This window comes from Camellia sinensis, chromosome 15 (genome assembly GCF_055761805.1).
Source record: "Camellia sinensis isolate YWXY chromosome 15, ASM5576180v1, whole genome shotgun sequence".
In the NCBI taxonomy this organism is placed as follows: Eukaryota; Viridiplantae; Streptophyta; class Magnoliopsida; order Ericales; family Theaceae; genus Camellia; species Camellia sinensis.
The window spans coordinates 10,337,006-10,397,953 of NC_138975.1; the positions used below are offsets into that span (position 1 = coordinate 10,337,006).

Consider the following 60,948-nt stretch of genomic DNA (forward strand, 5'->3'; position numbering starts at 1 on the left):
GTATCTAACCTGGGAACACCAGTATCAGTATCAGTTGTGAGAATCAGTTATCCGCGGGTATCGGTTCAGTTTTCGGGAACAGTAATTTCTGGGAACAGTGATCAGTAGAAGGGAACAGTTGTGTAGCTACACCCGTGGTTGATCAGTTTGGGCTGAAATGCTGTCTGTTTTTCCTTTCAGTTCAGAGAGTCGCAGAGTTGAAACAGAATAGCCAGTGTCCCCCTTTGCTGAGGCAAGATTTATGGCGGCACAAAGTTCAGAAGAAATTGTGGTTATGGCAGCTGTATCGGAGCAGGGGACCGCTCCGCAGAGTGAGGCCAATATCAGTATGTCATACCCGCCCAGGTCGCCCGTTGTGCACCCGGTTTGGGCTCCCCAGTTATACCAGGCTCGTGAGCCCACCACCTTCGAATTGATGGGGATGATAGGCGATCTCCAAAGGTCTGTGGCAGACCTCGCCTATGGAATGTCGGCTTCACCGCCAGCGGCGCCGTACGCCGGGAATTTTGTACCACAGGAGCCCCCGCTACTGGGGCGGATTGTGATAGAGCTCAGCCAGCCAGAGGTGGCTTCCGGCTATAGCCACGATATGTCAGCACCAACCCCGACCCTCGATCAGGCTGAGGCCAGAGGAAAGGACAAGGCAAAGATAGGTGCTGACCCCATTGAGCAACTGCTGTGGGCAGTCGAGGCTCTGAAGGCCAGAGGAATGAGCAAGCAACAAACATCTGCAATAGTGACCAAAGCTGTAGATGATGCTTTCCCCGCTCCAACCAAGGGCAGTTCAAGCCAGACAGAAAACCGGGATGGGCCCCGTCATGCCCAGACAATTCCAGTAGCTCCCACCCCTGCATCGGGGAAGGTTCCAAAAGCCAAGGCAGCGCCAGCTGATCCTTTCGCCAGCGCGTCTGGCAAGAATCCTCAAACTGCAAAGTACCTGCCCCGAGGGCGCAGGGTCTTTCACGACCTCTACATGCCTTTGTCTAGGGCATTGTTAATATTGGCAAAGAATGGGCATCTTAAGCCTTTGGAGTCCCGGCCACTCCCGAAGAATCTCCCCGCCACTCATGATGCTACCTTGTACTGCGCGTACCATCAGCAGTCCGGTCACAGTACCGATGGATGTTCCCGCCTTCGTCATGAAGTGCAGGATTTGATTGATAACAAGGTTATCCTACCACCCACCTCAGGCAAGCCCGTCACCACTCAGTTGTTGGATTTCGAGGGCTCAGATACTGCGAGTATGTAAAGTAAACCGCCTGCGGGCAACATTTGGTACATTTTTGATGAAGCGTCTGGCACGCATTTTTGAGCATCGGTGAAACCGAGTTTCGTAAATCCTGGCTTGGATGTCGAGTCAGTCTTTTGTTTTGAGTCTGTCTCTTTGTCTTGAGTCAGTCTTTTTTTGCTTAAGGGTCTGTCTTGTTGTATCGAGTCAGTCCCCGTTGTATATAATACCAGGTGATTCTGGGGTTGTTGCCTCGAACACCGTTTTGTTTTGTAATTATCTGTTTTTGTTTTGAGTCTGTTTCTGCCGAGGGGCCAGTTGCACCAACAGAGCCGATTGAAACAGCTGTTGCTATCTCAACCTTCATGCTTGCTTTCAGCATAAGTGCCAGAGAATTTGATTGGGCTGACAGTACATCTCGCCTGCTCTCCTGCGCGCCAAACTCATAGCATTAACCTAAGTTTTTCAAAAAAAAAACTTTTGAACACTGCGGTGATGAAAACGAAGGGGAAGGAATTCCTCGGGTTTTTGCAAAATTTTGATCGTTTTGAGAGAAAGAGAGGCGTGCTAAGCCTTTTTATGAATGAAATCATGCTTGTCGGCGTGAGTACTGAGAAGGACCCTGGCCTGATCCAGATTGGTTCCACACTATCTTCGGCGCGAGCGATTTGTCACTTTCTTAAAAACTTTCAAAAGCAAATGTTTTACGCAGCCCTGCGAAGACCTGTGTGGAATCGCTCTTGAGATTGTGCAGCCTAGGATCGCTCTTAGCCTCAAGATTCAACCTATTTGTTTTCCGAATTTGAACCCGTTCAGAATGTTCAGAAAGTTCAACGGACAAACGCCATGGAGGCCCGCGTGGCCGGTTTCGAAACAGCCCTCGAGCAGGAGGCACCAAGGCCGAATCAGAAGGAGTAGATCTCGTCGGAAGAAGCTCGTAGAGCAACCGGGATGGATTCTCCGCAAATCAGTGCAACAGCCGTTCTCCTGGACACAGAGAGGCTTCAATTCCAAAAAAAAACCATTGGGCATGGACTTGCTACACTTTTACCCTTTGAGAGGCTCGCTGGGCCGAAAACCCAGAAGGGCGGCCTAGGCAAAAATTAGAGCAAGAGAAAAATACAAAAAAGAAGAAAAGAAAAGACAAAAAATGCAAAAAAAAAGAAAGAAGAAAAAGAAATGAAAAAGCAAGAAATAGAAAATGAAAGGAAGCTCGCAAGGTCGAAAACCCGCATTGGGCGCCTTGGCAAAAGTGAGAGCCTAAAAAAGTGAAGGTTAAAATACCCGAGTGGACCTTAACCGGAACTACGTAAGGCTTGATTCCCATGTTTGGGATACGTAGGCAACTTCATCATGAAGTCCAGCCCCCAACGCTTTCATAAGCGTCTCAGTCCATGCAATGGTTTCGATTTCATCTCCGAAGTCCAGTGGCCAACACCCTTCCAAGGTGACTGTGTCCATATATGTATTGTGACCGTCTTCGTCATCTCTGTGTCTGAGAGTTCGACTACCGCCAATGAAGACTGTCTGCGGATTGCTACGGCACCATCCAAACAAGGGGCAACTTTCCGTTGCCACGAGCCGCCGTGAGCCGCCATTCAAACTAGGGGCAACTTTCCGTTGCCCCCCACCCCCTTCAAACCAGGGGCAATTTGCCATTGCCTCCGATCCGAGGTTGCGCATCTCGAAGAGTAAGTTCCATGCTTGTTAAGCATCAGCTGTTTGAAAAATAGTTTTTGAAAATTTTTACTGAGGTTGACTATTTTCTCGAAAACTATTTCATTTTCCAAAACTGGACCATTGTCTTGGATCCAAAAAGGAAAACTTTCAGTGCTTGCAGCTTGACTTGCATGCCTTTCAAATCAAAAATTGAACAAGTACGTTAATCCAACTCTCGTTTTGATCAAAGCCGTTTTAGTAGAAAGCAAAAATGAAAAATGGTTAAAATGATGAACTAGGGGCACAGTTGAGCCAGGCGTTCTGTCTCTCCCCCGTCATCGACGTACTTGCCAGAAGAGCACTCTGCCCACCAGAAGAAATAGCCGGGAGCTAACGGCATCGGGCGTGAACCCGCACCTTTCCATTTATCCATCAATCACCCCGGGGAGGGATGAAAAATGAGAGAATAAAGAATAGAGAGGTGTAAGTTGAGAGAAAAGTGAGGAAAAGGGTTTTGAGAGAAAATCCGAGCTTGAGAGTCGAGTGATGTGAGGATCACAAATCAGAAAGGGTGGGAAACAATCCCCAGATTGAACTGGCTCCTCGTGGTCCGAGGTCTCCCATCTTCGTTTACGCGTCTGTGTGTCGTGTCTCTTTCATCTGACGGTCTCGTCTTTTGTTTTGAGTCTCCCCCGAGCGTGTCTCGTTGTGTTTAGGTCGTGTACCTTTATATTTGATTCCTCCTCGCTGTGTTCAGTGTTGGGCTCGATATCCCGGTTTGAAAAACCCTCATTCAATTTCAAAAAAATCGCTTATGCTCAGAATGCTGTGGCATTCTCTACATTCGAGCGTGTTTTAACTCCAACCGGTTCCATCTTTGAGGTCCGTCTTGTCAGATTGGGCCGTTTGTTCAGAATTCGCCGTGTGCAGAATGAAACGAATGCTGTGTTACGGGCTGTATGCAGATTAATCCCCAGTAGAGCAAGGGCTGTGTGTCCAGAATCAGGCAGTGGGTTGCTTGGGTTATTTTGGCTGTTGGCTGTTTAAGTTATCTGATTATTACAGTGCAAGCGTTTAATTTTCAGACAACCAATCAATTCCATTTACATTGAGGTGTAACATGATGAGATGCGATGCAATGCATGAAATGTGTCAATGTAAACACTTTTTCAGATAAAAAGTCCGTTTCATTTCATTATCTTTCCAAATGTACAAGCTTTGGAAACAAAACCTGCCTGTGGCAGTACAAGGTAATCTATCTACCAACAAAAGAAAATTACAAAGAAAGAAAGAAAAGATAACAAAAATCTGCATCTGTGTCGATCACTCCAAGGGCCGTCAGTCCGTCCTGGTCCTCTTCCTGGACGAGGGTCCAGGAGCATCATTAGCGTCGTCGTCAGAGCCCGAGCTAGAATCGCCTCCGGTCTCCTCCTCCGATGACCCTGCCTCCGCCTCTGACTCCTCCTCGTCGTCATCGTCCGGGACTGGAGCTCGCGAGCTACTCCCGACGTGAGTACGCCCTCCCCTGGTACGGGGAAATATCCTGCCCTCCTCATCTCTCCCCCGAGCAGGGACAGCAGGTCTAGCTGGAGCACCTCCCGCCATGGGAATCTGGAAAGGAGGCTGAAAAGTACACGAAAAGGAAATGCATCAGTATACTGTAGGCAGTTTATCAGTGCGTGGATGCCGTGAGCAGTTTATCAGTGCAGAATGCAATGCAGAGTACAGTGTAGGGATGCCGTGAGCAGTTTATCAGTGCAGAATGCAATGTTGAATACAGTGTATGAATGCCGTGAGCAGTTTAACAGTGCAGAATGCAGTGTATTGTGTGCAGTGTACAATGTGAACAGTGTACAGTCAGTGTAAAGCAGAATGTATGTGTGTGCCGTGTGTACAGTATACAGTGAGTGTAAAGTAGACCGCAGTGTGTGTAGTATACAGAGTACAGAGAATATCGGACAGAAATGGAAAGCGGAGAAGGAATGTACCTCCCAAGCTCGCTAGTAACCTCCGAGCAGCTGGCCGCTGCCGCGAGAAGCCGAGCTCATATAGCCGTACAGGGTGGCCAGGGCGGCGCCGCCCCAATCGAAGTGCAGAATATCTCGGACGTCCACCAGTGCGCTGAGAAGGCAGAGAGGCACGGTGTTCGCCCGGTTGGCGAAGATAGTAGTCCCGAACAGGAACATGAGGAAGCCGCGGGCATACCTCTCCACGTCCTCCTCGGTCATTCGAGTCTCCTCCCCCAGTGCGGGCTGGACCCTAAACTGTGCCTCGAACCAGGAATATCGGACGAAGCCTGGACGAGCTAGCGGTGGCGCCTCCCCCAGTAGATGGACCTGAGCGGCGGTCCACTCATCCATATCAGTGTCGAAAGGGATCGGATCACCCCCTACCCCGATGCCTGTGAGCATCGGGAAGTCATAAGGGGTCATCGTCATGTCCCCTGCGGCAGAAAAGTGGAAAGAATCGGTGGTGTCCCACCACCTCTCCGCCAGAGCGGCAAGAAGAGGTCTGCATGTGGACAACCTGGAGAGCCCTCGGCAGAAGGTGCCGAAGCCCGCTCGGTCCACGATGCGTCGGACCGCATCAGGGAGCTCATCGTACCACTCCCGTGCACCAGTATTCCCATACCCGCGAATGGTATGGGAACCCTCCTGCAAACAGAAAATAACGGTGGCAAGACAACATTCAAAATGCAGTTTTGAAAGGACAGATATAGCATGTATGCAAGTTTGTTAGTTTCAGGCAAATACCGGGTGCCGATGTGCCTACAGTGGAATACGTGTGCTGTGTCAACGTGTTTGGGTGTTTCAGAATAGATATAGCATTGTGTGCAAGTTTGACAGATTCAGACAAATACTGGGTACCAGTGTGTGTGCAGTAGAATACAGTGTGTGCCGTGTGTTTGGGTGATTCGGGATTAGTGCAGTGTGTGTGCATATGTCAGTCTCAAGCAGATATCAGTTGTATGTATGTTTACAGTCAACTACGGTCTACGGCATATCAGATTTCAGCAATTAGAGAATACAGCTAACTATGGCAGTTTTGTATCCTACATTGCAGAAAGTAAAGCAGAAGATGAAGAGTTACCTCGGGAGTGCCGAATGAAAGGTGGGAGGTAGGCTCGCGTAGTAGTAGCTCAGGGGCCGCGTACCTCTCAAAGCTCCGGAACTGACGCAGGCCGTCTGGGGGCAGAACGTGGATCGCCGGCCGGTAGGTCGCCGGGTCGAACGGGCGCTCGCTCAGTGGTAAGAGCTCGACCCCGGGATCCATCTCGTGGTCCGGGGGAGTCCCGACACGTGGAATGTCGTCCGCCATGTAGAGAGTGGTGTGAAAATGGTCGGAAAAGGGAAAACCGAGCCGGAATGCGAAGAGTCAACTGAAAAGTCAACTCCCGAGAGGGTCGGAAATGGCCGGGAAGGCCGGAATGTGAAGAGGCATAGAAATGAAGAGGAAAGTGAGGGGATCAAACCCCGAAAAGGCGAGAACGCCGAACGAGGCACCGAAACGAGAATGTGATCGGTTGAAAACGTCCGAAACGCGAAGAGGATCGCGAATCCGACGACGAAACGAGCGTAGAACGCGAAGAAATGGACAAAAAATAAGAGAGAAGCACTCTAGAGAGAGAGAGCAAAGGATTTCGGCGTGAGAAGAATGAGAAAATAGGGCATGAAGCCCTATTTTATAACACCCGAGGTGAAAAGACAAAACTGCCCCGCACCAGCAACTGTTTGCCGGTCGGCAATGTTTTGTGCCGGCCGGCACTTTTTTGTGCCGATGGAATTGTTTTTGTGCCGATGGCCAGCCGGTGGCCTCCCCATTCGGCCGGTGGGGTTCCCACAGCCTTGTTTAGGCCATTTGAGTTGTTTTTGGTCTTCATAGCTGAAGAAAGTGCAAGAAAGTGCATCTCCGACATTCAACCGGCCTCCGTTTTGACCGCAGACCGTGTCTTCAGTGCGTGGCACTCGAATTCGTACAAGGTGTATCCTTTTTGTATCCTTTTGAATTCAAAAGCTACCCCATGTGTGTTGCACGAACTCATCACACTACTTCGGTGCATTACATCGCGCTATCACGCGCCACACATTTGCATTGTTATGCACGTGTTACATGCGTTGCAACACGCACCCCTTTGCATTGTCATGCACATTTCCCATGCATCATCATTGCATTTCCATTCCATGCATTGTCATGCATTTCGGAATACTTGCGTTGTCGCGCATTTAAGCCCATTTACACTCCGTGTGGCATGCACGTCACACTTGGCATCGCACTGTTTTGTGCATCACATTTTCTTCGCGCTATTTTGCGCATTGCACTTGTTAGTGCATTGCATTTGTTCGCGCTATCTTGCGCACCTCAATTGCACTTGTTAGTGCATTGCATTGTTCGCGCTGTTCTGCGCATCGCACTTGTTAGTGCATTGTATTTTGTTCGCGCTGTTCTGCGCATTGCACTATTTTGTGCATTGTATTGTTCGCGCTGTTCTGCGCATTGCACTGTTTCGTGCATTGTATTGTTCGCGCTGTTCTGCGCATCGCACTGTTTTGTGCATTTCAAACCTCACGCTGTTCTGCGCATCGCACTGTTTTGTGCATTTCAAACTATCGCACTGTTTTGTGCATCTCAAACCGTCGCACTGTTTTGTGCATTTCAAACCTCGCGCTGTTCTGCGCATCGCACTGTTTTGTGCATTTCAAACTATCGCACTGTTTTGTGCATCTCAAACCGTCGCACTGTTTTGTGCATTTCAAAATTGTCCGCGCTGTTTTGCGCATTGCACTGTTTTGTGCATTGTATTGTTCGCGCTGTTCTGCGCATCGCACTGTTTTGTGCACCTCAATTGCATCTAGCATGTATCCCCTCGCGTTATTTTACGCACCTCACTTGTACTTGTTAGTACATTGCATTGTTTTGCATACGAACCGGCTTTGCGTAGCATATAAGTCCAATGTTCAAACCGGCTTCGCGAAGCGTGTAAGTCCAATTTTCAAAATTTTACATTCCGTGTGGCATACGTGTCACACATACATACATTTTATACCCCCGGTCTGGCGAGACCTTAAACACGCACGGTCTGGCGAGACCTTAAACACGCACGGTCTGGCGAGACCTTAAACACGCACGGTCTGGCGAGACCTTAAACACGCACGGTCTGGCGAGACCTTAAACACGTACGGTCTAGGAGACCTTAAATCCTTGGAAGGTGCAAGACCTTTATTGCATTGGTGTGCACACTATTGCTTTGTACATATCTTAAGCCGCGTGTTGTCGCGCATCTCATGCAACTTGCATTTCACTTGCATCATTTGCATTTCAAAAGAAAACAAAAAAAAACATGCATTGTCATGCATACATTTTGCATCATGGTCTGCGAGACCTTAAACACGTCCGGTCTAGGAGACCTTAAATCCTCTGAAGGTGCAATTCCTTTGGTGTTCGTCGTGCCCGAACGACTTTTCGGTGGTCCGGTAAAGCCACCAGTCTGTGCTTGCGATGAGTTCCTAGAAGACCAACTGGGACGGTGGAAACTAGAGTTCGAACGGCTTATGCCTAGAACGCAAAGGTTCGGGAGTTCCGAGACTAAAGTCTGGTTTAAATACCCAGAGGTTTACCCTCGGCTTGAAATCTGTATGGAAGCCCCATAGGTTGAGACGGCATGTCTACGCCTCAGTTCTGGATACTGAACCAACCTAGTATATCACCCTGTTGGTAAGATAGGGAAAGTTGCAATCATAGTCATTGCATCATATTGCATATTTGCATTTGCATTGTAGTTTGCATGCATTCATTGCATCACCTTCCATCCATGGCTTGCGCCTTTCCAGGTTGAGCTTGGTCTGGTATGTGTCCTTACTTTTCATGTTAAAACACAGTTCTGTATGTGTATCGCGCCGATTCCACGTTGATATGTTGGTTGAGGGTTACGGCACCTTTTCTGTGTTACACATGGCTCGTACGTGTGCATGCCTTTCCTAGGCAAGATTTGGTTTGGCTTGCGTGCCATATCCATTGTATCCATATCCATTCCATTGCATATTTGTAGATATTGCATTGTAGATTGCATGCATTCATTGCATCACCTTCCGCCTTTGGCTTGCGCCTTTCCATGTTGAGCTTGGTCTGGTATGTGCCCTTACTTTTCATGTTAGAACGCAGTTCTTGTGTATTGCGCCGATTCCACGTTGGTATGTTGGTTGAGGGTTGCGGCACCTTTTCTGTGTTACACATGGCTTGTATGTATGCATGCCTTTCCTAGGCAAGATTTGGTTTGGCCTACGTGCCATATCCACCCATTACATTGTAGTGTAATTTTTGCATCCGGCATTCGGATCGTAGTCCTTTCTCCAGCGGGTTGTTTCCCCACTTATGTCAATTCCACCCAATGCTTGTTCTTGCGTCTGTCTACAATACTCATAGTTCAGTTGACCGTTCAATGGTAGACAGACTTGTTACCTCCATCAATCTATTTGACATAGGTGTGGTTTCGAACCACTCGTGATTGGATCACGATTCAATTGCTTTGCATGTAGCTCGCATTGTTTCAATTACATTGCATGTTTATTTGCATTGTTTATACATTGTTTTGTATATATTGCATTTCGTTTTGCATCCACATTTGCATTGTCATGCATGTTGCTAACCATATTGTACCTGTTAAGTTTGTTTTCTTTTCAGGCACGATATTGTATGTACGGTTCATTTGAAGCTGGTGCAACCAGACGAGCCGCACAGGTATTGTATCTCCCGAGTGAGACTTTTTGAGAATTCCATAATTCTCTTACATCCTTTCTGCATTGTAGTGTAGTTTGGTATGCTAGCTTAAAACTGTTGCATGTTTGCTTCATTACAGCTTTCTTTGCATGATCATAAGTTATGCTCGGCTCCGTGCATTGTCTTGCATTTTGCCCCTGCCTCCGGGCGCATATCTTATTTGTATTCCATGATTGTCTGAGTCTTCGGCCTTGTCAAAAATGGGTCGTCTCTGGGCTTTGACATTCACTCCCGTCATTGTTATGACTTTCGAGTTCTGTCAAAGAGGGGCAACTGTAGACACCCCATTTTTGACCGTCCTCAAGACTTGGACGTCACCGTTTGAACACTCGGTGATTATCCATGTTTGTGTTCGTTTGGAGTTCCCGGAGGTCTCGGCTCGCGCGCCCCGCCTCAGGATCTCCGAACTCGACCGTTTAGTATCTGGTTTTGCACCAAACACTTGCATCTTGCCTTTGAGAGGCAGGTTGGGGCTTGTAGACCATCCCCACCCTTCACCGGCAGTGGCTAGAGGCCACCGGCTGGTTTTTGCTGCCACCGGCAATATAGTTTGACGGTCGGCACTATTTGTTGCCGGTCAGCACTTTTTTGTGCCGGTCGGCACTTTGTTTGGCCAAGATGGCATTTTTTGCCGGCCGATTGCTGTTCATCTGCTTTTGCAGATATTTTTGGACAGCTGTGTGACTTTTTCTCCCCTCCATACACGTGTATGGAGGGATCTCCCTCTTGCAAAGCTTGTCTTGTAAGCTTTACAAGAGACATATAGAGAGAGCTCTCTCTAAGGCAAAGGAAGGGGCTTGAGACATTTTTGAGAGAGAAAAGACAGAGGAGAGCTCTGGTTTTCTAGGGTTAGGGTTAGACATACACAATCTATCTCTCTTTCTCTTCCATTTTGTTCACTAGGTGTTTTGTGCCTTACTATTGCACACAAACACCTAGTGTTTCACCTTCCTCTAGGAGCTGAGGTTCTAAAGAGTGTGTTTTGAAGTTTTTGTCTTGGATTCAAGCTCAAGGAGGCCATTGGAGCATCTTTGTTGAAGAAGGCTACAAGGGTGAGAAACTAGTCCCTTTCCCCCCCCTTTTTTGCATTGATTTTTCATCTATCTTAGAGCTGTTTTTGTGATTATTGTATAACATAAAAAAGTTCTATTTTTAAGCCCTCTTTATTGTTTATTAAGAGTGTTTTGTTGTTTGAGGGTTGTTGACCACCCTTAGGCCTCAAAAGGCCTCATTTTGAGTCATTTTGTGCTAGCTCCGGGATTTTGGTGTTGAGGTCTCTTCACCACTGAAATCTTGAGGGATTTCAGTGGTGAAGATGATGCTTTGAAGTCCCAAGAAGGAGAGGGCCACCCCCTCTCCTTGTTGTCCTTGAAAAGGGCACATTTTGGCCTCTTAAAGAAGCCTATGCTTGAGTGTGTGTTGAGCATGTTTGGTTTGTTTTTCATGCTTATATATCCATGATATAACATGATTTCAAGTTGGTTTTGGAACTCCATGCATGTTTAGCATAGTTGCCATGTAATGCCTTGTTTATGCCTTAATGTGCCTTAGGTTGTTAGCCTTTGTTGGAGCATGTTTTAGGCTTAGTCTTGTGAAGATCATGTGCTTATTTTGCCATGTTCTAGGTCTGTCCATAAGTATTTGGGTTGATTTTAGCATGCATTATATAGCGCTTTTGTATTTGGGCTTGTTGGCCTTGAGTATGTGCATGTGTAGCATGCCATCTTTGCATTGTTTTGGTGATTTGGAATCATCCTACATGCTATTTCAGTCCCATTTCCATGCTTGTTGGATTGCCTTGCATGTCTCTTTAATGCTTTGAAAGCATGTGTTGCAATGTTCCATGTTTTGGTGCCTTTGCATGCCTTTGAATTTGGGCCACTTAGATGCCATCTAAGGAGTCCTTTGGCCTTATTTTAACATGCTAAAAATCTGTTTTTAGTTGTTTAATGCATGCCATGTTTGGTCATGATAAGTGTAGTTCAATGCCTTATTGATTTGCCTTGAACACTTGGACTACTCTTTGCATGTTTTGGCTTGATTTATAACTTGATTTGGCATCATTTTATAACATGATTTTAGGGCTCATGTTGCATGCTAATTAGTCCATGATCCCTCCTTTCAAGTGTGCTTGAATGTTGTTTGATTCATGCTTAAGTGTTGGTCCTTATGTGCATGTGTGTGTGCATGCCATTTAGCTCTCACTCTTTAGCACTTTTGGCTACTGTTTTAGGCCTATTCTAGAGCTGCCTAATTCATGTTTAAGTCCATCTTTGCACTCATTTGTATTGCCATATGCATGCTTGTATGCTTGCATAAGTGTTTTGCCATGCCATGTTGCATCCTTAGCTTGTATGCCTAGGTTGCATTGCATCTTGCATGCATGCCTTGTTCCTTGAATTGGTGATAGGAATTGGGCCTAATTTGTTTGATTGGTTTGCATGCATTTGAAACCAAAGTTGCATACTTGGTTCCTTGGGCCATCATGCATGGAAATGCGTGATTGGTGGTCCGAGAACCGAGGCACATGTCCCTTTGAGTCATCACAATGATAAGAGACATGGGAAGTGCATACATGTCTTGAAAATATGCTGTCATGCCTTGTTTTGCCCTCTGTTGCTGTGAGTTGCAGGTTCTGCAGGAATACTCTGCTGACCGGCAGTGTAATGTGCCGACCGGCACTATTTTCTCTGCCGACAGCTTCAACTTTGTGCCGATGGCCATACAACACTGCCGGTGGAAATTTCATCTAGCCGGTGATGATCCCCTCTGTCCAAGGATGTAGTCCTGAGGTTTTGACAACCTCCAGAGGAGGAAAGGGAGGAAAACAGAGGCGGCTTGCGCATGGTGGCACGCTTCCCGAGGCGTTTTCCTGCTTTAATTAATTAGTTAATTTGTTAATTAATTAATTTGTAATATTTAATTAGCTTGCGTAGTTAATTAATTTGTAATATTTATTTGGTCCCTCCGAGCGAGGGCAAATCTGTAATAAGCGTGTGTGGGTGGTGTGAATGTCTTCCAATCCCCACTTCTTTCCTCCCTTTTATTTACCTGCTTATGATGGTAGATTAGGGAACATTTATTTTAGCATACCTTATGCTATGCATGCGTGCATTCATGCATTTGTTGACATGCATTAGGCTCGGAACATCATGCTAACTGCATCAGTACTTCAATTCCGAACTGAATATGTGTTAATTGTGCATTTTCACATGACATGTCTAGGATTAGCCGAGCCTATCTTAGCGACATTTTGTATGCGATGCATTAGGCACTTTAACATGAACTAGGACATGCATGTTTGCTAACAAGTTCTTTGTTTTGGCACGGAGTACTATGTAAGTATTTCTGCTTTAGCATATCGCATGAGTGTGAATGTTGCCATGACAGCATGCTTAACATGTGGCTAGATGCTTATGTGTTAAAACTGCTTTGAATGCCTGTGGGTGAAGGTTGGATTGTTTGAGTTGGAAAAACTCGTTGAAATCCGTATTTTAGCCTACTTGCGAGTAGCGAATTCCAAAGCATTTTCAAACCAAACGGATATGCAATGTTTATTTCCAAATTAGGCAATCTAGTCTATACTTGTTTGCTGCGCGCACAACATAGTAATTCTAGGCTAATAAACGGAATAAGAACACGTAAAGTTTTCAAACGCGGATATCATGGTTAGTAGAGGCCGGTCTTCGGACCGGGCGAAAGGGGGTGCTCATAGCTGACCTTCCCCGATCGTACCCAAGCTCCCGAGCCGAGACAACTCCGGTGATGACGGACATGTGGCCTTCGGCACCGAGTCAGGGTTTCCTAAATTCCCCCATAAAAAATATTTAGGTGGCGACTCTGTATCTGGCAAAGCAGTCCATGTTTGGCACTACTTTTTCAAAAATCTGTTTCTCAAAACGATTTGCCAGATTTGGACTCTTTGGTTCAGATTTAGAACCGCGACACAAATCGAGAGTCCGAACTGTAGCACGAGGCCCCACGCGGGCGCTGTTACAAACGCCTGCCAATCGCTTTGCTGGTGCATCCAGCAAAACTCCACAAACCTCAAAATATCCACCTCGAGACCAGAGGGTGTTCGCACCACTGTACATGTCTCTATCAGCGGCCTTTAGGATCTTGATTAGAGAGGGGAATTTGAAACCCTTGGAGCCGCGACCACTGCCAGATAGACTTCCTTCCTCCCATGATCTGACCAAGTACTGTGCCTTTCATCAGCAAGTCGGCCACGTCACTGATGGTTGTTTCCGTCTTCGCCACGAAATACAAGATCTGATTGACAATAAGGTCATCGTCGCACCAACTCAACAAAGTCTATCGTCATTGGATCAGTGAACCTGGGGGATAATACGGTGCGATCGGGGGATGAACCACCTGCGGGCGGCGCTCAGTTTACTTCAGATGTGGCGTTTGGCACGCACAATTTTGAGCAATGTGCGAACACTAGTTTTTGTACTTTTTGACTTGGGTATTGGGTCAGTTTTGTTGTTTTGTATATGGTCAGTCCTTTTGTACTAAGTCGGTCAGGTCTGTCTTGTTGTATCGAGTCAGTCTTGTTTTGTTAAAGTCAGGTGATTCCGGGGGTGTTACTTCGGATATCACTATTTTGCTTTGTGTTTGTTCTTTTGAGTCTGTTTCTGCCAGGGAACCAGTTGTGCCAACAGATTTGAATGAACAGCAGTGATTTTCACACTCTTGTGTTTGCTTCTGCCGTGTGCCAGTTGCGCCAAAAGTATTGAATGGAATGACAGTGCTCTTCGCCTGCCTTTTCTGTGCCTTGAAGTCATTATAATGACCTAAGTTTTTTTCAAAACCTTTTTTGAACACTGCGGTGAAAACGAAGAGGAAGGAATTCCTCGGGATTTGCAAAATTTTGATCATTTGAGAGAAAGAGAGGCGTGCTAAGCCCTTAATGAATGAGATCATGTTCGTTAATGTGAGTATTGAGAAGGATCCTGGCTTGATCCAAATTGGTCCCACACTGTCTTCAGCGCGAGCGATTTGTCGCTTTCTTAAAAACTTTCGAAAAATGTTTTGCGCAGTCCTGTGAAGACTTGTGTGGAATCGCTCTTGAGATTGTGCAGCCTAGGATCGCTCTCAGCCTCAAGATTCTGTCCATTTGTTTTCAAACCTCGGACTTAAATTCAGAATGTTCAATGGTCAACCGCCATATGAGGCCTGTGTGGCCAGATTCGAAGCAGCCCTCGGACAAGAGGCACCAAAGTCAGATCAAGAAGATCAGATCGAAGGAAGCTTGTAAAGCTAGATCAGAAGCCCCCCCTCAAACTAGGGGCAAAAATGTCAGACGTGCTCGAAGAGCCGAAGATGAGTCCTCTTGCAAATCAACAGCCACTCTCCTGGATACGGATGGCTTCAAAACCCTAAAACCATTTGGCATGGATTTGTTACACTTTTACCCTTTGAGAGGCTCGCTGGGCCGAAAACCCGGAAGGGCGACCCAGGCAAAAGTTAGAGCAAGAGAAAAATACAAAAAACAAAAATGCAAAAAAAAAAAAAGAAAAGAAGAGAAAAAGAAATGAAAAAATTTGAAAAGAAAAGAAGAACAAAGCTCGCAAGGTCGAAAACCCGCATCGGGCGCCTTGGCAAAAGTTAGAGCCTAAAAAGGAGAGGTTAAATACCCGAGTGTACCTTAACCTCGAACTACGTAAGGCTTGATTCCCATCTTTGGGATACGTAGGCAACTTCATTCCGAAGTCCAGCCGTAAAACACTTCAAAATCAACTGTGTCCATGTAATGGTTTTGATCATCTTTGCCTTCTCTGTATCCGAGAGTTCGGTTGTCATCGTCACTCTGAGGACTGATTGCAATGCGCTGCGGTGCTATCCAAACAAGGGGCAACTTTCCGTTGCCATTCAAACGCCGCAGTGTCATTTCAAACAAGGGGCAACTTTCCGTTGCCATGCAGTGTCCTTCAGACAAGGGGCAATTTTCCATTGCTATGGATCCGAGGTTGTGCATCTCAAAGAGTGGGTTCCGTGCTCGTTGAGCAGTGGTTGTTTGCAAAAATAGTTTTTGAGAATTTTTACTGAGGTTGACTAATCTTCTCGAAAAGTATTCCATTTTTCAAAACTGGACCATTTCTTGGATCCAAAAAAAGGAAAATTTTCAGTACTCATAGCTGGACTTGCATGATTTTAAATCAGAAAATTGAACAAGTATGTTAATCTGACTCTCATATTGGTCGAAATTGTTAAGCAAAAACAAAAAATGGTCAAAATGATGAACTAGGGGCACAGTTGAGTCAGGCTTCCTGTCTTTCTCCCATTGTCAATGCATCTGCCAGAAAGGGCACTCTACCTGCCAGAAAAGGGCACCACTGAAGCTGACCGCAAAAGGGCAGAAGGCTCTCACATCCTCCACGCAACGAGGTATTAAGCCAAGTGCGAAGCATGAACGGGAACGGATCAAGATATTCCACTCTTTTGTTTGGACAGATGTAATCACGTCCAAACTCCCCAGTAAGAGCATCGTCAACCAATGTCGATTGTAGATCTGCTGCACATCCAGCCGCATCGCAACCCCTCTGTGGGAGAAAGTTCACTATTGTAAGCAGAAGAAGAGAATCTAGCAGAATGCTTGGGGCAAGAACCCGCAACTTCCTGTTTATTCATCAACCACCCTGGGGAGGGATGAAAAATGAGAGATTGAAGAATAGAGAGATGTGCACTGAGAGAAAAAGTGAGAAAAGGGCTTTTTCAGAAAAACAGAGCCTGAGGGCCGAGCGATGTAAGAATCACAAATGAGAGAGGGTGGGAAACAATACTTGGGGAAACAGGCTCCATGTGCACATTTGAGTCTTGTGTTTTATTTTGTCTGTCTCGATTCTTGTTTTGAGTCGCCTCAAGTGTTACTCGATGTGTTTAGGTTGTTTACCTTTATTTTTCCCTTGTCGAGTCGTTTTGGCTGTGGCCAGTTGTCGGCTCAATACCCGGTTAAGAACTCATCTCTCAATTCCAAAAAAATCATCTTGTGCTCAGAGTGCTGTGCCATTCTCCACATTTGTGCAAAACAGTATTTGTTCTTTCATAAAACTGCAGGGTCCACCCCCGATAAGTGTGAACAGTAGAACAAGGACCTATCTGAAGCTATGTGGGTTCCAAACTGCAAAGCAAAAGGAAAAAAGAAAATTTGGAGCATCTTAGGGTGTTCCAGCTTTGGCAAGATCCGAGACTGCATTTCAGGTGCACCTTCCCAGACCTCGCCATTTCTCTGGAGTATGAGTGTATCTCGACCCCAAGTGTAAGCCTGCTTCAAGTCAGAATGGCAATTAAAGCAGCAGCAGATGTTATCTCTTGCCAACATAAACAGGGTGTCCCCTTTTGAGCTAAGCGTATTACAAAGTCCTCCGAAAGGTAAATCGGAGGCACCAGAGTACGTGTTTGATACCCTTCCGTTGCATAGAATGTGCACTTTCGTATACACTTCTGTGACATGCATGCCGCACATCGTTATGATTCATGCGTAGAATATGCTTGTTTTCGATTCTGCATAGAATTTGCTTTCAATATTGCATAGAATATGCTCCTGTTTCTTGCATAGAAAATGCTCGTATCTCTTGCATAGAAAATGTTCGTATCTTTTGCATAGAAAATGCACTCTTCCATATTTGCATAGAAAATGCACCTCATTTGCATAGAACATGCATTCACTCGCGCTATCATGCGCACCTTACTTGCACTTGTTAGTGCATTGTATTTTGTTCGCGCTATTTTGTGCATCGCACTTGTTAGTGCATTACATTTTGTTCGCGCTATTTTGCGCATCGCACTGTTTTGTGCATTACATTTCCTTCGCGCTATTTTGCGCATCGCACTATTTTGTGCATTGCATTTGTTCGCGCTATCTTGCGCACCTTACTTGCACTTGTTAGTGCATTGTATTTTCTTCGCGCTATTTTGCGCATCGCACTGTTTTGTGCATTACATTTCCTTCGCGCTATTTTGCGCATCGCACTATTTTGTGCATTGCATTTGTTCGCGCTATCTTGCGCACCTTACTTGCACTTGTTAGTGCATTGTATTTTCTTCGCGCTATTTTGCGCATCGCACTGTTTTGTGCATTACATTTCCTTCGCGCTATTTTGCGCATCGCACTATTTTGTGCATTGCATTTGTTCGCGCTATCTTGCGCACCTTACTTGCACTTGTTAGTGCATTGTATTTTCTTCGCGCTATTTTGCGCATCGCACTGTTTTGTGCATCACATTTCCTTCGCGCTATTTTGCGCATCGCACTATTTTGTGCATTGCATTTGTTCGCGCTATCTTGCGCACCTCAATTGCACTTGTTTGTGCATTGCATGTGTTCGCGCTATTTTGCGCATCGCACTGTTTTGTGCAGTTTACATTCGCGCTATTTTGCGCACCTCAATCGCACTGTTTTGTGCAGTTTATCATTCGCGCTATTTTGCGCATCGCACTGTTTTGTGCAGTTTACATTTTGCGCTATTTCGCGCATCTCAATCGCACTTTCTTGTGCATTTCACCTCACTCGCACTGCCTTGTGCATTTCAAATCACTCGCGCTTTCTTGCGCATCGCACTGTTTTGTGCACCTCACTTGCATCTTGCATGCATCCTATCGCGCTATCTTGCGCACCTCACCTATACTTGTTAGTACATTGCATTGTTTTGAATACAAACTGGCTTCGCGTGGCGTATAAGTCCAATTATCAAAGTCTTCCTGCATATCATTTGCATCCTGCCCCTGAACTACGCTGGTTTGATTCCTTGCAAAGGGATACGTAGGCAGCCTGTGGGCACAACCATTTATTTATCGATATTTTGTTTGTTTGTCCAAGTCTTCGGCCTTGTCAAAAATGGGTCGTCTCTGGGCTTTGACATTCACTCCCGTCATTGTTATGACTTTCGAGTTCTGTCAAAGAGGGGCAACTGTAGACACCCCATTTTTGACCGCCCTTAAGACTTGGGCACTACTGATGGTTTGCTCGGTGTTGAGAGATGTGCAGGGCAAAGAATCAATTTCTTCGGCTAGAAGAGAGGCAAATCTTTCAAAACACTTTTTTTAGGGTTTTGGAGTTGAAGAAAAGAGGAAAGAAGAGGAGAAAACTAATTTGGGAGAAGTTCGGCATGAATCCGGGTAGAAGCGAGTCGAGCAGCCCTCGCTGAATCGGGCTTATCTGTCTGTACGCTTGGAGTTTAGCTATGGGGCCACCACTTTCGGAAAGCTTACTTTCGGGGCTTCATTTTTCACTCAAGAATCTCCTAGAGCCAAGTCCGGGTGGGGGAGATATGATCAGTTGAAGTCGGGCATCATCCCGGTTGGATCGAATCTGCGCGGCTTCACGAAAAAGGGCATAACTGTTTGCACAGAAGGAATTTTAATGCAAGGTTTGCGCCATTGGAAAGCTAACTTCCGGGGCTTCAATTTGGACACCAACCGGCACTTTTTTGACCTCACCGGCCACCCATCGGCACTATATTTATCCGACCGGCAATTTATTGTGCCGACCGGCAATTTATTGTGCCGACCGGCAGGTTAAAGTAGCCGACCGGCCTTTTTTGCTAGCCGACGACCTTCCGGAGCATTCTGCAGATTGAGTGGATTCCAGCTGTGCCAGCTGGAGGGCACAGACTGGATCCTCCATACACGTGTATGGAGGATCTTGGCTCTTGGTTTTGAAGCTTCTAAGAGAAGTCTTACTCCCTTGGCTCTATAAAGGAAGCCCTCTTCTTCCTTATACTAGGTTAGAAAAAAACCAGCTGGAACATTATACATACAACCCTATATCTATACATTCAACCCTCTCTTCCAAGCTCCAAAGTCCATTATCCTTGGCCATTTACACACCAAGCCATAGCACAACACCACCACTTCCATTTCCAGCAGCTGGAGGCTGTTCTTCAAAGCCTAAGGAGCCACAAACTCAAGCCAAGAAGCCATCAAAGTTTGGTCTTCAAGGGTGAGTAGCATTTCCTCTCTTTTGAGCTTTTTCTTGTATCATTTCTTAGCCATATTTGCTCATGGTTTTAGGCTCCGACCTTAACTGAAACTAGGTCTATTTTGAGCTATTCTACATGTTTGTTGAAGGGCTCAACCCTCTTTGAGAACCCTATCTCACACTTGTTTCAATACCCCTTTGCATGCCATTATTTTGCATGATTCTTTTAGCCTATGTGTGATCTGTTTTCGAGCCTGAGGTAAACTGAAAATAGGCTTATTTTGAGCCCCTCTTCAACATTGAAGAAGGGCTCAACCCTGTTTGGGACCTCCATGCTACACTTGCCTTTATATTCTCTTTTGGGTCCCATTTTTGCATGCCTTGGCAGCCCCTGATGTTGCTGTTTTTGGACTTTGGTCCGAACTAAAAACAGCCATATTTTGACCCCCTTGTCATGTTTCATTAAGGGTCTTTGGCTGTTTGATGAATATTTTGTGTACTTCATGTTATAGCCCTCTTGTGGCCTTAATCTTGCATAAATTGTTTGCCATGCTTGTATCTGTTTTCGAGCCTTGTCATCTACTGAAAAACATCATATTTTTGGTCCCTCTTCAGTGTTGTAGAAGGGTATTTTTCTGTTTGAGTTTTTCATCTACCACTTGCTTCATTACCTCCCTTGCGGAGCCGTTTTTTGTATGACATTTTAGCCCTATCTTTGCTTGCTGTTTGGCCATGTCATAAACTGTAAAAATGCTTGTCTCAAGGCTGCCTTGCTTCTGTCTTCATGCTCCATGTCCATATTGTGCATGCTTTGTATAGCTGTAGGCCATTGCGTATGCCTAATTTTGCATTTCGGGTCGCATGTCATGCATCGGGTGCCGTTTTGCCATGATTCGGGGCTGTTTCGGGTCATGTTTAGCTTCTGAAATTTGCATGCTAGCATATCATCTTGCCATGTCTTGTTAGAGTGGCATTCTGTGCCGTAGGTTCGGTCCTCGGCTTGCGTGCACGCGTGCACGTACTTCGAGAGTCCCATTTTCATCCGCCGGCATCCTATGTGAGTGTGGCTGAGGCTCACTCATGTTGGTATAAGCCCATATCATGTTTTCATGTCATTTGTATTGCGTATGCCATTGCCTCGGTTTGCGTGCCCGTGTGCACGCATTTCGAGGCACTTCATTTTCATCCATCGGCCTCTTATATGAGTGTGGCTGAGGCTCTCTCATGTTAGTATAAGTCCATGTTGCATTCTATATGCCATTTTAGCCATTGCATTGCATATGCCATTGCCTCGGTTTGCGTGCCCGTGTGCACGCATTTCGAGGCACTTCATTTTCATCTTATGGCCACTGATGTGGGTGCGGCTGAGGTCCACTCACATTGGTGTAAGTCCATCTTGCATTATGTATGCCATGTTTCAATGCGTTGTGCATGTTATGTTGTTAGCATAGTGTATGCCATGTAATTGTATTGCATATTTGTATGTTTGCTTGCATGCTTAGGTCGCATGTGCATTGTTGTGCATTGCCTCGCCTCTTGACCAACCATGACTGAGGTTGGGTCCCTTGTATGTTTTGTGTGCATTGCATTTGACATTGAAATGCATACTTGACTCTTTGGCCATCATGCATCGAAATGCGTGATTGGTGGCCCGAGGGTCGAGGGCCATGTTCCCTTGAGTCCATTACATGATAGGGAGTGTGTCCATGCATACATGTGCCTGAAATCCTATGCCATATGCTGTCTATTCTCTGTTGCTGTCAAAACTGTCTTCTGCAGGAAGTTTCTGCCGACCGGCAGAATTCAGTGCCGGCCGGCAATATTTTAATGGCCGATAAACCCAAACAATGCCGACGGAAATCCTAGACTGCCAGTGGGAATTCTGTCCAGCCGATGGTGCTCTGCAGCATGCAAGGAACCTGTTCTGGAGTTTTGGCAATTTTCAGAAAGACAGGGCAGTGTAAACAGAGGTGGCAGTGTTATGGCACGGGCTTTTCGGGCGAGATGGGTCAAGCATGCATCATTCACGCATTCCAAGGTGGGCTGTGGCCACTTTCCATTTACATTTAATTTATTGATTAAATAGGAATTCTGTAATAATTAATTAAGTAGTTAGTTATTTATTCGGACTGTAATATTTATTCGGTCCCTCCGAGTGAGGGCGTATTTGTAATAAGTGTGGGTGCGTGTGTGTATGTCTTCCAACCCCCACTTCTTTCTCCCTTTTATTTACCTGCTTATGATGGTAGATTAGGGCACATTTATTTTAGCATACCTTATGCTATGCATGCGTGCATTCATGCATTCGTTGACATGCATTAGGCTCGGTACATCACGCTAACTGCATTTGTACTTCAATTCCAAATTGAATACGTGCATCAACTGATCGCATTTCATATGCCATGCTTAGGTTAGCCGAGCCTATCTAATTGCATCCTGTATGTGCTGCATTAGTCAATTTGACATGAACTAGGACACGCATATTTTGCTAACTAGTTTACTGTTTTGGCTCGGAGTACTAGGTAAGCTTTTATGCTTTAGCATATCGCATGCGTGTGAGTGTTGCCATGACAGTATGATTACCATGAGGCTAGCTGCTTATGTGATATAACTGCTTGAATGCCTGTGGATGGAGGTTGAATTACCTAAATTGGGATAACACATTAAAACTATATTTGTTTTAAGCCCACTAGATAGTGGCAAAATCATCTTTTCTAAAAGCCCACTTGAGGGTGGCAAAATCGGCATTTTAGCCTACTTACGAGTAGCAAACCATTTTCAAAACAAACATGAAATGTTTTGTTCCAATTTGGGCGATTTGGTCTATACTTGTTTGTTGCGCACATAACATAGTAATTCTAGGCTAATAATTGGTTTAAGAACACATAGCGTTTTCAAAATTGGATATCACGGTTAGTAGAGGCCGGTCTTCGGACCGGGCGAAAGGGGGTGCTCATAGCTGACCTTCCCCGATCGTACCCAAGCTCCCGAGCCGAGACAACTCCGGTGATGACGGACATGTGGCCTTCGGCACCGAGTCAGGGTTTCCTAAATTCTCCCATAAAAAATATTTAGGTGGCGACTCTGTATCTGGCAAAGCAGTCCATGTTTGGCACTACTTTTTCAAAAATCTGTTTCTCAAAACGATTTGCCAGATTTGGACTCTTTGGTTCAGATTAAGAACCGTGGCACAAATCGAGTCCAAACTGTAGCATGAGGCCCACGGGCGCGTCTACATCAACTCATGGTTTAAAGAGAGTAAATCAAAGGTTGTGTTTTGTTCTAAAAAAGAGAGAGTTGTTCTTCGGTGGATTCTGAAGAATTCGAGCCTGAAGCTTTGGTGGATTCCGGGGTGGCTCATCGTATAGATAATTCCGAGGTGAAGACAGGCTGGAAGAGGCACATAGAGGTTGGTTCAATTAGGCGTTGTGGATTCGCTAGGTAATTGAGAGTATACCTGTGTAATTCCTTTAAATCTTCTTAGTGGATTGTTCTTGTGGCTGTTGCCCGTGGTTTTTTGATCACAGTTGGAGGTGTCCAATTGTGATTTTTTCCACGTAAAATCGTTGTGTCTCTTTGTCTTGATTGTTTGATTGGGATTGTTTTATTCTGCTTAAAATTGATACATAATCACAAATCAACATCTAGGGGATTTCTAGATTTTTCATAGGGTTTCCAATTGAAATTAATTATGCTATGGTTTGAACGGATTAATGCTTCGCAACTACAAGCTCAAAGCATTTAACAAGAAGATCATCACATTCAATGTACGAGTACGAACCGTTTCAAGTAATACGAATCGTTCACTCTAAACTAGGGTAGTGATACGACTCGTTCCTCATAGCATGGTTCGTCCCATACCTTGAATGTGAAGGAATAGAAAACTCATGTATGGATAATATTCAACAATCACAAAAAGTCAAATATTCGAAGAGATAATGAAAAATATAATAAAGAAACTTCTAAATCACCATACAAATGTTCAAACCTTTACATAATTTAAAATCAAAAAGAAAACAAAATAGTTACATGGCTAGGGTTTCATTAAAACCATAGAAAAAAAGACTAGCCACTCATAGAGGAGTGGAAGGAGGTAGATGAACAAGGAACCACCATTGGAGACATCCTTGAAGCTTTTGTTTTCCTCCTCTTTTCCAAACCTTAGCCTCTCCCTTTAGGTCAAAACAACTTCCAAACCCTAGAAAAGCCTTTTCCTTGCCTTTTTATACTTCCAATCTTGTCCAAACAGGTTTAAAACGTCGGTTTGACTTTCCCAGAAAAAATCAATGCACGTGCAGGAAAAGTCAACGCACGTGCGAGAAAAGTCAACTCTGTCCAAATTCTGTCTTTTTATCCATTTTATGCTTCGACGATGTACAACCTGATAGACATTCAACACACATAAAGTATACAGTTTGACCAGCAAGTGAAGTTAAGAGATTCTAATTAACGGCCTCAATGATGTACATTTCGGCCTTAATCAGTTTCTTATTTACCTAAAATATCTCGTAAATAATGTTACATGATACTCTAAAAATATTTATCGATTTTTATAAATTATTATTGTTATGTTTTTTTAGATAGGATATAAATTATTATTATTATTATTATAAAGAATATGAAAATAACGACTTGGTCCATCATTAACTTATTGTTATGGATTTGAGTGTCGAAAAATAATAAATTAGGATTAAAATTACAAATATCTTATCCTTCGTAGACTGCTCTTTAACTGGAGGCTAATCACTTTTACTAATCTCTTGACATATGCAAACATGAAAGTTTTTCAAATTGTTTGACTTGGATAATTGTAAGCAAAGAATAATTTTAAGCAAAATTTTCGAAATTATTTGACTTTGATAATTGTAGGCAGAGAATAATTGTAATATTAAAAAAAAAACAAAAAGAGTTACATAATTTCATTGTGTCAATTGGAATGTGTTTCATAATATAATAATGTATATATTATCATTTCATCTCATATTTTAGTTTGCAATAGTACCATAAAATGAAAAGAAAAAATGTTTTGGGTTAATAAATATTCATATTTAAGAGGAGCATGATGAAAAATTTTACCGCAGTTCTCCTCCTTTATGTATGTCAATTTTATACTTTTTTTTCACCAACTTCAAATAGAAAATCCAATTACCTTTATGTTATACTTTGTTAAAAATTAATCCAATTTTTTTAACAATTGCATTGACCTATATTTCATTTGGAAAACAAAAACAGACATTATTAATCAAGTTAAGTTCAATATAGATTGCAAGTAAAATGAGTTGTTTTACATTAGATTATTTGTGTCAAAAGCACTTTGCTTATTCGTTTATTTTCAAAATTTTAAATTTGGTAATGGGGTGGTTATAGTGATCAAATGGAATCCTTTGGGAAATTTAGTGTAACTTTTGAGGGAAATTAAATTATGAATAAAATAAAAGAAGCCTGGAATAAATTATTATTTCAACACCGATAACTTGGAATTAAATTAGTTGGTTGTGGTGTGTGATAATAAATAGGTCTAAGTAGAACTTATTTTAAGGACAAGTGCTCATAATTTATACGAACTGAACAACTAAAGCCACATTCTCCTCTCCTTTGTCTGCCACTTGGTCGTTGTCTGTGTAGCAATTCTCCATGTGGCAATCTCTGCTGACTCACCATGCCACATCATTTATAGACAACCACGTGGACACAAATAGAAATTGACACATGGCATACTCCACATGTAGTAATGTTAAAGGTGCCGCCAATGAGTGCAATTCATGATTGATGTAAAAGCATAGCAACAAAATTCTTTCAATTATACTACTTGTACCATATTTTCGTCTAATATGTGGGCGAATTTGGGAATATGGTTAAATGTTAATTTTTAGTTTTTAACCTATTTTGTATCATATCATCTTTCTATTTTTTTATACGTTTTTTTTTCAAAAGAGGAAAAAAATTAGCTTTTAACCAACTTTCTAAAACAACCATTTGTCTATTATCTGGGCTGTCTTGAAAAATTGGTTTAAAATTGACTTTTTAATTTTTTTTGACTTTTTTTTTTTAAAAAAAAATGTATAAAAAAGTAGAAAGATGATATAACTCAAAATAAGTTAAAAATCAAAAATGGACTTTTAACCATGTTCCCAAATTGGCCCCTAATATGTATTCACAATTATTAATATAATGAGTCCATTTATATTTAATAAATGAATGTATCGCAAAATAAAACGTGATTATTTAAAAAATATATAAGCCTACATTGTTGAAAATTTTAAATATATTATATTTATATGTGTGGCTTGTTTTTTATTTTTATTTTAGATAGGGTATGTATGGCTTGTGTATATGAAAAGATTTTTTTTTTTTTATAGATGAAGTGTATATGAAGAGATAGAATTAGGTAATTCCAAGATTTTAGAATATGGTCATGGAATGATTTATTTGTCAAGAGGAAAAGGAATTTTTATTTATTTATTTATGTATTTATTTATTTATTGTTTTTTAATAGACAACATAAAATAAGAAAGGATCTTTGATTGACATAGTCGTAAAATCGGTTATAAATCTTTTTCTTTTTTTTTTTTAAATGATAGACAATTTTTCAAATTAAAATCTTAGATACTGTTTTTTCTAAAAACACTTGGTAGGTATAATTCTCTGAATCATCACTACACTAGTATCAGCTAGACTTCTACCTCAATCATGACAACCATATTGAACGTAATCATATTACATATATAACAAAATAAATAAATAGATTAATTTTTTTTTCTAGAAGAGTAATCTTCTTCTGTGTATTATATACACCTTAATAGCTCATAAGTTCAATTTTGGTGATTCAAATGGTTCATTTTATATATAGTTTATCGAACAAATCATTTATGTAAAAAAAATCAAATTTATCATAATTAATTAACTAAATCACATTTATCTCAAACAAAATGAACGATATATTCTCAAAATCACACTACTAGAAAGTTCCACTCCTGTTTTCTTACTATTAAATACAAAAGTAGCAGTGATAGAAAATTTTAGTAAGCTAAGAAATCCATTTATATATAGCATTTTTTTCGTAAGCTAGGATTCAAATTCAACACCCCAATCCATCCTTTCTTTCTCTCTTTAGAAAGAGTGAATCCACGAAGATTTTTTTTTGTTTTTGGCTATGATTGATCCATATAGGTTTTGATTACCATAAATAAGTAGTAAACAAACTAGATGAGTTGTTTTCCTCTCACCCACTTCCTCTTCTCTCTCGTCTTATACACACACATGCAATCATAGGAAAGGCACACATAGTTCATTGCTCAGTGAAGTTGAAGGAAATTCCCACTCTATTCTTCATGACTGAAAATAGATGAAAATTGGGATTTGTGGGCTGTGGTGAGAAGTTGTTACACTCCTGCCACCACATCTGCTTCTGCCACCGCCACTAAGTATGTTACCCCACCAGAATACCCCATACCTGTCTCAGTTTTTATGGTTTTTGAACAGAACAATTGTAACACTTTCGGGAGAAGAAACAATGGTTTTGAGGAACTAGATCAAGTTTACAGAACTTCCTTTGCACACTCACAACCTATCATCAACCCTCTTCTTGGTGGATTGAATCACCTAAAACAACCACAACCCATCTAATGGCAATCCCACACCCTTTGGTTCTGTTCTTAGTGGATTCAATCACCAAAAACAAGAACCACCACCACCACATCCCCAACCCATGAACCCTAATATCATCCACACCACACCCTCCAGTTCTGTTTTTGGCAATTCTAGTAAACTAAAAACACACTCCATGACGAACCCTAATATCATTAATCCAGAAGAAGAGCAAAAACCACAACCCATCAACCCTAATATCATGGACAAAGAAGACGAAGCAGAACAAAACCCATAACTCATCAACACTAGTACAGTTCTTCTACTTGCACAAAAAGCACTAGGCATAACCATCTCGCATGGGTGTGAGATACACAAAAATGCTGAACTCACCTCATGTGAGAGAGTTGTATATAATACTATGATTGGTAATATGACCACCGAGCCCTCTATTTTTGTTCTTGGTGAGTCCTGTAACCAACCACCACCACCACCACCACCAACAACAACACCAACAAAGAAACAGCACTATCGGAAACATCCACAACCACCACCAGCAAAACCAAATATACTACCAGAGCAATGTGGGTATCAGTATCAGAGGAAGAGAAGTCAGAGGACAGCAGCAGTGGAGGTGGATGCTGAAAACCTCCCAGAGGTGGATCCATGGAACTGGCGTAAATACGGAAGAAAGCCCATCAAGACATCGCCATACCCGCGAAACTACTACAAGTGTAGTAGTGAAGGAAACAAGTGCGAAGAAAAGAAATATGTGGAGAAGAGTCTGGAAGATCCAGAGAAATTCATGGTGTCGTACAGTGGCAAGCATCACCATTCTCCTCCACGCCGCCGCAATACTCTCTCCTGCACTACACGATTTAAATCATCCACCACCACCAAGAAAGCTTCATGTTCAAACGAGGATGCAGTGCATGACAATATTACGATAGAGGTAGAAGATGATGATGACAAGGAGGACATATTGAATTGCGAAAATGTTTTCATGGGTCTTCAAGATTTGGTTGGAGGCTTCTGAATGACAGGGAAGGTTGACATAGGTTGATTTCCCAAGCTTACTTTTTTAGTAACTAAATTTTCTTCATTCTTTTTTTTTTTTTTTTTTGGGTTCGATGTCGAGTTGAATTTTTTTCAGTTCAAGGACTCGTTTGAGATTATTTCATAAATCATAATAGAAGTTGGTAGTTTTTGATTAACTGGAGAATGGAAAAGAATAATCATTTAGTCTCACTAAGTTTTGGAGAAGATAAAATAAATAAAATATTTTTTGGTGCGCATGCTGCAATATTCTCCTCACATTTTTTGTTCTAATTCTGTGTACCTAGCATTTTTATAAAAACAACATAATAATATTAGAAACGAACAAAACACAATAAAAATGGAAGAAAAAAACAAATCCTTCTCTCTACTATAACTCACATTCCTGTCCACATATACATATATATATATATATATCTATATTTAATAGCACTGCTCTTTAATTCTGTTCCTCTTCTGCTTCTCTTTGTGGGTACAAGTCCCATAAGGATGAACCTTGCAATCCCTAGTTTGTAACTCGCCATTGTCGAACTCAAGACTAAAGCACAAATATATACATACATTATATACACATAATATACATCGAGATAAAAAGACAAATGGGAAGAGAGAGAGGGAAATTTTTAGCAGTTCTGGGTAAATCTTAATGTTGGTGGGATGTTAAATCATGCATCGTTTGTTACATCTCTCTTTAGCCCAAATCATCAATAGATTGTCCTCGTAACAAACATTTAAGAGAAGCGCAAAAGTTTAAAATGAGAATGCAAACTATTATTCAGCAATGTTCTTCTATTTAAAAAAGAAACTTCCCTCTCGCTAGCTAGCTAGCTAGGTACACACAATTTGTGTCTTTGCATTTTCTCACTTTCAGGAGTTATTATAACTAAAAATAGTACAAGAGCAGAGCATCCAAAGGTTCGTAAATAGTGAAACCTAGGACAAAAATTCCCAACTCGACCATTTGGCCATGGGATGATCATTCATGATTCAACAATTATGAACAAATATATCACGTGAAGAAAAGAATCGCACCTTAAAACTATTACCATGAACCATCATCATTGTCCATTATTCTAGCTCTTCCATTTCCATCTCCAGAATCTTAAGAAAATCGCTACCTGAACCATCCAATCTAAGCACTAAAACAATCTGCCCCTTCCTTGCCACTAACCTCATTTACGTATCAACAACAATTTCATTGGGTATGGGGACTACTACCATCAGTTTTGCGTTACTTTGCCTTTTGGTCAAGGACTGTCAAATTTTATTTTGCAAGATTTAAGTCTCAAATGCAAATCCATTGATAGCGTAGATGCTTCAAACAAAATTTGAGTTGTTGAGTCATCTTCACTGAGATTACAAGTCACTTTCCATTGGTCTTTCAGAATCTGTTCTAATCTTTTCGGGTGTAGTTTCACTCTCATGGAGCTCCTCCTTGTAGCTCGAGGTTTTCCCTGCCAATTGTTGGTCATCCCCACTAATATAGCTAATGCCCTTATTAGAAATAACAAAAGCACCAGAATCTCCATTGCAGTGATTAAAATCACCAGATCCACTAAGCACCATAACGCCCTTGTCCAAGTGATTCCCAACTCGTTCCTCAAAAGTAGGAGACGAAGAATTACTGCACTTAGAATGAGACTTTCCCACATCTTTTGTCCTCACACCATTTTGATTAAGAAAACCAGGTTTTGCAAATCCACTAATACGCCTTTATTAGGATTGTAAGAAGATGCACATTCAACTAGTTCTGAAGGAGCTTTTGCTTTCCCATCTCTCTTTGGAGAATTGTTGCCAGAATGCTTTCTGAGAAAACCTGGAGGAAACAGAGGCTTCAACTTTCCTTCAGAAGAATTTCTTCTAGCCAACTTCCCTGTGGCATCCTTAGTACTGCTAGATGATGGCAAGCCCTTTCCAGTCTCCATTTTTGCCTGCTCACCGTTGCAATCAACAGGACTAATCTCATCAAGAAGTTCACCTGAGCTTAAATTACCAACAGGAGCATCATGAGAAATTTTTCCCTCCTCACAGACACCATTCTGTATTGGCTGAGCGCTTTCACTTGAAGATTCAGTCAACCTTTTGGCACTACTTCTCTCAGCTGTATTCTCATCAACAACAGAATGAGGAAAGTCTGATTCAGAATTCTGAGAATAAGCTTCAGGCTTAACCATCTCACTTAGAGAAGAACCAACCGCAAAGACTAATCTATTAGCATGTACAACAGGAGAAGCGGTTTCTTCAATCGCATGAGAATATCCATTGCCATGTACTTCAATATCCTGTGGAACAGATGAACTTGACTCAAAATCTACCATTTCAATGTCCTCTCTCACATCTTCAGAATTAGTTCTCTCCTTTTCGCAAGTAAAAACTTTTTCTTGTGAGTCGCTATCAAATGACAAGGAACCAGAAGTACATATGCCATTAATTGACTCAGCTGTAGTGAGGAATTCAACTGATTGTTTGACATGGGGCTCCCCTTCTTGAATTATTTGCTGCTTCCCCTTAGTTAAAGATTCAATTGGCTTCAGACATGATGGTCAAGCACAAACCTTGAAAGCAACAGCAAACAAGATGATTTATATATACATATTATTAGGTATTCAACAAAATTGATATTGCCCAAGATTAGTCTATATGCATAATTTTTGTGAGAGGCCTCATGCTTTTGTGGGCTTAAAAATATGTTGTAACAATTTTCAATATCTTGGGGTCATTGCAATAACTTTTAGCTGGAGTGGAGGGTCCAGTGGTTGATCTCCTCCAGGCTCCACCAGGAATTCATGGGCAGCCTTTGCAGTCCATTATCATAACTAGAATCCAATTACAGAAACAACCCCAATTTAATCGGCATATTAGCCCCTTAAGAGTGTGCTTAGTGTGCAAGTGTTAAATATAGGGTTTTGTTGTCAGAGTTTTCAAATAGATGCTATGAAGTGCCGAATCATTGAATGAATTTCACATATGATTCTCCCTAACCAGAAAAATCAACCAAGTCTTTTTAAGGCAACAAGCTTTGTAGTACTAATAACAGTCTATTTGTATGGGATGATTTGGAGAGAAAAGAAAAGATAATCCCTTATAACCTACTCTTTGAATCTCTCCAAAAGTGGAGAGATTTGAAGAAGCCTCAAAAGTCAAGCTACAGGAAATGATCGCACATATAAATGGATAAAATAAAAAATGAGTATCGTGTTGTTTTCAAGAAGCCTTATTTATAATATTGCCTATAATTTAAATCAAAATTTGGCAAGTTTTGCTGTCACTAAAAAAAGGTTGAATATGCAATGAATGTAATCTTTTTAAATGATATGTTTAAGATAATGATCAAGAAAAAAAAAATCATATAGTAATACCAGGATGAAGGTCATATTAAATAGCATGTGAAGGGGTTTTAAGATATAAGAAAGTAGTTTACTTAACAGGAGAAAAAAGAAAGATATAAGAAAGTAATGACTAAATAAGAAAGTATTTTAACTTGTATTAGGATTAACACAATTTCATTAATGAATGAGAGAAGCCATAAGGCGCAAAAGAGAAAGCAATGAGCTGTCTTTCACCATTGGTGATAGGTCTGCTCCTCATCTACTTCTTCCTCATCAAGGAGATGTAGGATTAGAGGTTGTTACAACTTAGTCTTTTCATCAAAAGAGGGCTTGGCCATATGTTTCAAATCACATTTTAAGACATTATTCCACGTCAATCATGAACATGTGTATCCACTGAATTTTAGGTGATAGGCCATCCTTGAGTAACAAAATGTATGACAATTACTCTTATATTGAAATTGACAAGTCACTAGTAGCAGGGAAAGTAAGAAGATCAGCTACCTGCTATACAACAGCATATAAGCCCCCTGCGAGAGCACCTCTTCCAAATCAACCCTCATGACCTGAAAAAAAAAAATTATGAATCAAGTTAGATGAAACTACAAATTCAAGTAGACTAACAAAAACAATACATGTTTCAACAAGACCACATAAATATTGCATTTTCTACTGATGTTTGTCTTAACCAGAATCAATTATGTCCCGTATTTTTGCATAATGAACAGAGATTTACAAACTAAATGCGCACTGACAATGAACCAGCAGTAAAATTCAAAGAGTATGATACAGACGACAGAGGAAGCTTCCATGGAGGACATTCTCAAAATGCAATGGGATTTTTTTCGAAGAAGTGAGATCACCAAGTCTTACACTCGGTGTTATCAGATAGATGCCTTGGCGAATGGATGTCAACACACACACACACACATATATGTATAGAGAGTTTAACATGGTGTAACTGGACAGAAATATATTCACATATAGGACACATGCTTATCTGTACATGTGGTACTCGTTCATTTTTCCCACTTTTTTTTTCTTTTTGGGTCCCTGGGTACACACACACACACACACACACACACACACAGAGATAGCTATTTCTAACTTGCAGTCATCAATCCTGTACCATTTTCCACAAAAATCCTTTGTATAACTAATGTAATGGCCGAAAAATAATGCATTTAGCATGTCAACATGGACAACCACTGTATATAGCTTGTAAACATCGTTACCATCTCCTACTTCACTCATGTAAGGGCTAAGATCTAAAGTCTCAGGGAAAGTCACCCTCTTGTTAAGTTTCCCAAACCTCCTGCTCTGCAAAAAATATGTGCATAAATTAGAACTTATCAGAGAGAATAATAAAAATTTCAAACTTCTTCAAGCATTTAATTCACAAAACCAAAACTAAAATTCTGCTATGGACTAATCACCAATTCAAGATGTAGTTCAAAATTTAATTAGATGGCAAATTAATGACTACTATTGTCACGACCCCATTCCGCCCCTAGTAGAATGGTGTCATGATGGCCAGTAATCTGAGATTACCGAAGGCCAACTTTCAAAATTCACACACAATCAGTGTATTACGTATGGGGCTAACATGTACGGAAGCAATATATACAAATGTAATTAGTCCATAAGAGCAGTGCATAAGTTAAATGGAATGGCATACATCTTTACGTAGCTTTAATACAACAAAATGAAGTACAAAAATACATCTTGACCAAAAGGCTTCTCAGCCATCAAATACAAAATACAATAAAGTACAACTAAGAAGCATAATCTTCAAGATGCTGCAAAAGTCCAAAATCCAAAACAGGTAGCAAGTACTTCTAGGCGTCACCGCCGTCCTGCTCGTCACCTACATATATATAGAGAGGGGTGAGCTTGGATACTCAGTGAATGGTACAAATAATAAAGGGGTTTACATGAATGATATCCGAAATCTTCATCAAATCAAGGCATAACACATCTTGTACAAAATCCAAGGGCAAATCAAGTTTATCTAACAAATCTTTCAAGTCTCAACAATTAAAGTCTTTCGAGTTCCAAGGGATGACATTAACAAAGGTTGTGCTACAAGTGCTTATAGTCCCCTAGCACGTACGGACTCTTCAAGATTGTGCTACAAATGCTTATAGTCCCCTAGCACGTACGGACTTTTCAAGATTGTGCTACAAATGCTTATAGTCCCCTAGCACGTACGGACTTTTCAAGATTGTGTTACAAATGCTTATAGTCCCCTAGCACGTACGGACTTTCAAAGGTTGTGCTACAAATGCTTATAGTCCCCTAGCATGTACGGACTTTCAAAGGTTGTTATCCAAAACAAGACGAAAACTTGATACACAAAATAGGGATAATCATTCATGCTTAACAAATACTTTTCAAAACAAGGCAAAGCTTTATCAAAACTTTATAACATAGCTTTATTAAAAATACCACTCACATAGTTCTTCAATGTCGGGGTCACGCGAGAGTCCAAGTCCTACAAACACATGGCAAAGTCTATTGAATGCACTTTCAAACAAGCTTTACATGAATACAAATGATTTCGACATTCCTTCAAAACTAAGTCGAACCAAAACAAAACACTGTTCCTCATCTCAGGAAAACATAATGGGTACCAACCAGATCTTGGCCGAGGTCCCACACCTCCTTGCCGAGGTGTGGTCCCGATGGCCACATTCAAGGAAATGAAGTCGGGAAAATCTGGGTTTCCCTTTCTTGAAGAATATGAACATGAAGAACATGGATGCAAAGATCATAACTTATCATTACAAAATCTGAGATTTCATGCTATGAATTTAAAAACATGGACCTGGGCACCCATACTCGAAGACTTTATGAAAATAAACACAAAAACATGAATTTTGATGCAAACTTTCGGATCAAACAAGGCTTTTTCTTCAAAAAAACATGAATACCACTTTCTCTTCCTAAACCCAACTTTAAATCGATGCATGGCTTGCAAATTAGGTTCGATCATGCAATGCAGCTAGATGATCAATAAGAACAACAAGAGTAGATTAAGATTCTAACCTCAAAACACGAATCAAACGATTTGAACTCTAAGGATCAAGATTGGGAATCTATTCCTCTTCTAAGAACTTTTTCTTCTTCTTCTAGAGCTTCTATCTCCTCACAAACAAAGACATATAGTAAATGACACATTTCTAGGTCTGCTGGCTGACTTAACACTCAGCTGGGACACGTGGCACTACCGGGTTGGTTCTCCTCAAAAGGTGGCTAAGTGAAAAGACACGACTATGACAAAGTGTGTTCAACAAGCAAGATGGCATAGGCACTCCGGCGGGTAATGATCTCGGCTAAGAACAAGACATCGGCAAGTAGGGGAACAATGATCTCGGCTAGGAAGGACAACGCTTGACTAAGCTGTGCCACACCTTGGCCTAGATGTGCCATACCTCGGCTAGGTCATACCACTCCAGGACAAGATCACTTAGGTGCAAAGGTAACATCTCGGCCTAGATAATACACATCTCGACCTTGGGGATGAACACCTCAGCCTAGATAATGACATCTCGGCCAATATGTCAGGGCAAAGGTGGAGGTCAAACAAAGTGGTTCCAAGATAATTCTAGACTGAAGATGACCTCGGCTAAACTCACACCAAGCAAGGTACAAAACATGCGAGAAACACTTAAGCAAGACAAATCAAGGTTTGCAAAGATGCAATATATCAAGACAAGATCATGTAATATATGCAAGCTTGACTAGGGTAGAGTGAGGGTCTTTACAACTATGCTATGCTATTTCCACAGCCTAAGTATTGACTGCTTCCATATGCACCTCACTAGGTGGGCCCAACGTGTGAGTTGGTGCAGTGCCACCAAAAAGGTGTGGAAATAGTGGTTCTCCCTTGAAAATTGTTGAAGATATACCCCAAGCAGGGAGGAGGAAAAGAGGAAAGACTACTAATATATATATATATACCAAAAGTGAAGGAAAGAAAAACTTATCACAAACCTGAAACCTCTTTAAAGCAATTGTAAGAATGTCTGGGGCCCTTCAAACAGTAACACGCTTCCATGCCATGACATACTCATTGCATCTGCAAAGAGATTGGCTTATTACGATCTTAATACCATTGATTTAGTGGTGTTTACAACAGAACATTTGCGGCAATATGTTTACAAGTAATCATTTATATTAATAATTATTACTACATTAGTGGAAAAATCAAACCCCCACAATGGGATATCATTGAATTGGTCCTTCTTCACTAGGAAAAAGAGTTGGCATCAGTAAAGGTTCAAATTCAAAGACAAATAGAACTATTGTGTCCTGATGTACCATATATAAAAAATAAAATAAAATAAAATAAATAAAAGGCCATGCTAACGAGAGCCCTATGAGCTGTCATTAAGGTGGAGATCATGCCGAAATAGTTATGGGTCCCAATATATTTTTCACATATCCCTACTAGAGTAAATATAGCATACCAGTGGTAGCCTACAAAAAAAAAAAAAAAAAAAAAAAAAAAAAAAACATAAAAAACATAACAAGGCAATGTATCTCTATGCTTGACATGAAAACAAGAACAACCCTTACCCATCACATTTATACATATTATCTCCGTGAAGCCACTCTCTAACAGCGAATAGGTCCAAGCATTCCTCTAAAGATGTGGCATCCCCTTGAATTTCAACAGTTAGATCCATCATATTTTCATACTGATTTGAAACATTATTGCATTTTGAACAAATCACCTGGGAAATAAGAGAGAGAAAAAAGGAATTAACACATTCAGGACAGAATCAAAGAAAAATTGTTATGGCTAGATGCAAAAACTATTTTCATACTGATTTGAAACATTATTGCATTTTGAACAAATCACCTGGGAAATAAGAGAGAGAAAAAAAAGAATTAACACATTCAGGACAGAATCAAAGAAAAATGTTTATAGCTAGATGCAAAAACTATAGGGCACACAACGTTATATGGGTGTTTGGGAAATGGGTTTTTATGTAAGTTTTTTTAGTTGTAGGATATTATTGGATAAATTTTTTTTGGTGTTTGGGAAGATAGTTGGGTTTTTTTGTGGTTAGATGTGATGTTTGTGAGAGAAAAAGTGAAATGATTATGGGGTTGGATGTGATATTTTATTTGGATTTGTTTTTTTTTTTTTTTTTTGGTTTTGTAAAAATTTTGTCATTTAGTGAAAAAAATCAAAAAAAAAAACCCAAACCCAAAACTTGCCAAACACCACCTATAAAACAACAAATTTACCTCAAGTCTAAGTGTGACGGGTTATAACATTTGAGGCACAGCCACGAAGTGAACTGTCACTCCTCGAGGCTTGCCTTATGCCCAGTTATGATCTAAACAACTACACCAGCTTCTAGTAAGCAATTAAAATTCTTTTCCCTCATAGTTTTATTGATTTATTTCAACTAACATTCTATTTATAACTATGTAGCACATTCAAAGTTTTTAAAGCCCATTCAGCTGTTATTTGACACCAGGAATTGCCAGATAAAACAAAGTCAAGGGACAACAAAGCCACATATGACTGAAAGAAAAAGGAAATAACATTATCATGATGGATATGCTGGAATCATAAAATAATTATGTTAAGAATCTACCACCTGCATGCTCAACCAGAGTAGAAACAAGAATGGGTAGATCCTAGATACTTGCAAGTCAACAGAATGTCAGAATCTATAACGGTGCATTTCACAGATTAATATCAAAACCTCAGTGTAATTGCAAGCTACCTGAGATTGGAGATGACCCCCAAATATATGTTGAATAAGGGTTGTTTCTTGAGTGCTAGGATGAAGGGCCTTCTCTCCCCCAAATTTATCTAGGCACACTGATTGCATAGTATCGATAGCAAACCTGCAAAATGAATGAACTTAAGGCTCCATTTGTTTTGACGTAAAATGTTTTTGTCTAAAAAATTTAACTCATTTTCTGTTGTTCAGTTGAACAAAAAACAAGTAAAATATTTTTGAAGGAAAATATTTTTGCATCATTTTCTCAAAAATGACTTACCTTTAAAAATTTTGCAAATCAAGTTTTACAAAGTTAACTCTCACTCACTACCTTTTCGACATGTTTAGCCTATTCAAATAAATATCTTAGCTCACTAAAAAATCATAAATGACACTTTATTGGATCAAAATTTCTCTTTTAGGCACTAAAATGTTTTTGTTTCAAGTGTTAACCAAACGCCGAAAACCAAAAAGAAAAATATTTTTTCTATGTAAAATCAATTTACAAGAAAAATATTTTTTTGTGAAAATATTTTATGTTGAAACAATTGGAGCCTAAATCAAAATGAAACGTGTAAAATTTGTTATTGAAATCAGTAAAACTTTATCATATTAAACCAACACTGGCCATCAAATACATGAGGGTTCATGATAAAGTTTTCTTTATAGATAGAGACAAACTACGTTAAACTAGGAGTAAAGCAAGTAATAGGACCTCATGAACTCATGTGCATCCTCTTGTTTTCCATAGCCAAGGTCACCACCAATATTAGGTAACCGCGAGAGAATATTAATTGGTGAAAAGGGATGCCGACTTTCACTGGATCTTTCGACATGGGTTTGAAATTCACAAAGGAAGCACTAATCATTCCGTCTGCCTGAGCAACAAGAAACAATAAACAAAAGAGTGGGAAATTGTTTGATCATCCATAAAATATAGGCCACAAAAAGTTCTGGTCTGCATTTACATTCTTTTCGATGGCCTTTCTCCAACAAATAGGCAACAAGGGGCCGAGTGTACACAAGACATTATAGAACCACATTAGCAAAACAGCTGCACAAATACAATTACAATATAGCACATTGTGAGTTAAAACTGGATACTTAAGCATGTGCACTTTATGCAATTAAAGCTCTCAAGCTAGTGAAACCATCTGAACAATAAGTTTAGAACAAATAATGGAATGGAAAACACAGACCTATTTCCACAATCAAGAAGCCCACATGGAGGAAATCCTCGCTTGTCCCAATTAAATAGTTCCACAAAATCCTCATAGGGGAAAAGAATCTGAAATGTTACTGCACATTACTGGTGTCCTTCCCAACCAAAAGGCATACTAAAATATATGATTATAAAGATTAATAAAAAGGAAATTATTTACCTCTTTTGACTATTTGGTAATATTAACGGTTCCACTGGAAGGAACTAGTGCAACTGCACTAGAATCTCTCTGTCCATGCTGCATATATGCAGACTGCATTGATTTGACCTGCCCAGATAATTGAAAGTCCTTGCATTTTGTCTTATGCCCAGATTTCCAATGGGAAGTTTGACAAGCACCAGAGCTGGGATAATGGAAGAAAGATTTAAAACATTAAAAACTCGTATGAAATATATAAAGGCAAACCTAGCTACAAGTCACGTGCAAGAAAGCAAGAAGAGAAGATCAAACTCTTATGACAAAGAAGTGGGAATTAAGACGAAGCAGCAATACATAAAACCATAGGTTAATTACAAAAGATCCTGAGGTTAATTCCAAGAACAGAAAATAATACAAGAAACTTAAAGAGGAATAAATAAAAACAGAAAGTGCTACCAAATAAGCTTATAGCAATTATCTCCTGAACAAAAAAACAAAAGCAAGACACACACTGAAATTTCTTCCGTGGGAGTCACTTCTCAGGGTGTGTTAACGAAGGAACAAAAAAAGGTCCACATAAAAAAGAAATGTCTACCCAGAAGGATCAAAATGATTAAGGTCCTTATTCAGACTAGTTGCAGATGATTGCTGACCAACCTAAAACTTCTAACTAGTAGCTTTTTTTTTTTTTCTTTTTTTGATAAGTTCATCTAATCCAATATCAAATCCATACTATTACTTCAATAGTAAACAGTTATCGAGAATGGTTCTATTCTCACTGTTCATCAAATTTTATAAAGCAAAATTTAATGTTTGAGGAAGAAAGGCAATTTAAACCTTTGGCAAAATATCACCGACAGTTGTACAAATAACATCAGTTGTTTAAAGCCAGTAGTTTCCTTTTAAGGACATCCTGCCACATGAAAAGGCTTGTCTCTTCAATTTGAAAGAAGCGAACTGGATTGGGACACAATGATAAATCCAGGTTTTCAAATTAACCGGCTGAGCTGCTCAATAAGTAGCCAATCTGACTCTTTAAGGTGAGGGTAGAGCTTATCAACAGCTATGGCATGCTTTTAGGACATTAACTGAAACATAAACTTTAAACTTATTGACAAGTATAGCTAGTACTGTACTGCCTACATCCTCACTTCTATTCAATATATACTTTGAAAATGAATTTATTTATTTTTTCTCAAGTAACTCATACAGTGTATCTAGAAATGTTTTGCACCAAATTACCATAGCACAAAATCTAAAACCGTGGTTGGCAATCAAATTAAACAAATCAAAAAACAATAGTCGCCAACACGTAAAATTCCCATCAAACTATAACTTACAGCTATGTACTTTAATACTTCTCACATATCTTTGCCTTCTTTATAAAGGATGCATCTTCCTTTCTATCTCCATTTCATTCAATTTACCTCTTTTTAGAACAGAAAAGAGAAATAAACATAAAAAAGAAACATATTTTAATACAGCACGGAGTAGTAATAGATCGTGATGCTCTTTCTAAAACCTTCCACTCTTCAATCTTGGGAAATGAGATACTATGTCATCTGGAAAAGAGGGAGTGCCTGGCTTTTTCGATGCAGCCTTCACCTATCATTATACGAAAAGGTTTATAGTCAAAATTTTAAATAAAATTACCACGACAGTTTTAAGATTCAATATATGATATTTCTAGATCTTCATTGAAGCAACATTGACATTTAAGGACTGCTTGGTAGATGTCGAGGGGGCATACCATGATACTACCAATGGAAAGGCTTATAATTTTTTAGACTTCTGTGGAATGAATTAGCATTTCAAAGTTAAGGTTCTACGCATTTTTCAATCCATGCCAATGTGCATACATGGATTGCTTCAACTAAGAGTTCAGCTTACTGTAATTCTTTTTCAAATTGAATTTTTTAAATGAAAAACACCAATGCTTAAGACTCATGTCATGCATCCTAGACGTATATGTTAGGAAGTTAAAAATGGAAAAACCAGGCTTTCACCATTTAAACACTATTTGAAATAAGGAGGGATAGGAGAACAACAGTCCACACAAATCATAGCTTTAAGATGATTCCCAATTGACCACCCTTTTAAAAATCCAAAGCTACAAAGGTACTAACCAACCAAGTGGAACTCTTTCATCAAGCATACAAAACTTACTTTGTCCCTTATCAGGAGTGACACTGCAATCCTACCAAGTACATCTTCTATCCTTAGTCCCTTAGGAACACCATCTGCAGCAAAATAATGAGTGAAAACAAAAAATTAATACCAGATAAAAAAAAAAAAAAGAAGAGGCGAGAGAGAGAGAGAGAGAGAGAGAGAGAGAGAGAGAGAGAAATTAAGGTCATAAAAGATGTAGACAGAGCAGCAGAAAAACTAATTATAAGGGACAAACTGATCAGTGGGTGCACTTACTGATCACTTGTGGTAACTGATTACTAGTTTGAGAATCAATATCCATGGAGCATGGGCTTGGTATATCGAGAACCTTGGCTTCAGTCTCCGGCTCTTCAATAGGAGTCTCATTTGCTTTTGTGTCACCCTACAATAATATCAAATAATAAAGAGAAACCATATGAGTTAAGTATTGCTTCATTGCAATTACCTAAGAATGCAATTTATGCAGTCTATTTCGCTAGCAACTCTTTCATATAGAACCATATTCAGAGTTCGTAGCGATTAACTCACATAGGAAGATGAAATAAACAAACCGTCAAACAAGAATTAGGATGGTATGCTTTTGATTTTTGGTTAACATAAATATCAAAAAGAAAATAAACCTAAATAGAAAATAAATTGCTTCATTTTTCTTTGGCTGGTCAAAAAGTATTTTGGAAATTCCAACCAAACCGTGCCAAAATATTTTTTCCAACATTAACACACCAACGAGAAGAATATGCAGGAAGTAAAACTTGTGAATGAACTTACAAAGACTTCTTTTTGGTATTCTGTGTTTAGTAATTTCTCTAGAAAAAGAACCATTTTCTTGATAAATTCAACCTGTCTTCTCTGCATCTCTCTATAATGATATAATGACGAAGAATCTTGAAATAACTGTGATCGGTTTGCAACGCCAGGTGCTCTGTTTGCAGCATCAACTGCTAAATCGTTCCCAACAACAGTTCCTTTTGTCTCATTCATAGGAGTTTCAGCATTAACCACATTTGCACCATCTTGTGATTGAGATGCTCCTGGTACAGGGAGAGTTATAACCGGAAGATTCAGCTCCTGACAAATAACCTCTTGAACCTTCAGGTCCTTGTCATCAACAATAGCTTGCCACCTTCCATAGCCATGCCTTCACATCCAACCATATTAGTTATGAACATAGATTGTTAATATCTATCATATATAAACTATGAGCACTTATCTTACGACTAATCCTATCAAAGTTTGGGCTTGTTTGGTGCAGTTTATGGAGCTTCTTATAGATTTTTTATTTGCAAATTTGTGCCAGAATGTTTGGTGTTTGGCACTCACATAAAACATTGGGGGTATGACATGCTATGGAAATGCGACTTGCCCTATAGTTCTGGAAAAATAGTGCACATGACACAGACATTTACTCATAAACACACAAGTACTTCCATAGACGCATAAATTCACAGATAAAAAATGTATTTCTTGTCACGTCTTTGTATTTAGTCAAAATCCACTTTTGGAATTATTCAAGTTCACAAGGCTTGAGCTCATCCAATGACCATTTTATTTGTAACGCCCTCAAAATAATACATAAAACCCCACATTCTTGACATGCATTGATATAAGAGAAATAAACACTTTTCCATTCATCAGAGTAGTCCTTACAAATGTATTACATGTTGACAACAAAAGTAAATGCCCAATGGCTTACAACTTTCCAAGCCAACACTTGGTTATACAAAAGAGAGTACTAACTCATATCATATTAAGCCCTTGGCCTGTATTTACATGTAATACAACAAAAGATAACAAAACAACAAAAGGAGTCTTCAACTCTCAAAACCTTCCAAGCTATGTCCTTGGAGGTGGCATATCACCTGGACCTGAAAATGATATCCCATATAGGGTGAGCCACAGCCCAGTAGAGATATACTAAACCAAATATAAGCAACGACTAAAACAATAGCATGTGATAGATGGTTAACACTTATAAACCAGTTATATCACAACACAGTTCCATGACACTTGTGTCCATGTTACATTTCATTTTCCTTTACTTACCCGAATCAATTCACATACATGGCTCAGAACCTGGCCAAACAATTCAATGAGACTATAACTCATATACTAACACTTCCATATTTCACAATAGATACACATATTTATTGTATCAATACTTCAATTTAATACACATATTTGCTGTATTAATGGAGTCCATCCCCTATCTCCTCCCAAACAGGTTTGAGAGTCCATCCCTTATCTTCTCTCAAACCATGGAGTACATCCCCTATCTCCTCCCACACATTACACATATTCCAAGTATACAAACAATTATCATATACAAGGATCACTCAATGCACATATTTGATGTATTATTCCAACTGTCATATTCGATGACATATTTAATGTGATTAGTTTCGGTTTTCTCTAATCAACATGCAGTATCTACAACAATCAAGATTATCCTCCACCAACAGCCCAAAACAGTTATTTCTAAACAGATAATAAATACATTAATAGATATAATATCAACATTTTCATAGGTGAGTGATAAATTAATCCAACTACACCATTTAATCCCATAATTTCCCAATTTCATTACTCTCAACTCAATTTCACATTTTCCCAAATTAATTATTCATTACAATTAGGGCATTTTCCCCATTTTTCCAATAATAGCCCTAAGGCTCATTTGTCTCCCATAATCCATAAACAACCTCTATTTCAAGTCTATATCACAAATATGACTCAAACATGGAAAACCCCTCTTTTAAAAATTACAAAACAAACCCTAACTTTTTCCAAAATTACCCAACAACCCCAACATATCAAAATGCCCAAAATTTATGACAAAACTCATAAGATGGAGTAGGGTATCCTTACCTTGAAATGAAGAGCTCAAATGGAGAAAATAACCAAAACCCGAAGTGCTCCAAATCCGAGATTTTTCAGATTAAAACGAAGCCCAAGCCACCCTCTATCTTTCTTACAAAGGACTTAGGGTAGAAACACACTAAAACTAGAAGAATCCCTAGAGAGAGAGAGGTCGGATCTAGGGTTTGTAAAACAAAAGAGATGAAAAAGTGAAGTGTTTACCCGCTACTGTCTACTGATATAACACAGACTCGCTCGAGCGAAGGATTGGTCGCTTGAGCGACCAGACACATGGAACTCTCGCTCGAGCGTACAAAGTCTCGCTCGAGCCAAGAATGCGAAGCTTCAGGCCTGCAACCCAGAAGCATGCTCGAGCGACAGAATTCTCGCTCGAGTGAAGAAACTCAAAACATACACCTCGCTTGCTCGAGCGAAGGAAATCTCGCTCGAGCCAAGAAATGCAGCTCTCAGGTCTAGAATCAGACGCAGACACAAGCTCGAGCGAAGGACTTCTCCCTCGAGCCACCAGATACAAAATTCAACTCTCGCTTGAGCGAAGGAACCCTGGCTCGAGCGAAGGATCTAAAACACAGAGCTCGCTCGAGCGACAAAGTCCTCGCTCGAGCGAAGACACCAAAAACTGGGCAGCAACCATTTGTTCCCAATCACACCAAACCTGTAACAAACCTGCCCAACACATCCTATAACTCAAAAATAAGGAATCAAAGGCTAACATCACGATATATACAACAACAAGCTCCACGGAACCTAAGTCCGAATACAACAACCAAATGGGGAAAGACCGGGATCACTATAACCTCCCCCTATAAACAATTTCGTCCCCGAAATTAAGTACGAGTTTTCAAAAGCAAGTTTTTCTCAATTCTCAACAACATTGAAATTTAAAATTTCAGAACTTGACCCATTACCGGTCATTCCATCTCTATTCAAGAGGCATATTATAATACATATTACAACATGAATTTCTTTCAAATCCAACAATTTCCACAATACATGATTCACAATTTCATATCATATTCCCTGTTCATGATACATTTCCATTCCTACAACACATTCAACATATACAATGTTATAATAAACTTCCATTTCAAGGCAAGTTCTACAATACTTCCATAAATCGAAACATATACAATAAATACTCAAACATCCACAAATAGATCCGGATATTTCTCTCGGACCTCCAACTCACGTTTCCAAGTGGCTTCCTCTACCCCATGATGTTTCCACAAAACTTTTACCAAAGGAATAGTCTTGCCTCGCAAAACTTGATTCCGCCTATCCAAGACCCGAACCGGTCTCTCCTCAAACGAGGCATCCTCATCTACCTCTAAGTCGGTCCAATGCAATACATGCGACGGATCCGGCTCGTATTTCCAAAGCATACTAACATGAAACACGTCATGAACTCTGGACAATTGCGGCGGCAAAGCTAAACGATAGGCAACCTCGCCAATCCTCTCAAGGATCTCAAAAGGGCCAATAAATCGAGGGGACAACTTCCCTCTCTTACCAAATCTCATCAAACCCCGCCTAGGTGATATTTTCAAGAAGACATGATCACCCACCTCAAATACCAAAGGCCTCCTCCTACGGTCGGCATAACATTTCTGACGACTCTAGGCTATAATAAGTTCAATTTTCTCCGTCGTTTCCCTCACCAACTCTGGGCGCAACAAAGGTGCATCACCTACCTCAGCCCAACAAACTGGAGACCGGCCATACAAGGCCTCAAACGGTGCCATACCGATACTCGACTGAAAACTATTGTTGTAGGCAAACTCCACCAAGGGCAAGTGCCTCTCCCACGACCCACTAAAGTCAAGGAAACAACCCCGAAGCATATCCTCAAGGATCTGAATAGTACGCTCGGACTGCCCGTCAGTCTGAGGATGATGAGCTGTGCTAAAGGTCAACTTAGTGCCCAATGCACTCTGCAAACTCTGCCACAACCTCGCAGTAAAATGTGGATCTCTATCTGAGACGATCGACACTGGGATCCCGTGCAACCTCACTATGTCCCGAATATACAAGTCGGCAAGATAATCTACCGAATCTCTCACGCGCATAGGGATAAAGTGCGCCGACTTAGTCAACCAGTCTACAACCACCCAAATAGCATCACTACCCCGCTGAGTCCTCGGAAGACCTACAACGAAGTCCATAGTGACATACTTCCACTTCCACTCGGCAATAGGCAAGGGTTGTAACAAACCCGCTGGCCTCTGATGCTCGGCCTTCACTTGCTGACAAGTAAGGCACTTAGACACAAAAACTGCCACATCTCTCTTCATGCCCCTCCACCAAAACTGGCGACCCAAATCGCAATACATCTTAGTGCCTCCCGGATGCACCGCAAGGCGTGAATGGTGAAACTCTTGGAGTACCTCCTCTTGGCAAGACTCTGGTATAAACAAACGGTCTCAGTGTCTCACACTCAGGTCGGGACACACAAACAAACCCTTCTCAACTTTCCCACTGGAGTTCTTCTCCCGGAGGGATTCTACCTCAAGGTCACCTCTCTGTGCCTCTAACACTCGAGTCACAAGTGTAGACTGCGCAACAACAGAAAACAAGGCCGCAGCCTCAATAGATTCGCCCAGAAGCAAATCAAACTCGCCAAGTGCACCCAATATCTCCCACTCCCGGATGGCTATACAAGCTACATCACTAATGGATTTTCTGCTAAGGGCATCGGCTACAACATTGGCCTTCCCCAGATGGTAATGCAACTCAAAGTTCTAATCCTCAATAAACTCCATCCACCTCCTCTGCCTCAAGTTCAAGTCTTTCTATATAAACCGATACTTCAGACTCTTATGATCCAAGAACACCTCGAATCTCTCACCGTAAAAGTAATGCCTCCAAATCTTCAAGGCAAAAATCATAGCTGCTAACTCTAAGTTATGTGTAAGGTAATTCTTCTTGTGTATTTTCAACTGCCGTGAGCCATAGGCTACCACTTTCCCCTCTTGCATCAACACACAATCCAAACCCTCTCGTGAGGTGTCACGCCCCAAAATTTGGACAATTAAATATTAAATTAGGACTAAACCCCAATCAATATTCCATCATCCAAATCCTAGGGGTGAAACAAAAAAAAAACTAAAACGCCAACTAAACCATCCACCATAATTTCATAAACTATCTAATATACCCAGCGTTACAGTAACATTAAATACTTCAAAACAACTTAAATAATGTAAGGTTACAACCCAAGCCAAATTATCCAAAATACTAAGGTCATTAAAAAAAAAATAATTACATAAATTAGTATCAACCCTAAGCTCAAGAAAAATAAAAGAACTCCAAACGACATGTCCTACGATCACGGTTATTTCTCGTCACCACCAAAGCCTCTACTAATCCTGCAAAGGAAGCTCAGCTGCGCTCCAACAGAACGCACCCGAGTTGCCAAGAGACAAAACGGGTCAGTATACAAGTATACTGGTATGAGTACAAGAATTGACACCCACGTGTCCACCAGACACAAACAAAAAGTACATTATTTCTTATCACGGGACAAGACAAGTAGTTCCAACCGTACCGAGACGAATGGGTAGTTTCTCGAGACACGGTGGCATTTAGTTTCTTATCCGTACACAACGAAATATAAATTTATTATAAAATACACAAAATAGAAATAGAAATATGGTGGGTCATCCCTGCATAAAAAGTTAGTAAGACCCACCATCCTGCAAAACAAATAAAGTTAGTATAATTTAATCTTAAGTAACTTGTTGAAACAAATATAGAGTTCCACCGTTTCATACTTAAATAATTCGAATTGATCAAAACTCAAAGAACGAGAGTTGTACAGAATCAAATTTCCTATAAGACAATGCGAACGAATTTAACAGAAACTAAACAGGTTAAGAGAAAAACTTGATATAAAAATCTAGACAGAATTCAATCGAAAAATCTGAAGCTGAAAACGAACCAAAACTGCCCTAAGATGATTTTTTTCGAAAAATTTCAAAACACGAAAAGTGTGCAGAATGATGTTTTACTTCAGTTTACGAGAAACCAATAAAAATGAGCTCGTTTCATGGGTTAAAACAGCCTATAAAATCTGCATTACCAAAAAGAATCAAACCGACAATAACCAAGGTCATCCGATTATAAGTTCTAATCGATCTTTTAAATAAAAAGTTACAACACAAAAGTTGTCCAAAACCACGTATACATGCCTCTCCTCAAATTTCATAATTTATTGAGGTCGATTATTGTTTTTCAAGATGTACAAATCAATAAACTCATAATTAAATTTTTGTACCTTAACTCCACCACTTCGGCCCTCCCCTTCCGGCCTACACATATATCCCATGTGCCTCCCGTATATCTAACACCGCTCCGAAGCCAAACTTGCACGGGGATATCGTCCCGAGTTTGACTCACACTCCCCGGATGGTTAGCATATACGTACGCGCGTAAATCAAAGCACTCGTCTACTCATGAGAACGAGGCAACAATATAAATAACATCTCATCAGCATCATGAGACAAATATAATAATGCCGGGCATAAGGCATTAAACAACTCTCATAATCCTCACTTTTTTATACACTCTTTCTCCCCATCACTCAAATAAAATAACAATTCATGGAGTCATGGTGGAGTATAAGGAATTTATCTATAGGTTCATAATTAATTTTAATTTCATAAGACCATGAGTGTAATTACAACCATAAAATAAATCCATATAAAAATCATAAACATGGCATACACAACTAATCCAAATAAGTAAAATCAATCCTTCATTTACATGCAAATACAAAATTAATCCAACATCAAATAAAAATAAATAAATAAAAACAACGAATCAATCCATCCTCTAACCAATATCTATGGATTCTAAGTTTATTTTAATTTTATATAATCATGAGTGTGATTACAATTATAAAATCAATTCATATAAAAACCCTAAACCTTGCATATACAACTAATCAAAACAATTAAAATCAATCAATCATCTAAAAACCCTAAACCTTACATAAACAACTAATCAAAATAATTAAAATCAATCAATCATCTATAAACCCTAAACCTTACATACACAACTAAACAAAATAATTAAAATTAATCAATCATCTAAAAACCCTAAACTTTACCTACACAACTAATCAAAGTAATTAAAACCAATCAATTATCTAAGAACCCTAAGCTTTACATACACCACTAGTCAAAATAATTAAAATCAATCTATCATTTTTGTGTGAATACAAAATCAAACTAATATCAAATAAATTAATAAAAACAAAGAATTAAATATAAATCAAGGGAAGTGGATTTTGTACTCACAATTATTTTTGAAGATCAAAGAATCACTCAAAGAATTAATAAAGTCACCCAAAATAAAACCCTAAACCTTGTATACCCAACTAATGCAATTAATTAAAATCAATCAATCATCCAAAAACTCTAAACCTTACATACACGTCTAATCAACATAATTAAAAATTAGTCAATCATTTAAAAATTCTAAACCTTACATATCCAACTAATTAAAATAATTACAATCAATTAATTATCTAAAATCTTAGACCTTACATATACATCTAATCAACATAATTAAAATTAATCAATCATCTAAAAATCCTACACCTTACATACTCAATTAATTAAAATTATTACAATCAATTAATCATCTAAAACCTTAAACCTTACATATACATCTAATCAACATAATTAAAATTAATCAATCATCTAAAAATCCTAAACCTTACATACTCAATTAATTAAAATTATTACAATCAATTAATCATCTAAAACCTTAAACCTTACATATGCATCTAATCAACATAATTAAAATTAATCAGTCACCTAAAAAAAAATCCCAAACCTTACATACCCAACTAATTAAAACTATTACAATCAATTAATCATCTAAAAATCCTAAACCTTACATATACGTCTAATCAACATAATTAAAATTAATCCATCATCTAAAACAATCTCAAACCTTACATACCCAACTAATTAAAATTATTACAATCTATTAATCATCTAAAAATCTTAAATCTTACTTATACGTCTAATCAACATAATTAAAATTAATCAATCATCTAAAAAAAATCTCAAACCTTTCATACCCAACTAATTAAAATTATTACAATCTATTAATCATCTAAAAATCCTAAATCTTACATATACGTCTAATCAACATAATTAAAATTAATCAATCGACTAAAACAATCCCAAACCTTTCATACCCAACTAATTAAAATTATTACAATCTATTAATCATCTAAAAATCTTAAATCTTACTTATACGTCTAATCAACATAATTAAAATTAATCAATCATCTAAAAAAAATCTCAAACCTTTCATACCCAACTAATTAAAATTATTACAATCTATTAATCATCTAAAAATCCTAAATCTTACATATACGTCTAATCAACATAATTAAAATTAATCAATCGACTAAAACAATCCCAAACCTTTCATACCCAACTAATTAAAATTATTACAATCTATTAATCATCTAAAAATCCTAAATCTTACATATACGTCTAATCAACATAATTAAAATTAATCAATCATCTAAAAATCCTAAACTTTACATATATATCAAATCAAAGTAATTAAAATGAATCAATCATCTAAAAACCCTAAAGTTTACCCACACAACTAATCAAAGTAATTAAAATCAGTCACTTATCTAAGAACCCTAAACTTTACATATACTACTAGTCAAAATACTTAAAATCAATCTATCATCTGTGAACCTTAAATCTTATATCCACAACTAATCAAAATAATTAAAATTAATCTATCATCTTTATATAAAACAAAATCAAACTAACATCAAACAAATAAAAATAAATAATTAAATAAAACAGCGAATTAAACATAAATCAAGGAAAGTGGGTTTTGTACTCACAATTATTTTTGAAGAACAATAAAATATTTGAAGAACTAAATGAGCCACCAAAACAAAATCCTAATCATTTTTATTTTTTTCCTCTCCCCTTTCTCTCCTTTCAGCCGTCTCTCTCTCTCTCTCTCTCTCGGTTTCCGCTGCGCCTCCTATTCACGTTTCTTTCTTTTGATTGACTAATCTATTTTCTAACCTAATACACCATTATATAATATTATATTATATAATACATTATAATATATATAAAAATATAAATATAAGATTAAATATATATAAATATCCATATATAACACTTCTCTTTTTTTTATATAACAAATATAAATATATAAATATTTAGATTAATTATATATAATTAAATAACACATTAAATTCTCATGTGACCACACAATTAATAAAGTCAAAAATCAAATAAGATAATAATAACCATAATAATAAAAAAAATAATGACTAAAGAAAATTAGGGTCGCTACATGAGGCATCACAATAAACCGCATAACCCAAACCCCTCTCCGGAATAATTAAGACCGAAGCGGTGGTCAATCTAACTTTCAATTCCTGGAACGACTTTTCACAAGTCTCACTCCATACAAATTTGACCCTTTTTCATGTCAATCTAGTCAATGGCGATGCTAGCCTGGAGAAATCCTTCACAAACCAGCGGTAATACCCAACTAATTCCAGAAAACTACGGATCTCAAAGACACTCTAAGGCTGTGCCCAATCCTGCACTGCCTCAATCTTGGATGTATCAACAGACACCCCTTCCCCGGAGACTACATGGCCTAAGAACTTGACCTCTCCTAGCCAGAACTCACACTTCCCAAATTTGGAATATAGCCTATGGGCTCTAAGCAACTCCAGCACCACTCTCAAGTGTTCCTCGTGCTCCTCCTTAGAAGGTGAATAAATCAGAATGTCGTCCACGAAAATGACCACAAAACGATCTAGGAATTCCCGGAATATCCGGTTCATCAAGTCCATAAAGACTGTCGGTGCATTGGTGAGCCCAAAGGGCATCAGTAGAAACTCATAGTGGCCATACCGCGTACGGAATGCCGTCTTCGAAATATCTTCCTCCCTGACCCTCAACTGATGGTAACCCGATCTCAAGTCTATCTTAGAGAAACAACGGGACCCTTTCAACTGGTCAAACAAATCATCTATACGAGGCATAGGGTACTTATTCTTAACTGTAACCCGATTCAATTTCCGGTAATCGATACAAAGTCTCAAAGCCCCATCTTTCTTTTTAGCAAAAAGGGCCGGTGCTCCCCACGGCGAAACACTAGGGCGAATAAAGCCCTTATCTAACAATTCCTGGAGCTGAATCTTCAATTCACTCAACTCGGCTGGGGCAAAACGATAAGGTGCCATAGATATCGGTGCCGTTCTGGGCACAAGATCAATAAAGAACTCAATCTCTCAATGAGGTGGTAAGCTAACAAGGTCCTCAGGAAAAACATCTGAATACTCGCAAACCACTCTCGGCAATACAGTCTGGGTCTCATCACACTCACCATTCATAAAGCTAGCGAAAAGACCACTAAGCTCACTCTGCCCTAGCGGATCATACACCGGTGGCAACACACTACCAACCCGTTCCCCCAAGAAATGGAAACACTCCCCGCTCAAGGTACAAACAGTGACCCTCTAGCGGTAACAATCAATAACAGCCCGGTATGACGATAACCAATCCATATCCAAAGTCACATCAAAACCCGACATAGGCATAACTACCAAAGGAAACGGAAGCCGACGGTCAGCGACCTCTATATCACAGCCCCGACACCCCTGTTTCAAAATCAACTCACCCCCAACAGCTCATACAACGCATATAGGAGATGCTAACTGTGCCATCTCCAACCCCAAAATAGATGCAAATGCAGCAGATAAAAAGGAATGGGATGCACCCGTATCAATCAATACATTGGCAACCGAGTTGCAAAACAAAAAAGTACCTCTCACAACAGATGGAGCCGGAACAAGATCCTGCGCGAAAACAACATACACGCGCCCAGAAGGTCTCTGGTCTACCTGCTCACCCCTAGGAGCAAAAGACTGCTACACAGACTGGGACGACGAAGCTCCCTGATTGGCCCTCGAGGCCTGAACTGACTGTGCTGGTTGAAAACTCTGCGTCTGCCTCGAACCAGATGCACCCGATGTGGCACTCAACTGCGGGCAGAACCTCTTCAGGTGCCCCGCCTGACCACACTGATAACATGAGAGCAGCTGGCTTCTGCCCTGACTCTGGCTCTGAGGTCGAGCCGAAGATGAAGCTGCTCTCTGGCCTCCTCCCCTCTGCAGGCAAGCTGAAAACTTGTGGCCCAGCTGACCACACTTGTAACAAGTAACGTCTCCCTGACTGCCTCTCCCAGAACCTGCACTCGGCACTGGAAAGGTAGATCTAGCAAAACCACCCTGAGACTGCTGAGGGTTAGGACCCCTTTGTCTCCTGCCATTTCCCTGGCCATCCTGACTCCTCTTGGAGCCCCTCAACCTCTTCTCCTCCTCATGCATCATAATCTCCATATGGGCCGCAGCATCCATAAGGTGCCCATAGTCCCGGGTCATAGAACCCCTAACTCTCATCTTGAGGCCATGCCTCAATTTCCCCTCAAACTCGAGACAACGGTGTTCTTCAGACGCCACAAGCTCAGGTGCAAACCTGGATAAGCTAGTAAATGCGGCCTCAAACTCAGCCACTGATAAACTCAGCTGCTTTAGCTGGCAGAACTGATCTCTCAACTTCTCCCGGACAGCGAGAGACAGAAACTTCTCCTGGAAAACATCTACAAAGGCCTCCCAAGTACCACCAATACGGCCCTGGATAAACTTCCACCATTGACCCGCGTCTCCCTTCAGTTGGAAGGACGCCAAGGTCACCTTCAAAGCCCCGTCCTCGATGCCAAGCATCTCAAATGTCTTCGTCATCTGCTCCAACCACTCATCAGCCTTAAGTGGCTCTTTCGGATCTCCCAAAAACTCATCCGGATTAGACCGGAAAAACTCCCTCTTCAGAAAGGAAGGCCCTACATCAACAACCTGGGCCTGAACTTGATTCTCAGCCCTGAGAATGCCCACGAATTCCCTGAAAGCTCCTGCTATCTCGCGGGCTAAGGCACCCATGGCCTGCTGACCCACTAGCTCGGCCATATTGGCCTGGCCAACACCCTCTTGCTGCGCGGAAATATCCTCCGGTATAGGCACCTCCTGCCTGCCACGCCTACCTCTGCATCCTCGTCCTGACATCCTAATAAAGGTAACAGGAACGTTAGCACATTCACAAATGTGCCAAAGCTAAACACTCACGTCCTAATGCAATGGACAACTGTAATTCATTCCACGTAAGCACATAATCACATAAGCACTTACGAATTTCATTTTCGGATAATGACAGTCCCGAGGTGTTACTAGAGTTCCAGTTAGAAACAGCATTGATTAAGTGCTTTTCCAATAGGACTCCCAGAAACCCAAGGATCCAATCAACATTCCAGAAACTAAATCTCATACCCATATAGTCACATAAACATGTTATCACATAAGCACATAACATTATACCTAAGTCTTTAACAAACGAGACAAACCCATTGTGGTACTAACCACTTCCCACGTACCCAAAGTATTCGAACCCGGTACGCTTTGATACCAAGTTGTAACGCCCACAAAATAATACATAAAACCCCACATTCTTGACATGCATTGATATAAGAGAAATAAACACTTTTCCATTCATCAGAGTAGTCCTTACAAATGTATTACATGTTGACAACAAAAGTAAATGCCCGACGACTTACAACTTTCCAAGCCAACACTTGGTTACACAAAAGAGAGTACTAACTCATATCATATTAAGCCCTTGGTCTGAATTTACATGTAATACAACAAAAGATAACAAAATAACAAAAGGAGTCTTCAACTCTCAAAACCTTCCAAGCTATGTCCTTGGAGGTGGCATAGCACCTGGACCTGAAAATGATGTCCTATATAGGGTGAGCCACAGCCCAGTAGAGATATACTAAACCAAATATAAGCAACGACTAAAACAATAGCATTTGATAGATGGTTAACACTTATAAACCAGTTATATCACAACATAGTTCCGTAACACTTGTGTCCATGTTACATTTCATTTTCCTTTACTTACCCGAATCAATTCACATACATGGCTCAGAACCTGGCCAAACAATTCAATGAGGCTATAACTCATATACTAACACTTCCATATTTCACAATAGATACACATATTTGTTGTATCAATACTTTAATTTAATACACATATTTGCTGTATTAATGGAGTCCATCCCCTATCTCCTCCCAAACAAGTTTGAGAGTCAATCCCGTATCTTCTCTCAAACCATGGAGTACATCCCCTATCTCCTCCCACACATTACACATATTCCAAGTATATAAACAATTATCATATGCAGGGATCACTCAATACACATATTTGATGTATTATTCCAACTGTCATATTCGATGACATATTCAATGTGTTTAATTTCGGTTTTCTCTAATCAACATGCAGTATCTATAACAATCAAGACTATCCTCCACCGATAGCCCAAAGCAGTTATTTCTAAACAGATAATAAATGCATCAACAGATATAATATCAACATTTTCATAGGTGAGTGATAAATTAATCCAACTACACCATATAATCCCATAATTTCCCAATTTCATTTTTCTCAACTCAATTTCACATTTTCCAAATTAATTATTCATTATAATTAGGGCATTTTCCCCATTTTTCCAATAATAGCCCTAAGGCTCATTTTTCTCCCATAATCCATAAACAACCTCTATTTCAAGTCTATATCACAAATATGACTTAAACATGGAAAATCCCTCTTTTAAAAATTACAAAACAAACCCTAACTTTACTAAAAATTACCCAGCAACCCCAACATATCAAAATGCCCAAAATTTATGACAAAACTCATAGGATGGAGTAGGGTATCCCTACCTTGAAATGAAGAGCTCAAATGGAGAAGATAACCAAAACCCGAAGTGCTCCAAATCTGAGATTTTTCAGACTAAAACGAAGCCCAAGCCACCCTCTATCTTTCTTACAAAGGACTTAGGGTAGAAACACACTAAAACTAGATGAATCCCTAGAGAGAGAGTATGTAGAGAGAGAGGGAGCTCGGATCTAGGGTTTGCAAAACAAAAGAGATGAAAAGGTGAAGTGTTTACCTGCTGCTATCTACTGATATAACACAGGCTCGTTCGAGCGAAGGATTGGTCGCTCGAGCGACCAAACACAAGGAACTCTCGCTCGAGCGTAGAAAGTCTCGCTTGAGCCAAGAATGCGAAGCTTCAGGTCTGCAACCCAGAAGCACGCTAGAGCGACAGAATTCTCGCTCGAGCGAAGAAACTCAAAACATACACCTCGCTCGCTCAAGCGAAGGAAATCTTGCTCGACCCAATAAATGCAGCTCTCAGGTCTAGAATCAGACGTAGATGCAAGCTCGAGCGAAGGACTTCTCGCTCGAGCCAACAGATACAAAACTCAACTCTCGCTGGAGCGAAGGAACCCTGGCTCGAGCGAAGGATCTAAAACACAGAGCTCGCTCGAGCGACAAAGTCCTCGCTCGAGTGAAGACACCAAAAACTAGGCAGCAACCATTTGCTCCCAATCACACCAAACCTGTAACAAACCTGCCCAACACATCCTATAACTCAAAAATAAGGAATCAAAGGCTGAAATCACGATATATACAACAACAAGCTCCACGGAACCTAAGTCTGGATACAACAACCAAATGGGGAAAGACCGGGATCGCTATATTATTTCCAATATCAAAAAGCAACCAAAAAATGCTTGACAGAGAAACATACATAAAATCAGAAGCTCATGGTTAATAATAACATTAGTAAAAATAAACATATAAATGATAAGCAATACAACCAATTGCCATAGAGTGTTATTAGCAAGAGTCCATCATATCAAAGACGTGGAAGTCAACAGCTATGGCATGCTTTTAGGACATGAACTGAAACATAAACTTTAAACTTATTGACAAGTATAGCTAGTACTGTACTGCCTACATCATCACTTCTATTCAATATGTACTTTGAAAATGTATTTATTTATTTTTTCTCAAGTAACTCACACAGTGTATCTAGAAAATGTTTTGCACCAAATTACCATAACATAGAATCTAAAACCGTGGTTGTCAATCAAATTAAACAAATCAAAAAATAACTGTCACCAACACATAAAATTCCCATCAAACTATAACTTACAGCTATGTACTTTAATACTTCTCTCATATCTTTCCCTTCTTTATAAAGGATGCATCTTCCTTTCTATCTCCATTTCGTTCAATTTACCTCTTTTTAGAACAGAAAAGAGAAATAAACATTAAAAAAAAAAAACATACTTTAATATAGAACGGAGTAGTAATAGATCATGATGCTCTTTCCAAAACCTTCCACTCTTCAATCCTGGGAAACGAGATACTATGTCATCTGGAAAAAGGGGAGTGCCTGGCTTTTCCGATGCAGCCTTCACCTATCATTGTACAAAAAGGTTTATAGTTAAAATTTTAAATAAAACTACCACAACAGTTTTAAGATTCAATATATGATATTTCTAAATCTTCATTGAAGCAACATTTACATTTAAGGACTGCTTGATAGATTTTAAGGGGGCATACCATGATACTACCAATGGAAAGGATAATAATTTTTTAGACTTCTGTGCAATGAGTTAGCATTTCAAAATTAAGGTTCTATGGATTTTTCAATCCATGCCAATGTGCATACATGGATTGCTTCAACTAAGAGTTCAACTTATTGTAACTCTTTTTTAAATTGAATTTTTTAAATGAAAAACACCAATGCTTAAGACTCATGTCATGCATCCTAGACCTATATGTTAGGAAGTTAAAAATGGAAAAACCAGGCTTTCACCATTTAAACACTATTTGAAATAAGGAGGGATAGGAGAACAATAGTCCACACAAATCATAGCTTTAAGATGATTCCCATGTTGACCACTCTTTTAAAAATCCAAAGCTACAAAAGTACTAACCAACCAAGTGGAACTCTTTCATCAGGCATACAAAACTTACTTTGTCCCTTATCAGAAGTAACACTGCAATCCTAACAAGTACATCTTCTATCCTTAGTCCTTCTTTAGGAACACCATCTGCAGCAAAATAATGAGTGAGAACAACAAATTAATAGCAGACAAAAAAGAAGAGAGAGAGAGAGAGAGAGAGAGAGAGAGAGAGGTCATAAAAGATGTAGAAAGAGCAGCAAAAAAACTAACTAGAATAAATAATCACCTGAAAAGGTTAGTGAGTCAGTAATATCCTCAACGATGTGTGTCAAGAAAAGAGTCCCATATCTGGACAACAAAGATTAACCACAAATCAATGCACCCTACTGTTACAAAATTGCAAATAAATAAATAAACAATAAAATAAAAAAAAATATGAAAGTTTTCGATTAACAAAAATGCTGCAGTCATATTTTAGCATCACTACAAGTCACTAATCAAGAAGATTCCAAATATTAAGAAGATATTATATTGCGTACTCTTTAATTTCTTCGCAAGTCTTTTGCTTCAAGCGTGGCGTGAACTCTGCCCAGTCAAACTACCCAACTCCAAATCTGTCAAACAATCTATATCATTAAAGACCAACATACGAGTACAAATATATCATTATTAGAATACGAATAAAATAAGTTGATTTTGCATTTAAATATACATTCAAAACTAAACCTCATCATAATCTGAACAAATACAGCCCTTTGATTTTGATTGAATCCCTTTACTCTAAATGATCTCCCTTCACCTTCCATCAAGGGAAGTGATTCAGCACTATCCACTGCAAATGATTGGAAAAAGGGCCTATGATCAAACATGATCACCAACTTCTTCAAATTATCGTATTAGGATGATACTAGCTACACAAAACAATACCATGGATTTTCTTTCTATAAGGCCTCCTCCCAGTTAGAATTCCAGATGCAGCTGTTTCTTCATCAGTTAACTCAACCTCATAGTTATTGTCTTCTTCTTCGAAACTTACATCTTCCAAACCAGCAAGGTCCTCATTTTCTACAGACACCATCTAAATGAGCCCCAAGAGCACATGAGAAACATAACATTAGAAATCCATCTTATTTCATGAGCAGCCAGGTGAAACATTTGTCCTAGACAGGACTCAGAGATGTTCACATCGAAGAACAACAATTTAAATTTTCACACAGGATTATTAACATATTATAGAGCAGAATTCCACAACTACTACTGTTTTATTCCACAGCATGTCAGAAGTTGATGCAACTTCCAAAGTGAATGAAGTTTAACAGGCTCTGGTATCAAAGAAATTCAATTTGAAATAACAATTCACATGATGAATCATAGGTTAAGTGCTTTAGAAATAATGAAACAAAAAAGAATGGGTAAGGATTGATAAATTCGAAAGGAATGCAATGTGGATTAATTCTCCAATGATGATAAAGAATTATGCACAAAAGGGCTTAGAAGACAAACCCTCTATGCAAGCAAACTAAATTGATTACTGTGGTGAAAGAGGTTTGGAAATACTCTTAAGATCCTTGGAGACGCTAGTGATCCTCAGCTAGTCACCTGAAAAGATACAAACACTCCGGTCGGGGGTGCCGGAATTAGCACTCCGACGGACAAGTCAGTTCAAACACTCAGGATAGCTTCTCTACTAAGTTAAGTGAAGTGATTCTTACATACCTTTCTAAATCTGTGGTTCTTGTATTTATACTTGCTTTTCGGGCCTCGGGGCCTGAGCCTACTTTTATCCCATTCCCCTTTTATTTATTCGGAGCTACTGATCTCCGAATATTCGGCCTTCCTAACATATTCGGCATCCTAGTCACGCAATATGGAGCCGAATAATGTCTGATTTCTAGGGTACACACCTTCCGACTATTCTATTTATTCAGCTCCCACAATTACAAAAGCAATGTACCTTTTAAAATGATGTAAAATACCTGTTTACGGCTTCTATTCCCCTTGCCCATGGCGTTAAACTCTTCAACCTTCTGTACTTCATATCTGTCTTTCAACGACTCTTCCCAGTAGCTAGCTCTATCTAGGTTGTTGGTGGTAGTTTTATTTTTGGTTGATGCCTTTTGTGCTTCCTCTTCTGCTACTGCTTCCACTTCATCAATGTACTCAAAATTTGCTACCTAAAGCATATGTGCAACTTTAGTTTCCTTAAAACCAAAAAGCATAAAATAAGATACGACAAAGATATCATAATAAGACAGGCCAGATACCTAGTTGGAATGGTGAAAATAAAAAGAGAGAATATCAAAAAGTTGGAGAGTAGAAAAATAATTTCAAAATGATGGAGGTACAAGTGATTTATGCATTAGATAATGCAAATAAATCTTATACCATCATTTAAAAATTATTTTTTTTTACTTTTCACTTTTTCGAAATTCTTCCAAATAAAAATGAGGTCCAAAACTATTAAATATTTTTTTCAACAACAACACACCAATGAGACTAATGTTCACTAACCTTGTAATAGCTAATGGCAGAGGTTATCTTCTCATTCCTCTCCTCAGCACTCATTTCACTGTAATACATACAATTCTTCAGCGACTTCCCACCATCACCGCGATCTGTCGGCTTGTAACACGTGAAGAAACTCTTGACTTTCCACATCAACGACGTCCCGAACCTCAAAGAGAGAGAGAGAGAGAGATTGAAGAGGGCTTCATGGAGAGAGAGAGAGAGAGAGAGAGAGAGAGAGAGAGAGACAATATATTCCTATTCAACTCTTTTTTTCTCAGCAATGTTATAGTTTGGTGCTGTGAGAAGACACTGCATATATAGCATAATGGTTATATTAGGAATTAGTGTAAATAGGAATTTTGTATATATGGCATAATTGGTTATATTAGGAATTAGCGAAAAAGGAAATACAAAGATTCCTATTTACACTAATTCATAAAATAACCAATTATGAGAAGTAATATTTACACTAATTCCTAATTCCTAATATACAATATAATTCCTAAATCTATAACCAATTCATAATATTTACACTAATTCCTAATTCCTAATATACACTAATTCCTAATTCCTAAATCTATAACCAATTCCTAATATTTTCTAATATAATCCTTATTTTCCTCCTAAAAATCAGAGATTATTTCCTTGGTTTGAAAGTTAGCAATAATTATTTTCTGATATTTCCTTATTTTCCTGAAAATTAAAAAAGAGTATTTTCTAACTAATTGAGTTAAAAGGTTGCTATCTACTGAAAGATAGTTGAACAAAGACAACATGCTAGAATCTTACCTGACCAAAGAACAGTTGCCTTCTTGCCCTCAATGCAGTTCTCCCCGGCTAC

At 39.8% G+C, this 60,948-nt stretch overlaps 1 protein-coding gene and 1 pseudogene across 1 annotated transcript; one reads left to right on the forward strand and one right to left on the reverse strand.

Annotated features, from left to right (window-relative positions):
• Positions 1 to 26,611: 26,611 nt before the first annotated feature.
• LOC145812721 (uncharacterized) lies at positions 26,612 to 28,383 on the forward strand. The gene has a single exon (XM_082907783.1). The coding sequence runs from the start codon at positions 27,591 to 27,593 to the stop codon at positions 28,203 to 28,205; it is 615 nt and encodes a 204-aa protein (XP_082763909.1). The 5' UTR covers positions 26,612 to 27,590; the 3' UTR covers positions 28,206 to 28,383.
• Positions 28,384 to 29,581: 1,198 nt separating this feature from the next.
• Positions 29,582 to 60,257, reverse strand: LOC114302224 (uncharacterized; annotated as a pseudogene).
• Between the last annotated feature and the right edge of the window lie 691 nt (positions 60,258 to 60,948).

What these genes read in the sequence shown, in the direction of transcription:
- LOC145812721 (XM_082907783.1), top strand. Translation starts at nt 27,591, where the DNA reads ATGATTGGTAATATGACCACCGAGCCCTCTATTTTTGTTCTTGGTGAG.